The sequence below is a fragment of the Gadus chalcogrammus genome, chromosome 6 (assembly GCF_026213295.1).
Source record: "Gadus chalcogrammus isolate NIFS_2021 chromosome 6, NIFS_Gcha_1.0, whole genome shotgun sequence".
NCBI classification, from domain to species: domain Eukaryota; kingdom Metazoa; phylum Chordata; class Actinopteri; order Gadiformes; family Gadidae; genus Gadus; species Gadus chalcogrammus.
This window is the reverse complement of record NC_079417.1, coordinates 24,650,177-24,722,265: the sequence shown is the minus strand read 5'-3', so window position 1 is coordinate 24,722,265 and position 72,089 is coordinate 24,650,177. Positions and strand designations below refer to the sequence as shown.

At 43.4% G+C, this 72,089-nt stretch overlaps 2 protein-coding genes across 2 annotated transcripts in view; one reads left to right on the top strand and one right to left on the bottom strand.

Moving 5' to 3' along the window:
• prdm8b (PR domain containing 8b) overlaps positions 1–1,025 on the bottom strand; it is a gene marked incomplete at its 5' end in the record, with an annotated part of 6,487 nt that extends 5,462 nt beyond the window's left edge. Inside the window, 2 exons of the mRNA XM_056593309.1 lie at positions 273–507; positions 822–1,025. Of these exons, the coding sequence (XP_056449284.1) occupies positions 273–507; positions 822–1,025 (439 nt within the window). The remainder of the gene's footprint in view (positions 1–272; positions 508–821) is intronic.
• A 14,087-nt stretch (positions 1,026–15,112) lies between these two features.
• On the top strand, positions 15,113–62,718 carry antxr2a (ANTXR cell adhesion molecule 2a). The gene is made up of 17 exons (XM_056591703.1): positions 15,113–15,527; positions 15,949–16,020; positions 20,841–20,912; positions 21,135–21,216; positions 24,067–24,171; positions 24,508–24,576; positions 25,214–25,294; positions 27,583–27,643; positions 27,859–27,945; positions 31,178–31,247; positions 36,200–36,278; positions 36,586–36,681; positions 39,637–39,687; positions 40,065–40,154; positions 43,148–43,318; positions 43,404–43,484; positions 60,283–62,718. Exons 1-17 carry the CDS (start codon positions 15,406–15,408, stop codon positions 60,319–60,321), a joined length of 1,428 nt encoding a protein of 475 aa, XP_056447678.1. The 5' UTR covers positions 15,113–15,405; the 3' UTR covers positions 60,322–62,718.
• The last annotated feature ends 9,371 nt before the right edge of the window (positions 62,719–72,089 follow it).

The following is a 72,089-nucleotide window of genomic DNA, read 5'->3' as shown; positions in this document are numbered from 1 at the left end:
AATTATGTACAATTAGTACACTGATATGTTGTCCGGTATGTGAATGTAAACTTACGTTCAAAGTAAAAAAAACAGCGCGATCATCCAACATATGTATTAAATTACCATTGTAACTAAGAGAATACACATGTTGTTGAGTTGTTGATCATATGATGAAATATTTGTATTCGTCATCTTTGAAAAAGACGTTTAACTGAAAAGTGATTCAATCGACCCAGCTCTCCCCTATTTATATCAATATTATATCTATGATTTGATATCTGATGACTGACCCTTGGCCCTGATTGGCGGGTCCGTGGTCTCGCGCAGCCCCAGCAGGTCCAGCAGCTCCCGGCCGTACCACACGAGCAGCTCCTCGTCCTTGTGCACGCGGCGCAGCGACCGGTAGAACAGCTGGCCGTTCTTCACGTAGGCCTCGAGGTTCTGCTCCTCCGGGTCCCGAGCCGACTGGACCAACCGGAGCCACATCACCCCCTCCGCCGAGCTACTGGCGGCCGAGGTATCCACCTGCACACACACACACACACACACACACACACACACACACACACACACACACACACACACACACACACACACACACACACACACACACACACACACACACACACACACACACACACACACACACACACACACACACACACACACACACACACACACGCATATACACACGAAGTTAGCGCTCCATTCCACTCCTCCTGAATGAATGCGCGCCTTCGCTCCATTTGATTAAAATGGAGAGGATGATTCTGTCGGTCTTAAGGGTTGTAGAGTGTCCTGTGAAAAGTGCAGACGTGTTGTTAGTCTAAGCAACTCACCCGAAAGATGTAGGGCGCCGTCCGCTTGTCGGTGGACTTGAGGGCGATGAAAGCGATGCTGTCGTAGAGCGTGGTGTGGCTCAGCACGCACGGGCCGAACAGCGCGTTCTCCGGGACGTCACACGTGGTGAACACGCTCGTGAAGATGTTCGTTAAACACTGGACCGCCTTGGAGTCCCCCCCGGTCCAGACCCGCTCCTCACCCCCCGACTCCCCTGGGTCCATCTCTCCCTGTGGAGAGAGAGAGAGAGAGAGAGAGAGAGAGAGAGAGAGAGAGAGAGAGAGAGAGAGAGAGAGTGAGAGAGAGAGGGAGGTTTGAATGAAAAAGTCTTCCTCACCAGCTGTCAGATCAGATGTCTTTCTAATGAATTCAGAGCCCGTCGTGACGTCATCTTTAGCATATTGATACGGATTCTTCATCAAATGTATTTATGATGTAAAAGAGCTGGTCAGATAATTACATATGATTATCTTTAATGGATGATGGTCCCGGATTAGCATATTCATTAATGTATATGCCTAATTTGAACAACTGGATTATTATTATTAGCAGAAGTACTATTACAACTATTTTCATTATTATTTGTATCATTATTATTATATATTTTGTATTTACTATTATTATTATTATTATTATTATTACTACTATTATTAGGATATGCCTAAAGGAGTAGTTTATATGATTAAAATAATTGCTCGTGCTTGTAGAATTTAAAATGTGTTTGTATGACACTGAACGCCAGAAATAATATCTGGGATACACCTTTTAGTATTTAGTATCATCAGTGGCCTCATTTTCCAACGCTTTTTTTTATTTTGTCAGTGAAATGTACGGTTTAGTCGTCTCTGCTTTGAACCAATCTGCCGTTTTGTAGCACAACAAAAAATGAAAAGTGTGAAAAGGAAGAGAAAGAGAAACAACACAAACATCGCCAACCAATCTGTTGGAACAACAGCATGACCATGATCTAGTCCCCGGGTATCTGGGTTTATCAGATATGTGTTCACCCACCTCGGTCCCTCTCTGTGTCTGTTTCTCTGTGTGTCTCTCTATCTGTGTCTGTCTCTCAGTCTATGTGTGTCTCGCTGTGTGTCTGTCTCTCTCTGTGTCTGTCCCTCGGTCTCTCTCTTTCTTTTTGTCTGTGTCTGTCCCTCTGTGTGTCTGTCTCTCGGTCTCTATCTGTCCCTCTCTGTGTCGGTCTCTCAGTCTCTGCCTGTCTCTCTGTCTCTGGCTGTCTGTCCCTCTCTGCGTCGGTCTCTCGGTCTCGGTCCTTCTCTCCCCATCCTTTCTATCGCTGTCTACAATTGAGCGCTGCACCAGTTAAATAAATAAAAAGCGATATTTCCGGCCACCATTATTATTACAAACACCTTAAACCAAGGGCCAGATACAAGATACAACTAAGGGCCAGACACAATGCCCTAATTATATGAAGGCTGAATGACACACACCAATCAAATATGCTATTATGTTGGACTACTATTTTTAGATCAAATAGGCTATGGCTGGTAAAATAATGATTTTGGTAAAATGGTCGGATTCATTATGTTGAATTGTTAGGAAATCCTCATTTTCATTGGGATAAAGACAAGTTCATTACAATTGAACAAAATGGCACCATTCAGAACAATACTCCACATTTGAAGTCAAAAGTTAAAAAAGGTTATTTTGTGCTAGAATTAATCAATGATTTTGAACCAAGAGATATATTTAGAAACATGCCAACGTAATATGAAATATTGTATAATTGTAATTCCAAACCTAGCTGTTGTTTGGGTCCCTAACGAGGAGCGGAGAACACAAAGCTCCGCTCCATCTGTATTCCAAGGAGCAGACTGAACCACCAATAGGCATTATTTTATACCCGGGCTATAACCCGGGTCTAAACCGCGTTGTATATCATCTGAATTACAATCATGGCCCAATTGTTGTTTTGTGTTCTCGTTGAAACATCTGCGGGTCTGTGCGCCCCTCGGCTGAAGGCTTTTCGCTGCGCTGCGCGTCCGTTGCGCGTCAAAGTGTCTCATTCTTGTACACCGCACCGTACCGCAACGCACCCTTAATGCACCGTAACCCACCTTAACGAACGTCCACGTACCTTATCGTTGATAAACCACAATAATCCACAAGCTGCTCTCGACGCATGCAATCCGCACGTCGCCAAAAAGTGCAATAAGCCGCTCCGGGACGTCCGCTGTGTCAGTACATTCCCCCCGCGAGATGGAGGCGACGGTGGCCGCAGCGAGTCTGCGCGTCGCCGGAGAGGGAGAACTATTTAGAGAGGGAGGGAGAGAGAGAGAGTGTAAGCGAGGGAGCGGGGGATGACTATTAAGAGAGCGAGAGAGAGAGAGGGCGAGAGAGAGGAAGGGGGGGGGGGGGTACGGCTTACAGATGGGACGCGATGCTCTGGCTGACTGGCACACCGACACACACTTTTTGTTTGCGGCACATAATCTACCCAATGAGGCGTGTCGCCCCCCCCCCCTTAACTCTTCACTCCCCGTCCGGTTTATGGGCGCGCGACGGGGAAGCGGCCCCCTTCCCGCCACCACGACATTTAGACTGCAGACAGCGAGGAGCTTTATGAGATGGAAGAGAGCGTGTTTGTATTGGTAGTCTGCGGTTATGATGCGATATTTTTTTTGACATGCATAGCAAGATGTCTCTTTATAAAAACAAGAATTTGTGCATTATAAATATTATTCATATTTGTCTCGCCTATTAGGCTAATATTTACGATTAATTAATTATTATTATTATTATTATTATATTATTATGGTTGTTATTATTGTAATCGTGGTTATTATTATGATTATGTGTCAATAGAAAGCCTATGAATTAGTGAATATGTCAGGACTGTTTAAGGGTTTTATAATTTGTGTTTGTTTCCCTGCCGTCTGCCGAGGGGCACGTGGCAGGCGGCGGCCACGCGGACATCTGCCCTGGCCAGAGGAGCTTCATCCACACACACACTCACACACGCTCACACGCACACACGCTCACACGCTCACACGCTCACACGCACACACACACACACACACACACACACACACACACACACACACACACGCACACGCACACGCACGCACACACACACACACACACACACACACACACACACACACACACACACACACACACACACACACACACACACACACACACACACACACACAAGCACGCGCATTCTATTTCTGTGCTCGCTTGTGAAGGTTACGCACCCCGAGCCGCGCGGTGCGCCCCGATCAGCGCACCGCGCCGCTCCCGGTGTACAGCACCTTTAGGGGGCGCCAGAGTATTGTGTGTATGGAATATACTGTATAATGGGGGGAGTGTAGTGTAATGTATAATACGTATAATGGATCTTTGTGGGTCTAGTAGTGTAGTATAATGATAACAGTGTAGTAGAATGTGTCTAATGAGTTACTGTGTGATACATACTGTAGTTTAGTATAATGCCTACACATAATGTGGATAATTAATAAGTGGGTATTATAGTATGTATAGTGTATTGTAAGTAGATAGGCTAGTGTAAAGTTTTGTGTGCTACATAATGTAGTGTAGTGTGCATATGTGTGTGACATGCATAGTGCAGTGCACTGTGAGTATAGTGTAATGTATGTGTAATGTGTATAGTGTAGTCTATAGTGTATAATGTGTATGTATTGTACATGTGCCATGTTGTTCATGTGTTGTCCTTTGTGTATAGTGTAGTGTGTTGTATAATGTGTGTAGTGTGTGAAATGCATTGGTTGAATTTGGATCCAAAGGCGCGTCTTGATTTTAAGTCTCCATGCAGTCATCAATGCACAGCGGTGGTCTTTATTTATATTAAGCTGTATAGGCCTCCATCTTTTAAATACATGTTATGGTGGATTAACAGATATATTTTATTCACCCTCAATCAACTAAATGAACGATCGGCCACCGTAAATGACATAGGAAAATCATATTTTAGTTTTTCCAGCATCGATAAAAGGCCTATCGATATTCCATGTTACATGCATTGTGCATTTGTTCCAGCCAGAAACCGGATTTAAATCATTGGCTTCAGTTACATTCTGGAATTCAAAGAAATATCTGAACGTGAAAGAAAATCAGTGAGTTAGCAAACGGCAATATTAGTACATATTAGTAGTGTGTGTGTGTGTGTGTGTGTGTGTGTGTGTGTGTGTGTGTGTGTGTGTGTGTGCGTGCGTGCGTGCGTGCGTGCGTGCGTGCGTGCGTGCGTGCGTGCGTGCGTGCGTGCGTGTGTGTGTTAGTGTGTGTGTGTGTGTGTGTGTGTGTGTGTGTGTGTGTGTGTGTGTGTGTGTGTGTGTGTGTGTGTGTGTGTGTGTGTGTGTGTGTGTGTGTGTGTGTCTGCACACTATATGTTGGAAATTATCAAAATTTAAAAATATTGAAAGTCTAATGATGATGATAATACAAATAATACCTGGCTGCCCTCAGTACAAGGCCTACTATAAAAATACTCCTTAGTGTGATGGTGAAGACAGACAGAGACAGGTGCAGAGATAGCGAGAAAAGAGATACGACAGATAAGAGATATAGAGAGATGTTGACAAATACATTGTAGGCATGATATATTCTCACAATGATGTTATGGAATGTAAAAGTGTGAGTTAATAAAATAAACAGATAAATATACAATTTCAATCAATAAATATGATAGGGAGCATAATAATAATCAGAGTAATAATAATAGTAAAAATTAAAATATGAAATAGATGTGAATATGTGTATATATATATATATATAGAGAGAGAGAGAGAGAGAGAGAGAGAGAGAGAGAGAGAGAGAGAGAGAGAGAGAGAGAGAGAGAGAGAGAGAGAGAGAGAGAGAGAGAGAGAGAGAGAGAGAGACAGTGAGAGAGATAAGTGCGTGCGCTTGTGTGTGTGTGTGTGTGTGAGTTTCTAGTTACTAAGTTGGATTATGCATTTTAGAATATACAGTCAGTCCGACTAGTTTTGGCTACAGTTCTACATTTCTACTAAACTAAAATGTAGAAGTATTTTTCGATACTCACTCATCAATATTTCACAGTGGAATTGTGTTCATGAATATTATTTTGCAAACAGGTTAGACAGTGAATTCAGAGACAGGTCATTAAGGAGCAGGTAGGGGTTGGACAGTGAATACAAGGACAGGTCATTAAGGACCAGGTAGGGGTTAGACAGTGAATACAGAGACAGGTCATAAAGGAGCAGGTAGGAGTTATACAGTGAATACAGAGACAGGTTATTAAGGAGCAGGTAGGGGTTATACAGTGAATACAGAGACAGGTCATTAAGGAGCAGGTAGGAGTTAGACAGTGAATACAGAGACAGGTCATTAAGGAGCAGGTAGGGGTTATACAGTGAATACAGAGACAGGTCATTTAGTAACAGGGAGGAGTTAGACAGTGAATAAATGGACAGGTCAATAGGGAGCGGGTAGGGGTTAGATAGTGAGTATAGAGACAAGCCATTAAGGAGCAGATAAGGGTTAGGCAGTACAGAGACAGGTTATTACGGAGCAGGTAGGGGTTAGGCAGTAAATAAAGAGAGAAACCCTATTTTATTTACCCTAACCGATGGGGGCTGAGTTCCCAGAGAGATTGTTCTAAAGGTTATACATTTTGTTATATTGCACTATTCTGTTTTTAATAAAGAATACAGAAGAATGCATTGGAATATAATTATAATCTGAAAGGGAACACCCTCATTTAGAATTTACTCGTCTAATTACCATTCTACAAATGGATTAAAAAAATAGGAAACTATTTTGATCCTTATACCAGTCTTAAAATTAGGCTTTTACACACAATAGGTCAGGTTAAGATCCGGGAGTTTGGAGAGAATTGATTTGCAGACACGGGAAAGGTCCTGCAGAAGCAGCCATGTGAGGTGATGATAGTGTTATAGGCTTAGGAACGGTTAGGGTTGCACATTATAGATAATAAACAATGATTTTTTATCCCCCGATATAAATAGCAAATCAATGTTGTGTCAATGCGTTTCCGGAGGAGGGGGAGAGCCGGGTTGGGGTTTGGAGATGAATAATAATAAGTCATCATACTCCAGAGAAAACAGCCAAGAATCCTCAGCTCCACATATGGCTCTTCAACAGACATATGGACACGTTTCAACTGCAGCAGGGACGAGCGAGCAGCCAAACACACTGAGAGAGGGGGGGGGGGGGGGGGGGGGGGGGGGGGGGGGGGGGGGGGGGGGGGGGGGAGAGAGAGAGAAAGGGGAGAGAGAGGAGAGTGGGGGGAGAGAGAAAGAGAGAGGAAAGGAGGGGGGGAGCTAGAGGGAGGAGATAGAGAGAGAGAGGAGTTGGGGATAGAGAAAGAGGAGGGGAGTTATTTTGAGGCATTGTGATGGTGGTATATGTTTAGTTTCCCGGTTTAGTGACGACCAGGAAAACCGGGACACCAGAATAACAAAAGAGACTGAATTCAAATGGCCCCCATTATGGCTGTTCAGCCGACATGAAGAAATTGTACATATCGACTACTAATGTCATTTGCTTCTCTGAAAGCATATCAAAAAGTAGTAATAAATAATAAATCTTGAAAACCTAGGAGTGTAGTTGGAGTATTTTGGCGTCTCCTTTGGTAGCGTGATTCCCTGCCAACTCACAGCTTGGCTCTGCGTCAGAATCATTCATCCCTTTCTCTTCATCTAGCACATTATTATACTACTCATTATTATGGTCTATGTTCTGTATGAAAGCTGAAAAACTGCTTAAGTAATACAATAATTTAACTATGTAAAAGTTGCATATATGTTGAATTATGTGACACTAAAACCAAAGGAAAAGCCAACGTAGAAAAGAAACAACTAAAGTATTTAAGTCTGTCATGAGGGGATGTGATTCCTCTTTTTACCCAGCCAGCCCCTTGAGTCTGGGATTTAGGGGCTAATGGAGAGGTATAAGAAGAGGGGTAATGAGAGGTATAAGAAGAGGGGTAATGAGAGGAATAAGGAGAGGGGTAACGAGAGGAATAAGGAGAGGGGGAATGAGAGGGGTAAAGAGAGGGGTAATGAGAGGGGTAAGGAGAGGGGTAATGAGAGGGGTAAAGAGAGGGGTAATGAGAGGAATAAGGAGAGGGGTAATGAGAGGAATAAGGAGAGGGGTAATGAGAGGAATAAGGAGAGGGGTAATGAGAGGGGTAAAGAGAGGGGTAATGAGAGGGGTAAAGAGAGGGGTAATGAGAGGGGTAAAGAGAGGGGTAATGAGAGGGGTAAAGAGAGGGGTAATGAGAGGGGTAAAGAGAGGGGTAATGAGAGGGGTAAAGAGAGGAAAAAGGAGAGGGTGGTGAGAGGAATAAGGAGAGGGGTAATGAGAGGGGTAATGAGAGGGGTAATGAGAGGGGTAAAGAGAGGGGTAATGAGAGGGGTAAAGAGAGGAAAAAGGAGAGGGTGGTGAGAGGAATAAGGAGAGGGTGGTGAGAGGAATAAGGAGAGGGTGGTGAGAGGAATAAGGAGAGGGGTAATGAGAGGAATAAGGAGAGGGGTAATGAGAGGAATAAGGAGAGGGGTAATGAGAGGAATAAGGGAGAGGGGTAATCAGAGGAATAAGTGAGAGGGCTAAGTAGAGTGTTAAGGGAGAGAGCTAAAGGACAGGAATGAGACAAGGGAAGGGCAAGGGCTAAAGACAGGGTTAAGGGAGAGGGCTAAGGGAGGGTCTAAGGACAGGGTTAAGGCTGAGAGGGCTAAGGGGGAGGTCTAAGGACAGGGTTAAGAGAGAGGGCTAAGGGAGAGGTTTAAGGACAGGGTTAAGGGAGAGGGCTAAGGGAGAGGTTTTAGGACAGGGTTAAAGCTGAGAGGCAATGGAGAGAGCTAAGGATAAGGTTAAGGGAGAGGGCTAAGGGACAGGGTTAAGGGAGAGGGGTTCAAATATCAAACATACCCCAGAGCATCATGGGAACAAGAAGGAGCTCCTGTTCTTTATAGTTTTGTTGTTGTTGTTCAAATCCCTCCAGGCTGCCAAGGACGACCTGCCACCTGGTGATCTGAGAGACAGAGCTTTCCTCTTCCTCATCTTCATCATCTTCACCCCCTCATCCCCCTCTACCCCAAAGGCACCAGATCCTTCTGCCTGGGGCACCTTCCCTCCTACAGAGGGTCACACACAGACATACACACGCACACACGCACACACGCACGCACGCACGCACGCACGCACGCACGCACGCACGCACGCACGCACGCACGCACGCACGCACGCACGCACGCACGCACGCACGCACGCACGCACGCACGCACGCACGCACGCACACACACACACACACACACACACACACACACACACCCATACACACACACACACAGATGGACAGGTTGGGTCCCCCACCCTCTCTCTCTCTCTCTCTCTCTCTCTCTCTCTCTCTCTCTCTCTCTCTCTCTCTCTCTCTCTCTCTCTCTCTCTCTCTCTCTCTTTCTCTCTGTCGCTCTGCTTGTTCTAGTTGATAGAGGGAGGATGGAGATGTTGATGATGATGGTGATGTTTTATCCTCCGTATCCTCTGCCCTAATGACGAGGACCTACTGGTGCAGAAACACAGTGGGCGAGCGTTGCCAAGCCGACCGTATCATCCTCAGCCGCGCCTCCATGCAGGCCGCTGCGCCCCAGCCCACCCAGAGCTGACATGCTGGGCTGGGGCAGCTCAACGTCCCGCTAAATATTGCTGAGATTGGATAGAGTTTACTGGTATCGTTTAAACACCCCCCTCCACCCAACACACACACACACACACACACCCAACACACGCACACCACCACCACCCTGTCCATCACTGCCACAGCCCTTCAGCATAACATTAGAGAGAGAGAGAGAGAGAGAGAGAGAGAGAGAGAGAGAGAGAGAGAGAGAGAGAGAGAGAGAGAGAGAGAGAGAGAGAGAGAGAGAGAGAGAGAGGGGGGGGAGGGGGGATGAGAGAGAGATAGGGGGAGAGAGAAAGGAGGAGATGGAGGGGGAGAGAGAGAGAGAGAGAGAGAGAGAGAGAGAGAGAGAGAGAGAGAGAGAGAGAGAGAGAGAGAGAGAGGGGCGATCGCCGTGAGGGACGGGTAGGAGTGCTGCTCCGTCGCTTGCCCGCAGTAATCACATTAAAAGTTTACGCTGTACGCAACGCTGCTGAGAGGACAGGAACTGCCAGGACGTCCTGCTTCCTGTGTGTGTGTGTGTGTGTGCGTGTGTGTGCGTGTGTGTGTGTGTGTGTGTGTGTGTGTGTGTGTGTGTGTGTGTGTGTGGGGTGGTAAATCATCAGGACCTAGCCGCAGGGTGACATGGCCCTCAGTGAAGGCACTCTGAATGTTTCTCCATCAGAAACTAACTCTCACAAATATGATACTACATGAGTGGAATTGCTTATCCAACAAAAGTTCCAGTTGGACTAATTTTAGGCTGAGCAGCTGGAGCACACACAAAAAAATCCGAAATGATACTTAAAATTAATCCAGTTTCAGGTCTGAAAATGATTGATGTATCAATGTCATATGAGATCTTAAGTATATTGTTTACAAATGTGTTTTTACTTTATAAATATATGTACTGCTTACGCATACATACTTCTTATATTTATATTAACTGGCATTTATATACTATAGAGTGGTAGTTTTATTCTAGAGACTGTAGTTCTATGATGATGTTCTTATGATTTAGACTTAGAGTGATAAGGGTATACTAGAGATCGGCAGTTTTAAACTACAGTGATAGCTTTATATACTTTATTTGCCAAAGAGTTTGCCAAGTAGTTTTATACTACTGTGGTAGTTTTATGCAATAGAGTGGTAGTTTTAGACTAAAGGGTTGTAGTTTTATCTTTTAGACTAGTTGAATCCTACTACACAAGTGTTTGTTTATGCCAGAGGGATTGTTTTATACTATAGAGAAGTAGTTTTATACTAGATTGGTAATTGTATACAATAGAGTGGTAGTTTCATATGGTGGTAGTTTTATACAAGAATGTTAATTTTTATACTTTAGTGGTAGTTTTATACTGTAGCATGGTAGTTTAAAGCAAGAGCACTAGTTTTATACTATAGAGATCTAGTTTTAGACTCGAGAGGTAGTTTTCCAGGCTTCAAGATTTGAGAAAAGATTGAAGGTTTCTATCCTTAAATTGTTGTGCTAGTGTAATTGAGCATAATGAGTTTATTGCAGAGGTTTGGATTGGCTACCATGTGTCTCTATTCACGTTCAAATGTTCCCTTCTCTTAACAATATTCTCTAATGTTTTCCAACAGCATGACCTCACCACACATGAGATTTGTTCTCTTCCCTGTGTGTTCTGTGTAAAATAACCTCCCCCTCCCTGCCACATCCTCTCCCCCACCTCTCATCCTTCCCACTACCTCTTCCCCACCGACTCCTCCACCTCTCATCCAAAACTTCCTCCATCTCCCCATCACCACCTTCACCCTGGACCAGAGGGATAGCAGCCGGGCCTTATGGGTAGTTTTGCGGTGCTTGGCGTGGCCCGGCATTGGGGCTGTAAAGAGTATCTGCCATGAGACGTGATGAGGAGGACGCCTGCATCCCGACTACTCCTGGTCGTCATGACAACCCCCTGGAATTGGTGGTCATCAGGTCGTCAGGCTGAATGCGGGGAGGCGTGCTTGTCAAGTTGAGTGAGGGGTGACGTCTCCTTGATGCTTGGTGCTCCGCTCACTGTAGAGTTCTGCATGTGTGTGTGGGTGTGTGTGTGTGCGGACGTGTGTGTATGTGTGTGTGTGTGAGTGTGTGTGCGTGTATTGTGGGTGGGTGTGGGTCTTCGTTGATTCAGGATTTAAATGAAGTCTGTGGAGAATGACGGGTCATCACAACAGACAGTCGAGAGAAAACTGTTATTCTAAGGCCTGACCAACAAACCAAAATATAAAAGGGATAAGTACCGCTATAGTGCTGAGCAGTAGCTGTGCTGGAGGAGCTAGCTGCCAAGCTACTGTCATTACCCCATTGTCATTTTAGATGTTCAGAGCCTATCAGTGAGAACTTTGGGGTTCTCCAACCTGCGAGTGACTTCTGGTGTCGTTGTCGGGCAACCAGAGCTCCTGTGAGAGAACAAGACAAAATGTTCTTGAGTGTATTCTGGCAGATGTCCTGACAGATGTACATGTCATGGATGGGCTATGCAGCTCAAAAAAACACATCTGGCACCAACCCATCCATACTTGATGCGTGCTATTGTTCCAGGGAGCGCCGGTGTGGATGAATGTTTAATGACAGCATTTACATTCCGTGTGGGTCGCAGTGGAGCTGCGCGCGGCCGCCGCCCGGCTGTGAGGTCAGCATGCGATGCCAGAGGGCTGGAGGAAGTTCTCTTTCAGCGGGAGAAGTCCCCTGACAGACGCGGGAACATTTCAGAGATGAGCAGTAAACAGGGAAACTGTGGTAGTGAGGGAAGCGCCCGGGGCGTTGTGCTGCGCAGCAGAGGAGCAGTCAGGAGAGGTGGCCATGCTTGATGACCTGCCAGAGAGCTGGACGTTACTCTCCCCCCACGGGTGTGGGGTGGGGGGGCGCCACGCTTGCCATAGGACGAGACGGAGGCGTCCCTCCACTCTGCCCTGTTCTGGGCTGCTGGGTCTGAGTAAGACCATGGAGACGCTGCATGGCAACACTCTCGCTAACCTCATACTTGCTAACTTTGCGTTCACTATCCTCCCACTCGCTAGTCTTTCACACTCTTACCTCCCCAAACTCACTCCCGCTAACTGTACAGTCATTGCTCACTTTGTTCTCACTAGCCTTATGCTTGCTAAGTTTAAGCTTTCGAACTTTATGCTCACTTTGCACCAATTAAACACACACTCGCTAACTGTAGGCTCACTAACTTAACTCTGGCTAGCTTTGTGTTTGCCAACCTTATACTCCTTAACTTTGAATTTCATGTATATAAAGCTTTTTAGAATTATCCCCCTTTTATTGCATTAAAAACAATCAATTACATTTATATATATGAACCTAATATACTTAACATTTAGATATAATAAGGTTAGTTAAAATATGTTCACATACATGACCCTATATTGCAATCCATGTGCATGTCATCTTGTGTCGCTGTAATGAAGTAATGAAGACAGCTGAAGTGTTCCTGACCTCAATTCATCACTTCAATGTTTCCCTGATTGATGCCTGACCTCTCTCTTCGCACGTGCACTCTGTGTCTCTATTTCTTTCTCATCCTGTGTTTCTCTCCGTCTTTCTTGCTCCCTTTCTGTCTTTCTCTCTCTGTCTGAGACCAGGAGACTAGAGAGGAGACCAGAGAGGAGACCAGTGAGGAGAGGGGAGAGGAGACCAGAGAGGAGAGGAGACCAGAGAGGAGACTAGAGAGGAGACCAGAGAGGAGACCAGTGAGGAGAGGAGAGAGGAGACCAGAGAGGAGAGGAGACCAGAGAGGAGAGGAGACCACAGAGGAGAGGAGACAAGAGAGGAGACCAGAGAGGAGACCAGTGAGGGGAAGACCAGAGGAGAACGGGACCTCTTCAGCGTGATGGATTAGAAGGGTGTGCGGCATGGGAAACAGCAAGATCCCGTACAGTAATAGAAGGAAAAATAAATGAAGAGAGATTAAGATAAATGGAGAGAAAGAGAGATGAAGAAAAATGAAGGGGGATATAAAGAGATGAGGAGAGATCAAGAGGGAGTGAGAAAAAGAGTTTGGAGTTGTTTACATCATTGTGTATTACTAAACAGATCTCGTTGATTGATAGATGGTGTTTTCATGCAGACAAGGTCCTCATTTTACAAAAGAAGACCAAAGCAGTTAAAAGTGCAGTTATTACACTAATGAAGAATTATGGAGGGTGCTAGACCCCTGAACGGATGTTATTGTGACTGATATCACTTGGATGATGCTCCTTGACTTCTGATTTGACATGATCAGTCACAGATCTCTCTTCCCCCAACTCTTTTTTCCTCCCCAGCTCTCCTTCTCTCGCCTCTCTTCTTCTCTACTCTTCCTTCTCCTCTTCTCTCTCCACTTCGCTCCACTCCCCTATCTTCTCCGCGCTTGTCTCCCCCCCCTCTCCACTTGTTCTTTCTCTTCCCTTCCCTTCTGTACTGTCCTCTTATCATTTTTTCTCTCTTCTCTCCTCTACACACCTATCCTCTCCGCTCCTCTCTTCACCTCTCCTCTCTCCTTTCTCTTCTCTCATATAGTTATAGATCAGGGTAATAGATCAGGGTCAGGGTCAGGGTTATTGATCAGGTGATCCATTCACTCTCTAGAATCAATTCACTCTCTTAGAAAATGTCCTCTTCTCTCTCCTCCTCCTCTTGTTTATGTTTTCTCTTAGAAAACATAAACAATAGCTCCCCAGTGAAAGCTATCGGATGTAGGGATATATTTAACAAATTACGAAGATATTTCAGGAGAAAGAGAGAGAGAGAGAGAGAGAGAGAGAGAGAGAGAGAGAGAGAGAGAGAGAGAGAGAGAGAGAGAGAGAGAGAGAGAGAGAGAGAGAGAGAGAGAGAGAGAGAGAGAGAGAGAGAGAGAGAGAGAGAGAGAGTGTAAAGGGTCACAGTGGCTACGCACTCACTCAGGTAGAAAGACGAGAATTAACATCCTAATTAAAATACCGAATACACTCTTAATTCACCAGAGAATTAAACTGCTCCTTCGGTCTGATGGTGCGTTATAGCCAATAAACTCATTAATTGAGGAACGTCAAGCCACCAAATATACGGAGAGACAGAGAGAGAGAGAGAGAGAAAGAGAGAGAGACACAGACAGACAGACAGACAGACAGACAGACAGACAGAGCAACCGACCGACCGACCGACCGACCGACCGACAGACAGACAGGTGAATAGCTGCTCACTTCCTATAGGCACCAACAGCAGTAATGTAGTGGTTGAGTGGGCTGGGTGTGTTGTATCCCATTATGGCTTTCATACGGGCTGAAGACAAGGGATTTTATGTAAGGTCAGACATTAGAGGACTTAATAGCCTAATGATGTTTTTGTTTTTTTACTCAGTAAAATCAAATAAGACTAAATCAATAGTAGATTCTGGTTCTTCCCGCCTTCACATTTATCGTGGCCGACTCACAGATCAAAGAGACGTTCATCCATAGGCCTACAGCCCGGAATAATATTAATGAATCAGAAAGCACAGATTTGTTCAAACTCAATTAAACAAAACGTTAGATTCGTTAAATGGCGAACAACGGCAATAATCTGATTTTGATTTACTCATAACCTTTGAAATTAATTATACATTAGACTACATTTATTAAATTATAAACATAAACAAAGCTGTGAACCAAACTGAACTTGAACTTCACGGCGCATGCGCACCCGAGGACCCTGAAAGATAAACTTTGGAAAATGTGCGACGGGGATGTTCACCACCGAGCAGGAAGTTATTTACTGTAGTGAATATCGACATTAACCCTGATCAATAGTGACTCAGCCCGAAGACTACGTAGTACAGTTATGGTGTAACTCCAGTAACTTTCCTGTATTTCACAAACAGTTATCAGGCGGGGTAGAGGGACTTTGTTTAGTATCTTTCTTGCATCGCGGAAGACGTGCGGTCCCGTCTTTCTCCTCTCTGAGTGAGTACCTTTATATATAAAACTATATACTGAAGAGCATGAGAACTCTAGCTGTCTGGACTGTAGTGACCGCTGCAGTCCTCACGGTCCTCATCTCGTCCACCGCCACGGAGGAGGCGTCGTGTCATGGAGCCTACGACCTGTACTTTGTTCTGGACAAGTAAGTCAAGAAACGTGTGTGTGTGTGTGTGTGTGTGTGTGTGTGTGTGTGTGTGTGTGTGTGTGTGTGTGTGTGTGTGTGTGTGTGTGTGTGTGTGTGTGTGTGTGTGTGTGTGTGTGTGTGTGTGTGTGTGTGTGTGTGTGTGTGTGTGTGTGTGTGTGTGTGTGTGTGTGTGTGTGTGTGTGTGTGTGTGTGTGTGTGTGTGTCACACTAGCAACTGAAAAATAATGTTTACAACATTATTATTGTTATTATTTCACCACATCACAAACCTACCCGTAGACAAATTACATCCTGTTAACCAGCAGACAACCAAAAACAGCCATAGTGCAGTTTGGCTGTGACGTGAGCCCGGGTTATGAAACATTCTGGTTAACAGTCAGTGTGTTGCTCAACATCCTGTCCTCTCCTCTCTCCACAGGTCTGGCAGCGTGGACAATGAGTGGGGGGAGATCTACTCCTTCGTCAAGAATTTGACGGAGCGGTTTGTCAGGTGAGTCACATGACATCACAGGATATATATATACAGGGGTTGACACTAAGGTTTCAAAAGCACTTGCCCATCGGGCAAGTACAGGTCAGGTTCAACTTGCCCGAATGTAATGTTCACTTGCCCAAATAATAATCAGAATCGTGAACGGGCCTCTTTTTGCCAGGCACCCGGCCTGGTTTTGGGGGGGCTCAGAAAAATCATCCTAGCTCAGACTGAAGCTGAATGTTAGCTTCCACACGTGTTTAAAAAATAACAAACTTCTCTTCGTTTACTTATTTATCGAGCGGTCACATCGTGCCATGAAGTGATTTCAGTCCACAGTTGCAAGCTATCGCCAAGTTATATGTAGACCTGCATGATTTGATGCAAATGTACATAACTAAATGTCAGAGGTAGTAGCAAAGATATGTCTTTTTTAACTTTCAAGTTTCTTGTAGCTCTAACTGAATAATCACAATCGCGTTTCTAGTAGGGTTGTCAGTCACGATACTGGATTTTCTAACTTCAACACTATTCCTGGAAAAAGATCGATATTCTATACCATTTTCGATATCAGGGGAAACGTTTTTTTCAGGAAAGAACATACCCAAAGTAAAGAGATTATATCTCCACAACTGCAAGGGCGATAATGTCATCTTTGGGCCAAAAGAAAGATTGTTGTGCAAGTGAAATATTCAATGGGGATAATACTTGGTTAAAGTGAATAAAGCCATGGAACACAGCATAAGTGGAAGATAACATTTCCACCTGAAATAATTATCAGTATCAGTTGGTCGTTAACAGTTGGGAGCGCTGTCTTACTATGAGACACAAATAAGGTAGATATCTTACAATTTTGACACTTGACACCTCTATTTAAAGTTCAGGGCAATCGAATGCACCAAGCCAAACACTCGCAAATAAATATATGGCCACTAGATTGCACTGAAGAATATGTTTTCTGATTGAAGGCAATTTACCTATTTCCTAAGAAACCTTCTCTTATTCATTGATTGAAAACACCATGTTAAGTTGCAAAATTTGGCCCAGATACTGGATAATCTGTTTATGGCGGTTTTATTCGATCAGAATCAACTTTGTGGACAAAAATCACAAAGGTAATACTTCATTTTTGGTTGTTAAAAGAAAAGGGGACGTTTCTTCTTAAGTTGTTATTTGCGAGTTTTAGTCACAGAATGATATGGTTTGGACTGTTGGAATAAGTGGAGGCTCAGCTTTCATGTAATATATACAGTAGTTGGTGAGGGTCCAATTTCGTGAAAAAGATCGCTATTGCTGTGCGCATGTGCACAGTTATGAAACACAAAACCGTGTTCTTGACTTTCCTTGATAATTTGCCTCAATCCAAAGTACTTCCAAACTGCACTCCTCCATCACTACTCCATTTAACTTATACCTAAACCGTTCGCGGAGGTGCTTCACTTGAGATGCTAGCTGTGTTGGCTAACCTTTAGCGAATCACTGCCAGAGACCGCACTGCGAGTGAGTGACAGAAGGCGGGGCTATATTCGCACTGAAGCGATGCGTGTCTGTTAACTCGCTTTCCGAGAGAAGAGAAGACAGCGTGTGGATCAATTGCAAATACTTCTATATTGTGTGGTTTTGCGGAACAATAGGTTGTTCTGCAGTTTCTAAAAACATTTGAATAAATAGCTTTTATATTAACATCCACCCAAAATCCACTTGCCCGTTCGGGCAACCAGAAAAAATCTCAACTTGCCCAAACATTTTTTTTACTTGCCCCAGGCAAGCGGGCAACCGTTAGTGTCAACCCCTGTGTATATATATATATATATACCTGCGAGGCGTGTAAACACTGACATGTTCAAATTAGTTGAACCTTACTGAAGACTTGAAGGCCGGTCCCTCTGAAGAAATCCCCCATCACAGTCTTCCTGTTCTTTGTGTTTTAAAATTCGTTATTCTGGCCAAGTGGTTGGGTTCTAAATGTTTAGTTCTGTCACACATGTGAAGACTTAGCAGCTCACGCCTGCTCCGTCTGTGTGTGAATAAAAAAAAGAAATGAAGTCTTGTCGCTTCTTCTCGGTCCTGCGAGCGTCGGACTGCCAGCTCCAGCCGGTCCGAGCGCTTTGGTTGGAGAAAATAGCAGAGGCACCATGTGGCAGTGGGTGGAGCAGCAGCCGTCTCTGGGCTGGGAGAGCGGAAGGGGGGGTGGTGTTTGTCCTCCACCACTCAGCGCCGGAGCTACGCCCACAGACCACATGCATCCACCCCTAACACAACACCCATCTACCCCCAAAACACCACCACCAACCACCATGCATATACCCCCATCCAACACCATGTATCCACCATTAACAGCGCCATCACCACCGGTATGCATCCACCCCAAACACCTACACCTCTTCACCTACCACCACTATCTCCTCAACCTCCAACACCATGCGTCCACCCCCAACAGTATCCCCACCTCCACCACTAGACCCAACTCCACTACCATGCATCCACTCCAAACACCACCAGCATCACCTCCACCACTACCAATACCAGCATACATCCACCTCCAACACCTCCACCACCACCACAACCATTCATCCCTAGCCACCTCGACCACTATTATCGTCACCTACACCACTACTATGCATCCACCCCAAACACCACTCTCAACACCACCACCTCCACCACCACTGTGCTTCCAACCCCAACACTGGTCGTGGTTTGGTCTTTACCAGCTCAGTCCAGAGTTCGAGCTACAGTCTTTGTCTCTCCATTAATATGAATCTAAAGCCAATAAGCGGCTGTGATTCCTTCTGTGTGTGTCGATGTGTAGCTTTCAGCCCAAGTGCGACTTTGGAGGCAGGATGTAGATGTATATTCGTCTGCTGCAAGCCAAGTCTGGCCATGTGGCTTAAGGACTGTGCTATGTTAGCAGCTACGTTAGCGGCTCCGTGGGGGAGGGTTGCAGCCAGGCCATGTGTCCCGTGGGAGAGAAATATCAGCACCTCTCCTTATGCTCTGGACGCCTGTCGCATCTGAAGACCCACAATGCATCTTTCTGGCTTCCTGTCAGAGACACGCTGTACTTGGTGGGGAGTGTGTGTTATTTTGTAATGTTTGTATGTTTGGTTGTGTGTCTTTTTTAAAGAACAATGAAACTGTTGACCAAACGGAGGGCATTCAGATTGATAATAAACAATGCTAGCTGGACATATGAACACCTGAAAGCTACATGTACTGTAGGTTGTGGAGCAGCTGTGCTGTGACTAGAAGCTGATAAGATTAGTCTAAACTATCTTGAGTCACAGTCTATGCCAGCTCAGATCCCAGGTTGCGTGGTGGCTTTCTACTATATATAATAATAATAATAATAAATGAAATTGATATAGCGCTTAATATGGTACTCTAAGACGCTTTACATATTACCCTATCAAAACTATGTAAGACAGACTAGGAATAAAAGAAAAACAGGTTAAACATGAAGAATAAGGTGGGAGTTAGGTGGGGAAGGCTAGTGTGAAAAGGTATGTTTTGAGGGCAGATTTGAAAGAAGAGAGGGTTGGAGAGACTTTGATGTGGGAGGGGAGTGAATTCCAAAGGGTGGGGGCAGCAACTGAGAAGGCCCGATCACCCCAAGTCCGTCGCTCAGTCCGTGGAACTTGTAGCAGGTTGGCAGAATTGGACCTGAGGAATCGGGAGGGGGCGTGGTGATGGAGGAGGTCGGCAAGGTAGGGGGGGGCTAGGCTGTTGAGGGCCTTGTAGGTGATGAGTAAGATTTTGTAGTTGATTCTGTGTTTAATTGGAAGCCAATGGAGTTCACGGAGGACAGGTGTGATGTGTTCTCTGTGTATATATACCGTATATATATAATTATTATTTTTTTAGATACATAGATGCCGCATTGGTCTTTTGTAACCTATGTCAACATGGCGGCAATATTGCAGTGGACAAGACGGGCCTGAACACTAGTAAACCTGGTAGCTGCGTTTCTTCTAGATAAAAAGTGCTTCAAACGATTTTTTTTAACTAGACGTTTCTATTCAACGGTTTATCATCAGGCATTTATTTTTGTTGATATTTGATATATTTCCTTACAGATAATATGTATGTGATTTAATATGAATTCAAAAAATACTCAGAAATGTCAGTGCTTTTTATGGTTAGTAAAGCTTGGGCTCTTAATATAGCGGGGAAATTGATGTATGGCAGCAACGGGTCGAAGCAGTCAATGTGTCATCAATGTATGTCTATGGCTGTCTACACTCAGATACACAGCAATGGTTGGCATGTGACTCACAACCTGCTTCCCGTCAGTGTATTGAGGAATCACTGAATGTGCTGGTAGGAAGTGTGAACATGAAGTCACATTCTAATATTAGTGGACAGGAAGGACTGAGGTGTGATATTTTATTCCTCCTGTTGGTTTTAATGCAGTAGTTAAAATGGTTACTGTGATGGGTGCATGAAATGCAACCGGATGAATAGAATCACACCTCAATCGTTCAGTGTGTGTGTAGAGTGTTGTGATGTGTGTAAAGTAATGTGTGTAATAGATATGTGCATGTGTGTTTTGTCTTGTGTAGTAGTTCAAGAAATGTGCTGTAGAGTTCTTTGACCAAGATATTTTTTTTCACGATGTCAAGATTTTGATAGAATCGATGGAAGTCCAATCCTATCAACTGCCAGATTTAGTAGACCCTTAGATTTAGTGGCTCTCACATTTTTGTGGGGCAGGTGCAACCCGAGAACCTTTCTAGACATGCCCTTGCCGAGCTGATGTGTTGTTCTGAGGTTGTGTTGTTCTGATGTTGAATTGTTTCTATGTTTTGTTAACGTGTGGTTGAGTTTATCTTGTGTTTCAGCCCACATACTAGGTTGTCCTTCATCGTGTTCTCCAGCCAGGCCAAGGTTCTCCTGTCTCTCACCAGTGACAGGTAGCATATCCCTGTTCCCAAGGGACCATTTAGCACTACTTGCATCAATTAGCACTAGCATAGATAGATGAAATATCCAGTGAGATCCTTTGACTAAGACAAATGTATGTGTATTTTATAACGAGAATGAAATCAGTGCTGCAAGACTAGTGCAGCATAAATAGTAAGCACCAACAGTAGTGAACAGACAGTTCAAGTGAATCACCGATAGTGTGTTTGCAGGGCGAAGATTGAACAGGGGCTTCTTGATCTTAAAGCCGTAAAACCCGCAGGAGAAACATACATGCATGAAGGAATGGCAGCGGTAAGTAAAGCAGTAGTAATAAACAGTGTCATTATTAAAGGGGTCACATCATGCTCTTTAGTTTAGTTTTAGTGTGTTAGAGCCTTTTTATCATTTTATAAGGTCTGCTAAGCTACAAAGCTCCAGGGCAAAGGGAGTAACTCTTTTCCCCAAAAAATACCCATCTTGAACTTGCCAGAAATAGCTCGCTTGCAGTCTGCATTTCCTGCATTTGATATGTTACCAAATCACAGAAGTGAGAGGTCCCGCCTCGCGGCTAGTTTGGCACGCTTTCACTAAGCTAGCTAGCGCGGTTGTTGGTGGAGTTTGGTTCCGTTAGCGCCATGTCGAGGAGAAGCTGTTGTCTTGTGTGCGAATGCAAATCCCCTTCACATGGCCTTCCAAAAGATTACAAAACAAAGAAACAGTGGTTAAAATTACTTACCACACAAGACATAATTATTTGGGTCCCGGGGTATACTGAAACTTCCCTGTTCTGATTTTATTTTAGACATTTGTATCATTACATGTTATACACAATGACTCTTATTCAGTTCTACGACCCGGAGGTTCATAGTCCGCTCTCTAAACGTTGTTCTGAAGGGCAGGGGGATTCAGTGAGTGAAATTAACAGGGACCTGGATGTGGAGGGTGTTCCATGCATGTGGGGGGACTGGAACCGTGCCCCCACATGCATGTCAAGAGGCTATTTTCCTTTGTGCGAATGCAAATCCCCTAAATATGGCCTTCTAAAAGAAGACAAAATGAAGAATCAGTGGGTATCAATGGTCTTACAACCTAAGTGACATTTGAATTAAAGAGGCATGAGCTAAAACTGAGCCTTTCTGACCAAGGGTGAAAGCAGTTCTTCAGCAATGAACAATGAGAATAAAATGGTGTATTTACAACATTGAAACCTGTTAAACTATTCTAGCAGTTCGCCAAAATTTAATTATGAATGGCATTATATGACCACTTTTAACGCATAACGTTAAGAAGTAGATGGTCCCGTTTTAACTAGTACTTTACTATTATGCCAGTACTAATTTGTCCCGTTACCCTGACTCATTGATTTCAGTATTAACGTGTCGTTATTGTGGTAACTAGCGGTGTTTGTAATAACGGCGTTTAAAAGAAGGGCGTTGGGTAACAATTATTTTCTCAGTAACTGGGTAATCTAACTAATTACTGTTTCCATCATTACGCCGCCATTACCGTACGTTAAATGCAGTGAGTTACGATGAATTGATTGAATAAACTGCGTAATCCGAACGCACCCCTGGCGCCACACACAAAATGCTAGTGAGGAGACCGGATGGGTTAACAAGACAAGCGATTATCTGAGCCAGTTCACACACACACACCACACACCACACACCACACACCACACACACACAGCAGAAATGGCAAATCCGGAGCAATCCGATGAAAAGTTGACATTTTCTGTAGTGTTCTGAGCTTTTAAAATTGAGTTAGAAATATATCAGGGCCTTGAATGGGCATTTCAACCATTTAACACATTAAGGCCAAGTGAAAACTGCTCAGAAAAAATCCAAATTCTTGTGTAAACTAGTGAAACACTGAGGATACAAAATGTACTTTCAATAAAATATATATTTATAAATAATTAGTTATCAAATAACCAAAGTGTAACAAATGAATGTGTACTGGGCCTAATGTAGGTTAGACTTTGAGCTGGTGGAGAATTAATGAAACACACGACACAGAATGTTGGTAACCGGTTTTGTTTTCAAAGTTCACTTCCAAGTTCAATTACAAAATAAAATAGGCCTTCAATTAACCGATTCATAAGGTTGTTCACAATTAGTCTTAAGGGCGCCTTTTACCCTCCATACAGAATAAACAATCCCAATTGTATTCGTAAATCAATAAACCAAACATAAATCAATACACCCAACACATTTCATGTTCTGCAGTTATTTGATTTGTCGCGTGTGCAGAATGTTCGAATAGTTCAAATGTTTGCTAAGGTAGGGGAAATCCTACCACACCAGACAGCCAGGCTTGAGTGCTGCCTTTTGAGGGAATTGTTTAGTCTTTTCAAGTTGCTCCTTTAGTTCGCCATCTTCTCTGCTCCGGCAATAGGGCTGTTTAGGCAAACAGGTAAACAAATCACAAGCACATAAGCTCCTCAGGGGCTGAGGAAAGGTATGTTTGGCTTTGTGTTCAGGGTTGAAAACAGAAGTTTCTCTTTCAAAAGGTGTCCTTGACTAGTTTTTGAAATAACAGTGTCCTGCTGCCTTTTGACTGACTCCTTGATTAGGTGATTTAGTTCACCTGGGGAAAGGGGTAGATGCCTGTTGGCTGCTGACTGCATCCAATTGGCTCAGGGGTTTCGATTGACAGATGCTGTCGTCCAATTTCAGCAGTGTTACACTAGTTACTTTTATTATAGAGTAATTCAGATACTAACTCAGTTACTTTTTGAAACAAGTCGTGAATAACTATAACTTATTACTTTTTTAAAGTAACGTTCCCATCACAGGTAACTAGTAGCATTTCAGTAGGCCTACTTACTCGCTGTGTTAACATATCAGTGATATCCATTTATATTTCAGTACTAACTACCAAAGATTGTGTAAACTAGTAGTATATTAACTAACTTGCTGTTGTAATCTGTCAGTTCGAATAGTGGTGTTACCGTGTCATTGATTACCCTAACCCTAAACAGTTGTTTTAACCATTGCTGACTAGTTGTTAACCAGTACTTTATGGATGGATTTACATATGCTAATTAGCTGTATTATCCAGTACTAACAGCTGTGGCAACAATTTCTGGCTATTTTGTCAAACCACTATTAAGTTAACTAGTTGTGTTAACCAGTACTAACTAGCTGTGCTACCCTGAAGGCCTCAGCTCAGATCAGGGCACTTCCTCAGAGGTCGGCCAGCATCATTATAGCGCTGACAGACGGAGAGCTGACACCATTTATCCTGCAACTCACAGTCGAGAAGGTAAGGATAGTATTATACATGTTGTGAACACATATCATAACGTGGTGCCCATTGTACCATACTATAATCATGGTGTGTTTATTACATGCTATACAGTTCAACACTTATTTTTACAACATGTGCTACCATGTTATTTTTATAAAATGTTATACCATTTTATGTTAACATGTTGTACAACGGATGTTTCTAATGGGTACTACCATTCGATCTTAAAAACATGTTATACCAAGTTACGTGTAACTATGGTAAGATGTTAAACTGACACCTTGTTGTATAATTGGCAGTTCCACCATGTTATATTTAAATTATATGTTTCTAACATGATATGTTTTGCAGGCTGATGAAGCGCGCACGTTTGGCACCAGAGTTTACTGCGTGGGAGTCAAAGACTTTGACGAGAAACAGGTACATGTTATGATAATAGTAATATTATCATGGGTAACACTTTATAATAAGGTGCCATAATAAATAGCAAACTAGTCATTACCTAACCCTTTGTTAATATTTGTTAATTGTTACTAAAATATCTATTTGGCACAACTTAATCGTTTTTTTTCACTCACCACAGAGTGTCGCTGGTTAGGGTTAGGGTTAGGGTTGTGCAAACAACTAATATTTCATTAATGATGAAAAAATTATTAACTTAGGGTTAATAAAATATTTATTAACAAATAGATATTTTAGTAGAAATTAACAAATATTAACAAAGGGTTAGGTAATGACTAGTTTGCTATTTATTATGGCACCTTATTATAAAGTGTTACCTTATTATGTTGGTGTTAATATTCTTAATATTTAAATTGTTTATTCTATTTTTATACTGTTTTTTATTGTATAGAATGTTTATTTATGTTTTTAGTTAATATATTATGGGTTTTATTTTTTCTTATTTGTTTGGGTTGTTTATATTTGTGTCTGTCCTTCATATTGTTGTTCATTTATTTATGTTTCTAAGGTTTGTGTAAAAGCTGCTTGTTTGTGTGGTATAAATGATGTTGTTTGTGTTTTGATTGATCCTGTTTATGTTTGTGTGTCCGAGCAGCTGGCGGAGGTGGCGGACACTAAGGATCAAGTGTTTCCTGTCAAAGATGGCTTCCACGCTCTCAGGGGCATTGTTAACTCAGTAAGTGTGGCTGTGTGTGCGCTCGTGTACGTGTGCGTTTTGGTAGGCGAGGCAGGAAGTGAATAAGAGCAGTTGGTCTCTGAGTCAGAAAGATTACACACACAAACACACACACACACACACACACACACACACACACACACACACACACACACACACACACACACACACACACACACACACACACACACACACACTACTTATCTTATCGTAGGCCCTACAGGGTGACTGAGTTTCAGCCTTGGACTGTAACTGTAAAATAAACGCAAAAGGCTCAAATCAAAAGGCTGTGCACAGGGACTTCGTTCTTTTTAGTAAATTAAACGCGTTTGTCCAACCAGCTGGCCAGACTTCTATTTTTACACCAAGTCTTAGTAAGACCTCTTTATAATTATTTCTAGTCATGAAGTAGCTCTGCTACAAGCTGTGCGAGAATATTTTAAGTGAAACCAATAAAAATAATTTTGAACGATTAGCTTTGTACTTTCCCCAAGCGTTAATTCACTGAGGGGGCCGACCCAACGAGGAACAGAGCATTCTCCCCTGGTTTGGGTTTGTTAAGGTTTATGTTATTTTTCAGACTTTCAGAACATATATAGCCGAATCCATCAACATTTCATATTGTGATAAATTAGATAGGAGGTGATAGGACAGAGCAACAGAGAATTGACCTCATGTATCTGCCTAATTATTCTGTTGTTGTCTTTATGTCTGTCAAGCTGGGGCTGTCATGTAAGGTCCAACTTCTTGTAATGACTAGAAACCTCCTGTATAATTTAATATTAAAATAATTTTTAGATTTAACCATTAATTGTTATAATAGTGAGTAACTGTGATTTAATGTATTAACTCATCACCCTGAAGCTGTGGAAACCCTGAAACTTCCCCTTGGGGATGTGGTATCTTAGGTAGGGCGGTAGGGGACCTGGGTAGGGTGGTAGGTGACCTAGGTAGGGCGGTAGGGGACCTAGGTAGGGTGGTAGGTGACCTAGGTAGGGCGGTAGGGGACCTAGGTAGGGTGGTAGGTGACCTAGGTAGGGTGGTAGGTGTCCTAGGTAGGGTGGTAGGTAACCTAGATCAGGAAGTTATCTCGGTAGGGTGGTTGGTTAGAGAGGCACTGTCTCTGGGTAGGGTGGTTGGTTAGAGAGGCAGGTTATCTAGGTAGGGTGGTTGGTTTTAGAGGCAGTTTATCTAGGTAGGGTGGTTGGTTATAGAGGCAGGTTATCTGGGTAGGGTGTTAGATAGAGAGTTGGGTTACAATAGCAAGGTAGGTTACCTAAGTAGGGAGTGAGTTAGGAGGCAAGTTTTCTAGGTAGTGCTAGGTTTGGTCAGAGAGGTATGTGACCAAGGTCAGCTGGTATTTAGGACGTAGTTACTCTAGCTGGGTTGGTAGGTTAGGGAGGTGGGTTACCTGGATAGTGTGGTGGTAGGTTAGGGATGTAGGTAACCTAGGAGAACTGGTATGTTAGGTGCTGCTGTGATGATGAACCCAGTAATGACATGCAGACTCTACATGAATCTGATCAAGCCTCACCCGTTGATGTTTCTACCAGTTCTAACGGTGATGTCGGGGCCGCGGCCCGTGTCTCACTGCCTATTAATAATCACCTTCAATTAATTAAACATCAGTCATTGTTACCGCATCTTTAGAGGGATGGATATCATACACTCTGTGCCAGAAAACAATGATCTCTCATTAAAAGTTCAGTACTTCTCCCATGTCTTTGGCTGTGCACATCATGTGTGTTTTCCCCAAAGGTATTTAGCTGTACATCCGTTAAGACCCGCTCATGGTGGTGGTTCTCCAACAATAACCATAAAGATCTCTAACTGCCCTCCTCTCTGTCTCCGTGCAGTGAGTAATGAGAGGGGGTGGGGGGGAGGCTCCAGCTATCTTCCTCACCATGCCCTATCAGCCATCCTATTTGATAAGGCCCTATCCTCCATACTTGGAAGCCGCGGCAAATGCAAAACGCAGGGTTCAAGTGTGCTGTATCGTGGTTAATGTGCTCTCTTTACTGACTGTGTCTCAGGATTTGCATAGTTTGTCCTTTGTTGATTTATTGAATCCCAGGAGATAGTGTGGCGGCTGGCCGCTGGACCTCTTTATATGATAATGTTCCTAATAGGATGGAGGAAGTGCCTTCTCTCGTATAATCCTACCATAAAGCGCCGCACATCTCCCCGCTCCCAGGTGTTGTGCTCTAATCACTAGTGATAGCCTGTCCCGACGCTATTCAATAAAACCAAAATAATCAGATCTGTAAGTTATTTATTTTTACCGCCAGATATTGGAGCAGTCGTGTACGGAGATCGTGAGCGTGGCGCCGTCGACGGTCTGTGTGAACGGTGAGTTTACACCCGTGTTTACAACTGATCCAGGACCACTAATCTGCTCCCAATTTAACACTTCCACTAAGCTGGTTTTCACCTGCTCTTGGACAATACTTTGTATTGGCAGGAATGAAATCAAATGATAAAAAAGGTTTTCAGTAGCAGATTGAATTACCGCCCTTTTCTGCTTTCTTTTAATGGATGGTTGTGTTTCTACTCACTGTTTCCAGAGACTTTCGAGCTGGTCCTGAGGGGGCGTGGCTTCCCTCGTGTCAGGGGCGTGGTCTGCAGCTTTGTGCTCAACCAGCAAACCATCCGTAAGAAGTAAACCACATACAGTCAACAAATGAAGTGAATCAAATCAACCAAATCAAATAAACCTCATGAATCAAATGAACTAAATAAACCAGCTAACGTTTACTAAGTCAATTAAATGCACCCATTAAACTGAATATATTAAATAAACTTAACTAACCAAATAAACCATCAAATGAATGTTGGAATAAATGAAAGGCTAAATAAACAACAACAACCAATGAAAAATGAATAAAAAAATATATTCACGCATGAATATTTAAATAGGACATTAAAAAAGCTTCCCCAAAGCAGCTGGGCATTGCTGTCTTTAAGGCACGTCCACAAGCACACAATTGAGTCTGTCTATTGACCGCTGGTACAGTTGAATCCCTGGTGCTCTTTGGGTCTGCCCCAGTGTGTATTCTGTGAAGCCCACACAAAAGAACACATTTCAGTCTGATCTGTACAAACCAAAAGGACTGTAGTTGTCAAAGCACCCAAAGAGTTAAGACCGGTTTAGACCAGAATATAGTTGGTGCTGGTGTCCATACGGAGCTCTTCAGGGGTGTTTCCAGACGTATTGTACGGCTGAAGCAACGTTCCTCAATGGTACACATCCTCTCCTTGGTTTGGTCAGTAAGAGGGACAAAGCACAGAAGACACCTCTGAGAGCCTCTCCACCACGTCCTACCAGTCCAAACGCAAGAGGAACGGATGTAGGTCACTCTGAGCGCTCAGAAAACCCTCCTCTTCTTCTGCGGTCCCGTGGGGTTTGAGAGATGGCACTGTAAGCGGGTCTTTTCCAGGATTCTTTTGGCATAGTGATCCACGCTGTCGACTGCTGCCAGTATTGAAATCTATGGTCTTCGTTTCCTCGTTGACTTATTTCTTGACATTCAACAGTTGGACTGGACTAAAATAGTTCAGTGCAAATATAATATGTTTCTAGTGAAGGGGACTTGAGGAAGTGGCCGCTAACAGATGTCTGCTGGGGCCTTGCTCACATCCGCCCACGTGGGGCAGCCGATCTTATCTATTTCATTTTCTCTTTTCAATAATTATTTTTTATAATTATTTATCTGCTGCGTGGTGCCTAGTGTTCAGGACCTTCTAAAGATGTTCGGAGAATAAACGTCTGGAGAACAGAAGTCTGGCCACACCGGCATTTAAATATGCATACTAGGGCTGCTCGATTGTGGGAAAATCATAATCCCGATTATTTTGGTTAATATTGTAATCACCATTATTCAAACGATTATTTTCAAAATATGCATTCTTTCAGCATTGCTCTCCAAAAGCACTGTGTACTTTGAAATTTCCCCATAAAAAAAGCACACAAAGTGCAAATATATATCCAGCTGTTCTGCAATTTCTATTAAACATTTAATGAATAAAATAAATATCGTTTCAACTCCATTATATTAGTTTGAAGATCGTTTGACCCAAAAATCGATTGATTGCACATCCCTAATGCATACATATACACACATACCAATACATTTTTGTGTGTGTGGTTATATATGCATGTTTGTATGTGTTGTTTTTATAGTTAACATAACTAAAATTATATTATATTACTTAGCCGTGACCTCTAATCTTAGACTATTTAAAACGTCAATCGAAGTACATTTCGCCCACGACCTCTTTAATACTTCAATTGTCGTGCCGGGAAAGTTGTGCGTGTGCAACAGCTGGATATTCCACTGGGAGAATGAGGTGCTCAATAAGTAATACCACAGTAGTGCTCGGCATTTAGAGGAAATAGCCGACAAGTTAGTTATGCAATGTATTTTTGTTGGGGTGAGGGATTGACTCTTTTGCGGTGTGCAGTTTGCTTTGTTATTTTTTGCTTTAAATAAATGTCCTGATTGTTAGGTGAGTGCTGCATGCAGCGCTAAACTATTGTTCTTCTTAAGTTTTATTCTTTCTTCATTCTTTATTATTCTCTACAAATTTTGGGACTTATCTCCTCCCTCACCTAGAGACTTCATTGCCATTTTAAAATGTTCAGATTAGCTTGGAATCGCACACTTCTTTTCAGATTTTTAAAATATTGTATACTTTCTAAGATATTCTACTTTAAAAATGCATTTTTTTACAATGGAAGTCAATGGAAGCCATTCTCTGACACTTACTACTTCAGCCTTCGTAACTTGGTCAGTTTTCGTGCAGGCAGTGTTGCCAGAATTAGGTACCGTAGTTTTTACCACTCAATTGGACTACTTTTTACGACTTTCAGGCAGCGTTGCCAGGTTGGGCGGTTTTAAAAAAACGTTCAATTCTTTCCTACAAACATCAATCAATACGATACCTTTCATATGGCATATCGTTTGTGCAACTATTACCACTATAACTTCAGCTACTACTACTACTTCAGCAACTACTACTACAATTATGGATTTATTTGTAGCCATGGATTATGGATTTTATTGGGATCCCCATTAGCTGATTATAACTACTACTACTACAGCTGGTACCACTACTACTACTACTATCTTCCGGCTTTGACAGTATTACAGTTTTTTAGCAGTGCACTTCAATACATTTTACCTTTCTGATTTTTCAGCAGTACAGGGCAGACCTTTCAGATTCTTCAGTTAAATTCCTTTTACATTTCTGCATTTTTAGCAATGCTTTAAGCTTTTCATTCAGCTCTCACTTTATTTGTTTCCAACCATTTACATTTTTTTTAATGGTGTGCATGTTTAAATTGTTTACTCCATTAAGACTTTTGAACTCTGTTGAAATCCCTTCACTTGAATTAAGCCATTTAACGTTTCTTTACGTCTTAATCTATGGGGCTTTATTAAAACATATTTTCAACCTCACTTTATACCACAGCACTCACCGCATTTTCTAGTTTGTTTTATTACCCCTTTGTTTCATGGCAGTGGCACTATTGAATAATTTTCATTTCGAAACAGAGAACCTTGTAGACCGTAGTCTATGAGGATGCATAAGGCGGAGGCCAAGGAGCTGCGCAGCACCTCTAGAAAGCTTGGGGAGACCCTGAGAAGAAAATTGATTATTGAGGCGCTTGAACCACAGAAATGTCCCAGAATTGAGCATCATTGAGTGTAATATATATATCCTATTATTGGACGATAAGTCGATGGTCTGGCCTGATGAGTCAGATTTGACTCTGTTGAGGAAACTCCTAATATTATAATTATATTTATCATATTATATTTGATAATGACTGTATATTATTAAGTATAAACGTTCTATGTGAATATATATTCTGACCTCCAGGCACCCAGCCTAGCTCGGTTCAGAGTGACTACCTGCTGTGTCCTGCACCAGTGCTCCATGAAGCTGGACAGTAAGTACTGATTCGCTGTCTGTCAGTCTGTCTCTCTGTCCGTTTGTCTCACCACACATTTAAATAAAACAGATCTCAGATGAGACACAATGCATCATGTTGTGCTGGTGGCCTGTTTGTTGGAGACTCTGGGTGTTTTCCAGTTGTGTTTAGTATCAGTTATTGTATATTTCAGTATTCCTTCTCGGGGTGAACCTAATCTAATCAGAAGAACTAAACAGATTGAAACATTTGATTCCATCCATGCATCTGGCGTTGGACAGGTTCCGTTGTCTAAAGGGCAGGAAAGTGCATATTCCTCGTCCCCTCGCGTAATCCCACGCAGAACAGATGATCACTATGACAGTATAGATAGAACCACAGATTTGAATGTCCTCGCCGATCAAATCCGATCAAAAATGTATGATTATGTCTATGGCAGAATCCTTCCCCGTCAACATGGGGCTTTGATTTAGAGATTAAATATGGTCCTCTGATGATGCAGTAGATTGTCTGTCTGGCCTCACCTCAGGTAATCCTCCCAGCGCCCCAGGTAGGCATGTAGGTCCTCCATGTCACTTCACTAAGCCCACCGTGACATTGTTCCCTGACAACAACATGTTTTCCACAAACTGTTATGCAATATCTACAATTAAATCAGGCCCAGTATCCCTAAATATAATCCAGCATTTCTAGACGTACCAAATATAAAGGGTTATCCCTGTAAACTTTTCTGTGCAGGCCTTGAGTGGTATGGATTATATGTCTGATGTGATTCATTAAAAAAATTCATCTAGTTTGAAAACAATTAGTCGATTGCGACATTTAATACCTCCTTTATCTCATCACCTCCTTCAAACCTCCATAAAGCCCCAACACCTCCCTCCTTTCCAACCTTCCTTTAGCTCGAACACCTCCTTTATCTCCATTACCTCCTTTAGCCCCAACACCTCCTTTATCTCTGCCACCTCCCTTCTAACACCTCCTTTATCCTTTATCTCTGACGAGGCCGCCTCTCTAACACCTCCTTTATCTCTGACACCACCTCTCTAACACTTCCTGTATCTCTGACACCTCCTCTCTAACTCTTCCTTTTTCTCTGACACCTCCTTATTGTGTAGCTTCTCTTCAACACCTCCTGTACAGTATCTCCAACAGGAGGCATACTCATCATTACACAGAGTCATTCTTTAGAGAAGGAGTTATAATGAAGTCCTCTACGTTGGTTATCAGGTTCATCCTTCAGATCTCAAGCCTCATCCTACTAGGCCCTGTTGGGGACTATGGTAGATGGTGGACGTGTGGTGGTTCTGTGGCCGGACCCTGTTGGGGACTATGGTAGATAGCAGAGGTTTGGTGGTTCTGTGGCCAGGCCCTGATGGGGGATATGGTAGATAGCAGAGGTTTGGTGGTTCTGTGGCCGGACCCTGATGGGGGATATGGTAGATAGCAGAGGTTTGGTGGTTCTGTGGCCAGGCCCTGATGGGGGGGGGGGGAATGGTAGATAATAGACGTCTTGTGGTTCTGTGGCCAGACCCTTGCTATGGTCTTCAGGCGCCTGACGGATGCTCGATGTCTCTGTCTGAGGCGGCCTGCTTGATTAACTCTTGGCTGCCGAGAGCGACCCTTAAGAAGTCCTCTGGTAGCCTACGAGCAGACACATCTGCTGGAGCTTTTAGCTGGATGGGTGACAGATGCATGCCTTCCTTCCTCCAGCATCCCCTGTAAATAATTCAACAGGAGCTGACAATCCCCGCACCCCGACCACCTGCCCGGAATGTTCTGGCTCCCTCCATCTGTCTGCTCCTCCTCTTCCGCAGTCCCGGCTGGTTTTCCCTGAGCAGGGAATACTCCATTCCTCTCTGCCCCACATTACCTTCCCACTCCCGTTGGATCTCTGGCACCCCCTCAGGCCGCCAATACCAGGGATGCATGTTTTAGGCCCAATCCCATTTCTACCCCTTACCTCTCCCCCTTGTTTTGAAGGGGTAAGGGGTAGAAATGGGATTGGGCCTTAATCTCTGGCGAGGAGTGGAGGCATCATGGGCAGGTGGACAGTGGTCACGTCACACACGGAGCTCTGCTTGATACCCTTCCTCACTCCTCGGTCCGGTCCTGTTAACCTCTCTCTCTCCCTTCTACCTTTACATTTAGGGCAATTAGCAGACGCTTTTATCTAAAGCGACTTACAATAAGTACATTTGTCAGAAGATAAGAAACAATATATTGCCGTCTGTACAGTAAGGATGTTCATAGAACCAAGTCCCATTCCCTAATAATCACTAGTTTAACCCATTCCCCGTCTACAACAAAGATAGCTTTATTTTTTTGGAGTGCCAGTACGTATGACTTACACAAAGGGAAAGGGTGAGGCGGACAAAGACCTCGTATCAATTTAAATCATTGATGCATGCATTCCCCTCCCCCCTCCTCTATCAACATTGATGGCCCTGGTGGGGTGACAGTTGGGATGGGGAGAGTAAAAATAACAGAGAGGTCCCAACACCTGTTTTACATCTCAGGTACAGTACCGCACGTCAATTATTCACCATCCCCTCACCTTGGCCCCGGCTCCCCCCCCCCCAGGGAGGGGGGCTGGGGTCAGGGCAAGTGAGGGAGGGAGGGATGGATAGACAGCATGCATGTATTCATGATGAAGATGTTGTAAACATGGAGTGTCCATGTGTAGAAGAAGGAGGGAAGACGCCTGTGGGGGTTTCTGGGTCAAAGGTTCTGGGTTCGATGGTGGGTTGATGGTGAAGAGGCAAAGAGCTGTTTGTCAGTGTTTGCCCTATTGCTTTGAATTTAGCAATGTAACTGGGCAGCATTATTTCAGTAGGTAGAGCGGGTTGACTTAACCGGAAGGGTGCTGGTTCGAATCCCCGGCTCTTCCTAGTGTCGGTGTCCCTGAACAAGACGCCTCTCCATGACTGCTCCTGAAGAGCTGGATGTCGCCCTGTGTGGCTGACTCCGCCGTCGGTGCGTGAATGTTTAAAATGAAATGAATGGTTGTCAGTCGCTTTGGATAAAGCGTCAGCAAAATCCCCTTAATGTAAACGTAAAGGTTACTTCCTTCAGCACTATGGATCTTTTCCCAAACGCGTTGATTGGCGTTAATTAGCGTTGATTTGCCGGGCTGCCGTCCTCCTCCTTCTGGCCCCTCACTGCTGGAGCCCTTTAGCATGGTCTCCTCCTCTCTTCAGAACCCCTGTATCCAGACTGATGCTGAGCAATCCGGACGGGACCAGTCAGGTCCAGACTGATGGCTCCTGGATCCCGTATGACAGGCCTGCATGCATATGCTCCGCCTTCAATAATTCAGTCTCTCCGTTTCCGGAACTTTCGAGGGAAGTTAGGGTCCATTAGCGTCCCTGGAGCCGGCCCCTCTGGCTCTCTGCGGAGAGAAACAAGCGCGGGGGGGGGGAGTTAACTTTATATTGAGTAGAATCCTTCTGTTGTCGTGCCGATGCTATGACCCTGCTGATGCCCCAGCATCCCCACGACGATCACCTTCCTCCCAGTTACACTCCCTAACCTGTCACTCACGGCTTGTCCGTCGTGGAAGAGTGAAGCGACAGTGATCCTTTCCCTGAATTATTCAGCCTGCTTTCTAGCTGTCCGCGGTGGCTTCGTCAACTATACACGCTGCCCTCAGTCACTTGCAGCATCATCTGCTGCATAGTCCTCAGCATTTTGTTCAGGGGAACATCAGATGTAATGTGATGATGTGACTGGTCCAGACAGTTATGGTGTGTTCTGCGCACCATAACTGATCATATCAGGCCAGCAGACGGAAGTACTGTCCACTGCTTAAATCACTTCCTGATCGTCATTAACAGCCTGGCCTCCACCATGTCAGGTTAAAGAGTTTTCGTCATTACCCTGCAATGCCTCGTCGAACCTCAGACATACTAGGTGTGTGTTCGCACGTTTGTGTTTTGTGGGTAAATCTAGAGAAATGCACTGGAGAAATTGAGGAACATGTATGATATTATAGCCTGGTCTGGCATCTTCTGCTCATGATCTGCTCTTGGCATACAGTCTGGTCAATGTTGGTTTGAGGTATGTCTGGACGTTCTCGCCTCCGCAAGACCTCTCCGCAGCACCACCTCTCCTCCTCGAGACCTCTCCTTAGCACCTCCTCTAGACCTAGCACCACCTCCTCCTCTAGGCCTCTCCCTAGTACCTCCTCTAGACTTCTCCTCAGCACCACCTCTCATTCTCTAGACCTACTACTACCTCCTCTTCTCCTCCTCTATACCTCTCCTCAGCTCCTCCTCTCTTCCTTTAGACCTCTCCTTCTCACCTCCTCTAGACCTAGCATCTCCTCCTCCTCTCCCAAGCAGACAGCTCCTCCTCCTCTGCTCCACATAGCCCTGGCTCCTCTCTTCTCCTTGAAGGCTCACCCCTCTCGTTCTCATTAGCTGTCTACTGATTGGTTAGGCCGTAACTGACATATGGAGATTGCAGTGCCCTTCATCATTAGTTATTTAATTGAGCTCCAGTCAGGCTCTGATCCTCTTCCCCCTTACTCCTCCTCCTAGCTCTTTTCGCTCTTTGCTCCTCTTCCTCCTATCTCCTCTTCCTCCTAGCTCCTCCTTCTTGTTTCTCCTCCTCTTTGGTCCTCCTTCTCTAAGCTCCTCCTCCTAGCTCCTTATGCTAGCTCCGCCTCCTTCCTACTGATGATTCTTGTTGTGCGGGTCATAGAACTTGGTCAACATATCGATCGGTGCTATCGAAATCAAATGTAATATTATTATCATTCTTCAGTAACCCTGGTTATGGTAAAGCCTTGTTTAATGCCTGATTAACCTAGTGAACCTGATTATGGCTTATGGCTGGCCAAAGTCTCGTTAACCTGGTTAGGTTTTGGTTAACGTATGGTTATTGCTAAGGCCTGGTTAACCTTGATATCCTGGTTATGGTTAACCTAGTAAGTTAACCCTGTTAAGGTGTTGATGATGTCATTCCAGGAGCATGGATGTGTTCATCAGTCTGAACAACACCCAGGCCTTCATCTCAAACTCCTACACCATCACTTCCTCCACCTGTGTAAGTGGACCTGGAGAGGTGTGTGTGTGTGTGTGTGTGTGTGTGTGTGTGTGTGTGTGTGTGTGTGTGTGTGTGTGTGTGTGTGTGTGTGTGTGTGTGTGTGTGTGTGTGTGTGTGTGTGTGTGTGTGCGTGGTTTATTTCTCTTGTGTTGATTTACTATGTATACATTTTTTAACATGACATTGTATTATTATTCTATGATATTAGTGTTGACCAGCTTAGTTTAGAAGATCCAGGTCTGTCTATACTACATGATACGTTATCGTATATGATTTTTTATGTTAATATTATGGACTGTATGTTTAGTCCAATGGCTTGGTGGTGGCCCTGGTCTTCCTGATCCTCTTCCTGGTCTTGGCCCTGGCCTTCATGTGGTGGTTCTGGCCGCTCTGCTGCACTCTGGTGAGTTCCCCTCTTTTCCTACCCAGCCACTCACTCTAACCGCTCACTGCCTCCCTTTACTCTACCCACTCCACCAGTTACAGCCTATTTTTTAACAGAAATATGGAAACGTGTATTTGGGGCCATACACCATTCCTTCCATACACTGGAACATGATAATGAAATGTTCTTCGTGTGGTAGACCTCCTAACCTCTCATGCCTCTATTGGTGTCGCAGCACCACAGAGGAGGATTGAAAACAGGAAGTAACTATTGGCCACATCCTGTGTGTAACATTTCATAACCTCAGCGAATATATTTGCAGGCAGTGTAGAACTCTTGCTGTCAGATCCTTTATTGAGCCAGAGAATGCTCTTGCAGACGATGCAAAGGACTTAAATAAAACCTGACATTTCCCCCCCCACACACAATGTTGCTGCTTATAGATTCAGGGATTTAGTTTAGATATTATTATTAAACATTTAAACCCTTTTTCTTGGCGGCTGATCACAGAAAGCCAACAAGCACACACACATGTTCCCAACTAAAAGATTAATTAATCATTAGATTCAACAACAATCATTAGTTGCAGCAGTAATTCAAATCAGGGACTGAATTCAAAGCTCCTGTCACATGAACAGGAACCTATTCATATGCTATTTTCCACTGCTTTGCTGAAAAAAATAAAATAGCTGTTTTGGGTGTAATAGATGGTCTATATGAATATCTATATCAGCTGTGAACAATATCATCCTCTAAGCTTGTATTAAATCGACACGTTGGAGAATAAGCTGAGATGATCACATCGGGGCCCGAGCGCAACGCCAGATGGCCCCCAGGTGCTGTCTGCTGCTGGGGTCCGCAGCCACGCAGGAGAGTGTGTCATCTGCTCGGGGGGGGGGGGGCGGGGGCATGGAATGGAAGCATATTTGGAAAACCAACAACGCATTAGCATGTAAAGCTGTAGCATGAAAGGGTGAATGGTAGGCTGAGTGTGAGGGTGCATGCCATGCATGCCAGGGTGCACTGAGGATGCATGCGAGAATGCATGCCAGTTCGCATGCGAGTGGAAAATCTGCTTCTCCCAGGACACAGTACCTGTGCAAGTTAATATCTAACCCTCACTAACTCACTCACCCGCTCACTCGCTCACTCACTCACTCACGTTCACCTGATTCTGGGTGTAAGCATTCTGCAGTGGCTGGTGTCAGGTGGCAAGTGCCCTTGGTGTTAGCATCACATCTGTCCATCAGGTGGGTAGAGCGCAGCCTTTCGTGTCTTTAATGCTTTATTTACCCTACAATATGCCCCGAAATCTGCTGTGTAATTACTTTATAAAGGAGCTAATCCGCTGAGCGCGAGGTGGGCCTCTCACATGTTAATCAGCGTATGGAGAGGCTAAACACCCAGCCAGAGTGCTATTCATTAAGTCAAATTTATTATTTTCATTATTTTAATGACAACAGTAAGGGCGGTGTAATGGTATGCTTGCGCTTGACTGTCAATGAAACAGCTGCTGGGATCTATGATATGCAACCGTTAGTTTATTTTTATTTTTATGAACAACCAATTTAGCAAATGCATAGCGGGTCAAGCCAGTACCTATCCATCTTAAAGACTAATATACTAAAGGCTGTTTGGCATGCTGACCAAATCTTAGCCTGGCGCTCAAGCCTTTTATATCTGGTACTTATAGGGAGATGTTCTAAAGGAGCTAACAGGTGTATGATTGGAAGGTAAGGGGAGGTGTTTGTTGGTTTCCATGTGCCAGGACGGCTCATGTTTCTTCCTTACCTCCTTTGAGAAAACGTTTGGCCTCCTGCAGAACATTTGAATAATTCGATTTGAGCTAAGCGTGGGCTCTACTTGGTGTTTAGATCTTAACGGTCCGTTGTTGAAAACAGAATTTAAGCTGTTGAGAGGATTCAGACATGTCCATCAGAAACTGTAATATTACGTGCTACACACTGGTCACTATAACTCTGGGGAGTACACACTGGTCACTATATACTAGTCGTTATATACTAGTCGCTATACGTGACTATATGCTAGTACATGTACCCCTAGGGGTACTTTATTGTACTGCATGAAGCACAGTCCCATTTTCCTCAAAAAATGAGTGAGTATTTGCACCTTTTTAATGTTCATGTTTACACTGTCAAATAGAACACACATACATTATCTATGTTCATTTTTATTTTATTTTCATTTTTATAGCACTTTTTGTGCTGGTGAAGGGGTTACTCATCTGAAAAGATATCTTAGAGGGGGTTCCCTAGTAGAAAAAGTTGGAGAACCACTGCTCCACTCCACAGGGAGTGTTTAAATACTGGAGAACCCAGAATGCAGGCGGTTGGAACAGGTAGGGGTTTTATTTTATGAAGCCAAATTAATCCAAAACAGGTAATGGGAAAACAAATTTTAAGGGAGGTGAAAAATAAATAAATGACTGAATGAATTTGCTTGACATAAAATCATAGAGGCAGACCAACCAACAGGAACTAAACCAAAACGTGAGGCATGAGAGAGACTTTTTACTAAAAGGCTTGAACTAAAGGGCAACAAACAATTATTAATTTATCATTTGTATAAATTATTGTTATAATTATTAAGGTTAGATTTATCTATTAATTATCAACGCATTTATTGTATTAATTATAACTATTGTATTAACAACTACCAATCAGTCCCCAACGACCACACCTGTATCGCAACATGACTGCTGGACAACTGGCCCTCAGAGGGCCCTAAGGGATGGAGGACCCCTCCACTTAGGAGTGGTGGCCACCACAGCTAGGCTGTGTGACAAGATGACTCCCTTTGTCTCCATCAGCCCTCCTCCCCTCCTTGCTTCCTCTCCCCCAGACCTCGACCTGGCAGGCTCAATGCTCGCCTCCTCCCCCAGACCTCGGCCTGCCATGTTCAGTGCTGCGTTAGTGTCTCATTCTGCTGACGTCTGATGTGTTTTTATTCCAGGTCATCCAAGACCCTCCTCCACCTCCTCCCCCCAGCCGGCCTCCCCCTCCCGTAAGTACAGTGCTCAACCACATCAATAGTTCTGGAACACCAGTTGAAACCAGATTAGTACACGTCTTAACCACTAAACCGGTTGAAACCAGTACTGAACCAGTTTGTTGGGACGTTCCATTACTCCTGCACCTGACTTATCCAATGACAACATAGTCTCTCCAGAAAGACGAGAGAATAAACATGACCCAGCCTACAGGTCTGTAATTTAGGTAGCCACATCTCCTGTGATCGGAACTATGGTATTTCGACCAATCACGACATTGGTGTTCATTTAAACACTCCCAGAAACAAGCCAGGTGATTGTAATGCAGAACTTAACACAGTATTGTGATGCAACTCTCTCTCTCTCCTCTCATCCCCATCCCCACCACCAGGAGCCAGAGCCAGACCACAAGAAGAAGTGGCCCACGGTGGATGCCTCGTACTATGGCGGCAGAGGGGCAGGAGGCATCAAACGCATGGAGGTGTGTTTCGTTTCCCCTCATCGCCTCGTGGAAGTGTGTGAACTCTGTGTTGTAGCAAAGGAGGAGTGATGGTTGGGTGGAAGTAAGATCATGGGAGCAGGCATTTAGGTTGAATCCTGCTCCTCCTCCTCATCCTCCTCCTCCTCACTCTGCTGATGATGAAGACATGTCAAACCTGATGTGTCCTCCTGGAGATGATGTGAGGACATCAGGCTCATAAACACACCTTCACGCTCCCCATCCTCGCCTTTAATCTGCAGGGAATCGCCTCTTAAATCCTCCTCTTTGAAGACAAGATCTCCTCCCCCAGGGCTCTTCATGTAGTCATCATTAGAAGAGATGATCACTCCAGATGCCTCCTTATATCACACTTCAGCTCTCCTCCTCTCAACTCTCTTCTTCTCTCCTCTCTTCTCCCTCTCCCCTCCCCACCCTTTTCTCCTATTTTTACCGTTCCTCCCTCTTTATATATGGCGTCTGTTCCTCTCTGATCTCCTCTCTCCTCTTTTCCCTCTCTAACAATAAACAATAAGTGGCCCAACCACACCTTTCAGTCCCTTCCAATAAATCAACCTCACTTTCTATGAGACGTTGCTGCCTTCATATTCCTCTTGACGGAGCGTTGTTGTCGCTGCCCGTCTCTCTCTGATGGTGAAAAGCTGTTCTGTATTGTGAGGCTTAGCCACTGGCTCAGGGCTACGTTGCTAATTAATCAATGAATTAATCACCACTCTATTCACAGGCTCGTCAGGCTAGCGACAGATGTGATGAATTCAATAAAAATCATTCCCAGCTTAACAGACACAAATGCTTCCACATTCCCCCAGCTGTTTGCATCCCTCACCCTGTATCAAGGGGAGGCTGCAGCGACCCAATGCCCCTGTGCCCTCATTGGCTTAAGTGCCACTCTAGCCCAAAGAAATAATAGTTTTGTTGTAGTTGTTACTGTAGTTTGTCTGGTGGGGGGGGGGGGGGGGGGGGGTGTCACTGGCCCTAACAATGTCTGTGTACTGTCTCACCCTTTAGGCTAACATGCTACCCCTCACCCTGTATGCTAACACTTACCGTCTATGCTAACACTCACCCTCTAGGCTAGCACTCAGCCTCTATGCTAACACTTACCCTCTATGCTAACACTCAGCATATATGGTAAAACTTCCCCTCTATGCTAACACTCAGCCTCTATGCTAACACTTAGCCTCTATGCTAACACTCAGCATCTATGCTAACACTTACCCTCTATTCTACCACTCAGCCTCGATGCTAAGACATACCATTTATGCTAACACTCAGCCTCTATTCTAACACTTACCCTGTATACTTGCGCTCACCCTGTATGATGATTTTTACCCGCTATGCTAACCCTCACCCAGTATGATAACCTGCTAATATTTCCCCTGTATGTTAACTCCCAGTCTGTATGCTGTCACTCAACCTACATGCTAAAGATTAACATTATACTCTTTGTTCAACCCTGTCAGGTTAATAGCAGTGTCTAACCCTGTTTATAAAATTGGATAACTCAGTTTGACTCAGTTTACAACCGTGTTTAGTTCAGTTTATAACAGGGTTTAACCTTCTAAGATAATACACCATTTCATTTTTTAAGTTCACTTATCTGTTCTAAAATTCTGTTCAAAAACATGATGACGGCATACTGCCAGAGGTCCTGCTTTACAGTGAGTTCTGAGTCACTTTGGCACTTCAGCACATCGGAATATATATATTAGTGCTATCAAGCGATTAAAATATTGAATCGCGATTAATCGCATTGATGTCATAGACAACTCACGATTAATCGCGAGTAATCTCGATTAATCACAGATTTTTTTCTATGCTAAATATCCCTTGATTTCTTTTTCCCATTCATTTTTCTCATTTTAATGCTCTTATCAACATGGTGAAGTGCATCGGCTTGTCTTGTGCAAATGTTTTTTTATTGATAACAACATTGGCATATACTGATCAAAACAGGACGATACAAAAAAAAAGCCTATAGTGCAATTAAACGATGAACATACAAACATACTGCCTTGAACATAGCAGTCAGGCTACTGCTTCTTTGTTTTGAGCCAAAGATTTTTTATTTATTTCTTTAAGTTTTTTTATGAATTTGTGTTAATTGCACGATAAAATAATTTACGCCCTTAAAATTGGTTTGCGTTAACACCGTTTAACTGACAGCACTAATATATATATATATATATATATATATATATATATATATATATATATATATATATATATATATATAAGCATACACATATAATGTATAACAATTAACTTTGACTGAAAGTCCTCCTTAAGATAACGTTTATGATTCTGCTTTAGCCTCAGATGCAATAAAGCAGGGTCTCTGGTCGTAATCATCCCAAGTCTGTCCCTGACCAATTAGCATTCATTAGCAGAATGCTAGCATGTACTGCCAATCAACGGCCCAAACTGTAAGAAATCAAACAGACAAAAGTACTCATTCATTCAACTTTTGAACTATGATCTATATTGAAATTACGGAATCTAAAATGAAATCTGCGATGTTTCAACAACAAGCAGGTGAAAGAGATACATTTAGCTGTCTAGCACCATAGACCCACATTCATTCTGCAATCAGGTGATCACCCCCAGTGGAATTCTAATGGAACTGCAACCAAGTTTGATATGATGGGGCTCAATAGAGAGTGCCAAGGCTCTCCGTAGACGGGCTCTGGTTTGAATCAGTTTATAACAGTGTTTACACTGTATATAACAGTGTTAAACTCAGTTTCTAACAGTTTTTACGCTGTATGTAACAGTGTTAAACTCAGTTTGACTCAGTTTATAACAGTGTTTAACTCAGTTTATAACAGCCTATACGCTGTATATAACAGTGTTAAATTCAGTTTGACTCAGTTTATAACAGCCTTTACGCTGTATGTTAAACTCAGTTTGACTCTGTTTATAACAGTTTTAGACGTTTTATAAGAGTTAATCTATCCTTGTTTAACTCTTGTTAGGTGCGCTGGGGAGAGAAGGGATCCACCGAGGAGGGGGCACGGCTTGAGATGGCGAAGAACGCTGTGATCTCAGTTCCTGAGGAGGAGGAGGAGCCTATGGTCCGGCGACCGCCACCCAGATCCATGCCCACCAATCAGAACGTAGAGAACAAGTGGTACACACCCATTAAGGTGAGGCCACACCCTCTTTCTTCAGTCAGATCCCAGGTCACGTCAAACATAAATGATAATATAGCATCTTTGTTTTGGTCCCCAGGGTCGGGTCGACGCCTTGTGGGCATTGCTACGGCGACAGTATGACCGCGTCTCAGTGATGCGTCCCACCTCAGCGGAAAAGGTGAGTCTGAAACACTGAAACCTACAGATTAGTAGTGTGCGGACATTGGGGAATACACCTGGTAACTTTAGACAGAGGGACTATATCAATATAACTGGAGGGGATATGAATTAAAGAAGTATTTCTCACTCTAAATATAGAGTATATACAATCAGAGCTTTGGAAAGCTGCTTGTGTGCTGAGAGAGAGGGGAAATTGTTGTATTGCTGTTTAAATGCAGCTGTTGGGTGTGGGACAAAAGCAACCTTATATGGTCGTACCCTGGCAGCCGCCCCACATCCCTACTCAGAACAACAGATTCATCAACTGGGGACCTGAGAAAGTAGAGCCACACCCATGCAGCTGTTTTGACGTCAACTCTCTAATCCACAAACACACACCAGATGCTCCACACATCCCACAATATGCCTCCATATTGTGTGTGTGTGTGTGTGTGTGTGTGTTTGTGTGTGTGTGTGTGTGTGTGTGTGTGTGTGTGTGTGTGTGTGTGTGTGTGTGTGTGTGTGTGTGTGTGTGTGTGTGTGTGTGTGTGTGTGTGTGTGTGTGTGTGTGTGTGTGTGTGTGATTGGAATACATTCATAAATGAATAGTTCGGCATATTATTTATCTGGTTATTTTCCTTCCATCTATTCATTGGTTTCCTTAGAGGAGAATTCCCCGTTGGAGAAATGAATCTGTATTGAAAGTGGGTCATATATTTAGTCGAATAGTAACATACATTTCAAATTTCTGCCTTCTTGACCGAGATTGCGGATTGAAGACACCAACAATCACAATGCCTCCCTGTAGTCCTGCGTGAGCAACAGCATGGAGGAGAAGTAATTGTTGCCGTTTGCGTAGTCCCGGAGCTCTATATCTAAATAATATAATATTTTATAATATATAGGTATCGATATAATATAATATAATATAATATAATATAATATAATATAATATAATATAATATAATATAATATAATATATAATAGGGATGTAACGGTCACCGGTGTAACAGTAAACCTCGATAAAAATGTTGTCAATAACAAATACCGTTCATCATTTCAAATAAAATTATTATCTCAGTGGATTACCGCGCCCGCCGTGTGGAAACCGTATGCTTTAATCCTTCACAGCGCTTCATCCGAGTCTCCTGAAGTTGCCGCCCAGGCGCACTGTGTAGCCTACAACATAGTGTTTTTAAGTTTCTTGAAGTTGGAATATTGGCGGAAGGAGGAGACGACAGCGCTCAAGACATCCATCAGACTTCTAATAGGGATGTGCATTTCTGGCAAAAATACTATTCAATATTAGCAGAGTAGTATTCGAATAATATTCGATAATCGGTCAATCAAGAACCCCCAAAGCATCCACGCACGCATGCACACACGGACCTCGGAGACACGCACACGCAATGACACAGTGAGAGGATTTTATGATTTGTATGAAATCAATCTGTTTATTTCACCAACTGCGCCATCAACATTCAACATCAAAATTATTACAACATGGGATTAGGCAGATAGGCCTACATGCGCCGAAAACAGATCGCTTTTTTTTTCTTTTTTTACTGAACACAGGCTGCATGACGGAGAACTAGATAAGTAAAAGAAATACCTGCACACAGTGTGTCTTTTTACAATTTATTTGTCGCCAGCATTGGTAGTGTTGATCAGCAGAGTAATAGTCCCCCAAAGACGTTGACGTCGCTTAGCAACCGAGGACGCTGGGGTTGAAAAGTTAACAGACTTCTTGGGGAATCAACTTTCCCTGAGGTCATTATATGCTTAGCAACGGTGAATTATCAAAAAATTATTCACCACCGGAAGTTGTGAAGGCCCATGTAAGTGAACGGAGCGTTCAACAGCATTGAGAAGAGCCGTGTAATAAACAACGATAGTCACATTCATTATTCGATATTCTACGTGTCTCCGACTATTTGACGATCGTTTCCCATCCCTACCTTCTAAGAGGACTAAGTTTGAAGTATGGGCATATTTTTGGTATTTAAAAATACCGTGGTAATACCGAAAATCTGGATTATTTTGGTCACACTAACCGTGAGGTAAAATGTTCATACCATTACATCCCTAATATATAATATCACGGCCAAAAGCTGTGTGCGCCTCTGGATGATATTATGAATTTAGTACTGCGTCGGGTTCTCGGACGTCTCTGGAACTTCCACAACAAGTAAAGACTCGTAGTGGGGGTTATCTCAGCCAGAGTCCTTGCGGGTTTTGCGATTGTCGCGGGTTTTGCGATTGTGACTTCTCCGGTGCTAGAGATGTTATTGAGGAGCAGAGGAGTCAACTAAACCGTCCACAGTGGATAAGTGGTGCGGGTCGGGCGTCGGTATCAATTTATAGCGGGTCTGATCAGGTGTAATTCTCTGGTGCGGGCGGGTGCGGGTTTGCAAAATAATACCCGTGTATTGATTCTCGGCCATGGTGGAGAAGGAATTGGGGGAAGAAACATTGGATAGTAGACTGAACCACAACATGGAGGAGAAAGGGATTGTTGCCCGCGATTGTCTCCCGCCTGAGCCCCACCATCGCGAGGCACCACCGCCGCGAGGCACCACCGCTGCCGGGCTTCACCGCCGCGGGGAACCACCGCCGTGAGGCACCACCGCCGCGAGGCACCACCGCCGCGAGGCACCACCGCTGCCGGGCTTCACCGCCGCGGGGAACCACCGCCGTGAGGCACCACCATCGCGAGGCACCACCGCTGCCGGGCTTCACCGCCGCGGGGAACCACCGCCGTGAGGCACCACCGCCGCGAGGCACCACCGCCGCGAGGCACCACCGCCGCGAGGCACCACCGCCGTGAGGCAACACCGCTCAGTGCTGCCCGCTGCCGAGGCGGTGGTGCCTCGGTGCGCGCAGCAGGGCTCAGGCGGAAGACAATCGCGGGCAACAATCCCTTTCTCCTCCATGTTGTGGTTCAGTCTACTTCAGATTGATGTGGAAGTGGAAGAACCAGGGACGTCGGAGTACCCGACGCAATCGTTTGAGATTCATAATATCGTCTAGAGGCACACACAGCTTTCGCCATGATATTTTATATAATATTACTATAGATGTCTGTATATTATGTTATATCATTTAGATATACAGCTCCAGGTCCCCCGCCGGAGCTCCCGGAGTATTCTAGAATATATTATAGAACATGGCCAAAAGCTGTGTGCGCCGGATGACATTATGAATAAACGACGTCTCTTGTACCACATCCTTGCTTCTTTAGCGTTCGTGTGATCTAACGGTCACACCGGTCAGACGGTAACGTCAAAATCCATACCGTAGAGCAAATTCACACCGGTGTACTCTCTATACCGTTTATACCATACACCCCTAAGTCCCACCCACTGGCACTGATCTGTAAGGTCTGTAGCGTCAGTCGGTCCCAACCCCTAGCCGGGTTTGAAAATGAGGAGTGCTTGTCGTTTTTTATGGAATGATGATAGTCACACCATTTTTGAATGGTCTTGACCATTCAAAAATATGACTGGGTTTCTTAAAAGCTTAATGCAAATGTGTGAAGTTTCCCTTTAACCTATTTGGCTTTGTAAACAGGAGTGAAAGACAATGCACCCATTAAATCAGCTTGAATGAATAGAAGGAAATCAATACACTGAAATTACCAGATTACATTGAAATGGATCTCATGGAACATCATGTTCTGATGCTAAATGTACCCCTTCAACTCACCTTGTTTGTTTTATTTAGTTTTAAAGCGTCCCTATGAAAAGCTCTTCAGACATCCGCGTGGGTTGACGGGAAGGAGAGAGCGATGTGTGTGTTTGTTTGTGTGTGTGTGTGTGTGGGGGGAAGCTAACAGCTTAGTTTCAGCCTCCTAGCATCGCTCCTATTATGTTATTTTTTCATTTTCTTTCTCAGAGGATTCAGATACACATCCTCATCAGGAGCAGCTAGTGGTTAGGAGTCAAGGAGGCAGGCTGCAGACATTAGGGATCAACCCACCCACTTGTACTCTATGAAAGTGTAAACAGTGGACTGCCCAGTTTTCCCTTTCAGAGACACAACAAACAGACGTCCCCAGTCGGACTGGCAGACAGGCTGAGGGGAGGGGGGAGGGGCTTGTCTTTGATGGCCAATAGGAATCCCTCAGGCTCATGAATGTTTCAGAGCTCTGCTTTCATCAAGTTATTCACACAGGTGGAAAGAAACAGGTAGTCAGACATACCCTCCCCTACCTCCTCCTGTCCTCTCATCTCCTCCCCGCCTCTCCTCCCTCCCCTCCTGATGAACAGAGCAGACCTGGTGAGGCCAGGGGAAGGGAGATGTGGTGAAAGGAAGAGAAAGCGGGTGAAATCTATCTTTTTGTGCCCTCACATGGAGAGCCCCAGGGTGCTAGCGGTAGGACACAGCTGCAGCTCCTCGCTCGCCCCGGGCGCTGGGAGATGTGATGTGCTGTGACTGTCGTCAGCCAGGGAGTTACCACACAGCCAGCCTGGCCCTGCAACATCTGCCACCTCAGAGAGAGAGAGAGAGAGAGAGAGAGCGAGAGAGAGAGCGAGAGAGAGAGAGAGAGAGAGAGAGAGAGAGAGAGAGAGAGAGAGAGAGAGAGAGAGAGAGAGAGAGAGAGAGAGAGAGAGAGAGAGAGAGAGAGAGAGAGAGAGAGAGAGAGAGAGAGAGAGAGAGAGAGAGACTCCTTTATGTTAAAGTGACGGAAAAAAAATATCTTTCAGTCAATCACACCGGGATGGCCTTGTTCGACTATGACAATTCTGGCAAGGAAATGTCCAAAAAACGTTGTGCCATTGTTTTGGTTTTGACTTCATGGTTATGGTGAGGTTGTTCTCATAGGTTTGAGTCAAGCCCCTTGGTGGCTGTGTTGAAATAGTGAAGAATCAGAGAGTGCATTCAGCCATTATGTGTGAAGAATCGACTGTTTGAATAGAAGGGTGTTTTTGAAGCGTGTGTGTCTCCATTTCCACGCAGCCGTGTTATAGTCCAATTTGAATAATGAGGTATTTGCTGTCGTAAACACGCTGCCTAACTCCCCGTGAAGTAAATGTAATTTTTAATTTCACGATAAAAGGCTGTTAATTGAAGGTAAACAACGTGGGGAATGGCATTAAGAGAGATCAGAGAGCATAGGATTACCTAATCAACAGCTAATTAGAATTAAACCAAGTAATCACAAATAGTACACCTTTTTGGAAGGAAATTTGTCCCAGCCTCTCAGACAGACACAGACAGACCGACGGGAAGGTCGGCATGCAGATACAAAGGAACACAGTCTAATGAGTGGGTTTTGTATTGTATTTGTATTTATTGTCTTTTGTATCGTTAGTGTATTTATTGGGTTTTGGTGCATTTATTCTGTTTTGTTATAATTAGTGTGTTTTGTATGGTTTATGTATATAGTGTATTTTGTATACTTTTGTGTGTTTGTTTGGTTGGTGTATTAGTGTGTTTTGTCTAGTTAGTGTATTCAGTGTTGTTGTTTTATTGTGGGTATGATGGTGTTTTTTGTATAGCTAGTGAATTTAATGCGTTTTTATTATTATTGTATGTAGTGTGGGGGAGCTCTCTGTTGTAGCCAGGACAAGGTTTGAGGGGTTAACTCTAGTGCGCAGCGGACTGGACAGAATAGGGGGGCTGCACTGTACTGCTGGGTACATTTGATAATGGCCGTCATCTTCTCTGACTATCCAGATACACACACAGACACATATATGTATGTATGTGTGTGTGTGTGTGTGTGTGTGTGTGTGTGTGTGTGTGTGTGTGTGTGTGTGTGTGTGTGTGTGTGTGTGTGTGTGTGTGTGTGTATATATATATATACAAATATGTATTTGTGTGTATATATATATATATATGTATATATATATATATATATATATATATATATATATATATATATATAACATTAAAGAGTATTGGCCACTGGAATTTATTTAGCTACAATTTTGCTTGATTTCAATTTAATATATTATTCTATTATGTTATATATTTGTTAATATTCAGCATTAAACATTTATAGTATGTTTGATGCTGTCTCAATTAAATAATGTAGTTAATCCCTCCATTGAGATACATATTGTTACAATGTGTATCTTATTCAATGTAAAACCTAACTGGTGAAAATATTTGGTTAATATTAATATCATGAATACTCTTATAATTGTTCATATTTTCATGATGAATGTTAACTTAATTTGACCCACACTGGTACATTATATTGGATTATGTCAGAGATGTATCTTAAGAGAATGTATTAAAAAAATAATATTAAACAAAATTATTCACCCAAACTTATGTAATGCAATACAAAATAATCAAATCTAAAGTTATTATTTGACTATTTATAAATCCACAATATTCATATAGTATTATGAATATACAATATGAATAGGTATTTGTCTGATTGTTTTCAACAATTGTAATTTATCTAATATATATGACACTGAAAGCAGATGCTCTGCCAACATGCCCTGAACATGAAAACAGATTTTAATATTTTATATCTTCTATTGCGGTCAGCTGTAATCGTTTTCCACCCTCGGCCCTTCTGGATCACACAAATAATAATATTTAGGTTATTTCATTTTTACTAAGTTAATTGTATTTTTGTTCAGCGAGTTGTGTCTGGTTCTCTACTGGTTCTACTGGGTGGAGGGGGCCAGTGTGTAGCTGGTACCTGCCCCCCACCCCCCTCCTGCTCGTTCTGATAGGATGTGACCTGATGTCCTCGGAGTCAACCGCCACTACCCCCAACCCAGACTGGTGTGTGTGTGTGTCTGTGTGTGAGTGTGAGTACCGTGTGTGTGTGTGTGTGTGTGTGTCCCCAGACGGGTGTGTGTGTGTGTGTGTGTGTGTGTGAGTGTGAGTACCGTGTATCCGTTAGTTCTTCATCACCTATTAGAATCAAATGCTGCTGGAGCCGACCGCCTTTAATTAAATTACATTACTGTTAACGTCAGCGCAGTGGGAGGACTCTGCTTCTCTCCTCAGCCCTCCACCGCCCCTCTCCCCCCGTCATCTGTGATGTGTGTGTAGATACTGTATGGAAGGACTGTATGTACTGTGTGTATTTAATCATAGCCGCAGTAGTCGTACTAGTGTTCTATTCATTATGTCTTAATATAATGATACATCATGTTTTATTGTTAATGTTATTACACAATTAATCTTAATATTAACAATAATGTTAATTCAATTCATATGTTCTATCCATGTAGAAGTACGCTGCATGCAAAATATTTTTTTTATTTACCATAATTTGAACAATACTCTATTTAAATCCTCACTTAAGAAGTGGTAGGAACATCAATTAGGTTTCCACTCTATATTTTATCATTAATATCAACATTAACGATCAATAGCACTGTCCTGCGGAATTGCATGTGTGATAGTTGGAGGGTGTTCTTGTGAATGTGTCAGTGAGTTCCACCTCTCTGAGCAGATCAGTGAAGCGGAGCTAACAGGCTGCTAGTCTCCGGTTAGCAGCAGCATGCCCGTCGTCAGACGGCCCTCAACACCCCTTTCCTCCTGTGTGTCTCTCTCTCTGTCTCGGTCTTGGTCTCTCTCTCTCTCTCTCTCTCTCTCTCTCTCTCTCTCTCTCTCTCTCTCTCTCTCTCTCTCTCTCTCTCTCTCTCTCTCTCTCTGTCTCTGTCTCTGTCTCTGTCTCTGGCTCTGTCTCTCTCTCTGTCTCTGGCTCTATGAGTACTGCTAGCTAAGCTAAGTCCCCTGCTATTAGCTACCTAACCTCTGAAAAGCAAGGGCAGTCAGAACAAATTGATGATCTCACAAAACAAACAACATTATGAGGCAATACCCAGATCGATAGGACCTTCCCTATAATGTTAGGAGGGGCTCCTGAATTTTAGGAGGGGCCTCTGAATGTTAGGAGGGGGCCCTGAATGTATGGGGGGGTCCCAGTTTGTTAGGAGGGTACCCTGATATGGGAATAGGCTGTTGAGCACTGTTTAATATAGCAGTAGGGTACAATACAGCGACGGCCATGTTTGTGTAATTCATTTAATGACGCCAGGAGCTTCCTGTTTCTGTTCCTGTTGCATGGCCTTGTAGTCCTTTCCTGAGCAATCGTACAAATGTGCATACTTCCTCAATCTCAGCGAGTCTTGCTTGGAATGTGGGATGCTGTAGTCAATGTTTTACAGATACCAAATATTTACAGATACTAGATGCTGACGAATTCCCTTCACATAGGATGTTTGACCGATAACAGCCAGATGGTCATTTGGGCGTCTGGGTGAGTTTCACTATTTAAACTGAGCGCCCCCCTTGTGCACACTGCGGTAATCAAGGCCCAATGCTGTTTAGGAATTTGTTGCCAATTGTCCATTATGACATACATACCTATCTTCTCTTTGGGATTCCCTGAGGATGCAAGGACCGTCACCAGAAGGTTAGGAACCTCCCCAGAATGTTAGGACAGTCCCTAGAATGTTAGGACATTTCCCAGAATGTTAGAACCGGCCCCAGAATGTTAGGACCGCCCCCAGAATGTTAAGACGGTCCCCAGAATGTTAGAACCGTCCCCAGTATGCTAGGACAGTCCAAAGAATGTTAGGACAGTCCCCAGAACGTTAGAACCGTCCTCAGAATGCTAGGACCATCCACAGAATGCTAGGACAGTCCCCAGAATGCTAGGACTGTCCCCAGAATGTTAGGACAGTCCCCAGAATGCTAGGACAGTCCCCAGAATGTTAGGACTGTCCCCAGAATGCTAGAACAGTCCCCAGAATGCTAGGACAGTCCCCAGAATGAGAACAGTCCCCAGAATGTTAGGACTGTCCCCCGAATGTTAGGACTCTCCCCAGAATGAGGACAGTCCCCAGAATTTTAGGACTGTCCCCAGAATGTTAGTACCGTCCCCAGAATGATTGACTATTCAACATACATAGCCTTATGAAGACGAGTTCATACATCCTTCAACCTAAACTCCTATATTCAGAGGATCAATTTAGATTTTTTACTTTTAAATCAAAGTTTAAAATAGTGTAGCAAGTGGCAGTTCACAGATGAGGGGGATTATGTTGTGCATTCTGTAAATTATCCATTTTACAGAATAGGAGAAGTTCGTTTTTGAGCTTGTATCCCGGTTACATAATTAATTGTTGGAGAAAGTTGGTATCCAAATCGACTGCAACAAACTGTTTCTATACATCTTTTCACCTTTTATGTCATCAAAAGCAACTTATATTCATGTCCGGCAGTGCAAGTAAACATTGGCTTGTAGCACTGACTGCCATTTAGATTGTTGATCAGCATGCATAACAGATCGATATAATTATAGGTCTATAAATGTAGTTTACCACTATGGATTCAATAAGAGTTACTTCCACCATGCCTTATAACGTATACATGGACCATGATGACCATGACGATGATACTTGACTATGATTGGTTAAATTGTTCGCTGGCCTAGGATAAGATTGACCTAGGTGTGAATACAATTTATGCTGCTTTTTCTCAAAATGGAAATGGTGTAATATGTGTACGGTGCAATTCAGCTCTAGGATTTGTAAAAATTGTATTGACGTGGGAAAAAAATCTCAACGTATAATGGCGTTAAAAGTGAAAGGACCTTTAGGATGGTCTTTAAGGGGTCTTTAGGGGGTGTTTAGGATGGTCTTTAGGGGGTGTTTAGGGGTCTTCAGAGGGACTCAAGTGGTCTCCACAGCAGGGATCAGTCCGGGGCCGGTCCCTACTCCTGGAGGGTCGGGGTCTGCCACAGCTTGTCGAGGTCCGGGCGTCTGGGGAGTATCGCTCTTTAAGTGAATTATCCTCATACCAATCACCCTCCCAGAAGGGTCACGTTTGGACCAATCACTGGCCTCCGCTCCTTGGCAGCACCCCCCCGTCCCCCCCCCACCCCTGATGCCTTCATAATCAGCTTAATTATGCAAATAAGCGTTAGCACCGATCTCTTTCATCTTAAACTGTGGGCTCAACAGCCATCCAGAGCTCTCCCTCCTCCTATCTGACACTAATTAATTGGGCCTGTTAAAGGATGAAGTGCAGCGCGCACCGAGCGCCTGACGAGAGCTTAACCGCCAGGGCGTGAGGACGCTCCACCACGACAAAGGGGCCCTCTTAAACATGTGGATGAATGCATCTAGTAAGAGCTGGTTATCTAGTTGTATTCTATCTCTGTTGTCTGTAGAAGATAAGGATTCTGCCCTTTTGTTATAAATTTATTTTTATCTAGTTATATCTAGTTGTAGATACAGTCTGTAGAAGAGAAGGAGTAAGCCCTTTTGTTATAGATGTAGTTATATCTAGTTAGTATGTAGTTGTAGTGTGCAGTGTCTTTAACCTGCTTTTTCTGCATAAGTATAAGAAAACAATTATTAACTTTTGTATTGACCTGCTAAATGTTACGTATGCATCTTATTTCCTTATAATATGTCTTGGCCAGTAAAACTAAAGCGCTGCTTTAATATGAGGGAGAGGGGGAGAGAGAATCCTATTGAAAGGTTTAATCTAAGTTCTGTGTTGAGGGAAGCTTGGACAAGGTCTCGCTGTGTCCTGGAGGGAGAGAGCAGCTTGTTAGTTTAGCAGATGTCTTCTATAAAAGAGTCTGTCCCAGTGTGGCATTCAGTTCCTCAGTCACTTCACTAGAAGGGCACAAAAGACACTATTTGAATCACTTATTATACGAGCTGCACATCACTATTATACAAATTCATGCGGACATTTGTATTGTTCATTTCCTATTCAGAATTAAATTGAGCCTGTTATTTTCAAGAGTCTCTTTAAAAAGATATTTAAATCCTCTATTTTTGTAAAATATTGTTACAACTAACGGCTTATCTCTGCACGCATATATATTTATTTATATCTATATATATATAGATAGATATAAATAAATAGTTTCTTGTTACAGTAGTGGTGTGTGTGTGTGTGTGTGTGTGTGTGTGTGTGTGTGTGTGTGTGTGTGTGTGTGTGTGTGTGTGTGTGTGTGTGTGTGTGTGTGTGTGTGTGTGTGTGTGTGTGTGTGTGTGTGTGCCAGCTAGCTCGTTATATCCAGGTCTTTGAGACCACAGATGCACAGAGAGTCAGAGTGTTCTGTAGTCTTAGGGCTGCTAACCCTAAGCCTGTCTCACCTCCAGCCTGTCTCACCTCCAGCATGTCTCACCTCCAGCCTGTCTCAGCTCCAGCCTGTCTATCCCAATCCCAACCATCAGCTCTCCTCGGATTCTCTTGTAAATAAGAAGCAGATAAATAGAAACAGTCAACATATCTGAGCGTCTCTGTTGCTCTCGCTCTACAACCCATTCTATCTAAGCCCTTCCAAAGTCCAGGTCCTCGCTACACTTGTGAGTTAGTTAGAGGTTCGTTGTTTTTCACATTACTGTAAGATATGAAGTGCCAGTCAAGTTGCGATGGGAAACCAAACTGAAAGGCTTATGAATAAAACATGACAGCCATTATTTTCAAAGGCCCAACTGTAGACACACTCTGTTGAAATGTAAATGAAAATAGAGTGGGGTCTTCTAATCAGCATGCATGTGGTCTGATCAGTACGAGTTGACGCAGAAGACGGTGGCCAGCGAGCATCGTATGTTGACGTTTGGTTAGCCATGTTGATGAGCTGCATGCTAATGATCACTGCGTCTCTGGGAAGAGACAAAACCACAGATATAAGCCTTTATAATTCCTTCTGCTCTATGCTGACCAATAATGTCATGATTTAATGCCTAGTCTGAGGAATAATGGTTAGCTGAGGCCGAAATACAACGTCTCTTGGAGGGGGGTTTGAGGGTTGCCTAAGCTTTTAGGCTTTAAGGTTGGTTTAAGTTTGCCTTTGAAAAACAGAGTTTTTCTCAATCTGGGACAGGCCGGCTTGCTCCTCTGTAAACGCCTCTTTAATTCCCCACCAATCCTGAATACACTGAGGACTGCTTCATCAGCAGCTACCGGGTCACCATTACAGCAGAAAGGAGGTTCTGCATGCGATAGCATGTGTTTAACCTAAAGAGGGATTTATCTACAATTTAAACCAGTGGTTTTGGTTTTGGTTCTCCTATAAGGGCAGTTTAAGGTGCATCTTTTCTACTCTAGGTGGGTGATGAGATCCCCTTGCGGTTACTAGAACCCGGCCCGGCTGAGACATGCTGGGTCGTCTCTGGTCGGGTTATTTACTGCTAGCGCTCATGTGCAGTTGATAACATATTCTCCTCAGTAAAACTAACAAGATGCTTTAAAACCCCAGCCCTCCACTGAGCGCGTTAGTCATGTTTACATCTCGGAAACACAAATAAATTACCTCCGCCTGGTCAGGATTTAGAGCTGGGGTTTTGCTGTAAAATAGGATTTAAAATTCGAAATGAAGACTGACTTTAAAGTTAATCATGTGTAGCTTCAAGGGTGTAAATCAGTGGTCTTCCCTGTAGAATAAATTATGCCGTACACTCCCTTACATAACCTTTTTATTATTATTATGATTATTATTATTAGTATTATTATTAGTATTATGGGATAGCCACATCATGAATCCCTATTTAGGCTTTCAATTACATACCCCATTATTATTTCCAGTTGCCTACCCCATCCTTTTCCCGTCAGTAACAGGTGTGTAGTCGCCAATTTTAAGTATTTTCTGTCTGACAATTAGACTTATGGAAGCAGTATGCAGTTTATTTACACAAACAAATAAATCAGACAATATCCTGCCTAATAAAATAAATATAAACCCAACTGTAATTTCAGTTAGTTTCAGAATCCCAAAACAACACCTGCTGCAGATGTTGATGAATAGCGATGTGATTGGAGCACATAAGTAGAGTAATCATCGTCATTGTGTCTTTGATTATTCACTAGCTGCTTTACTTTTACCTTTGTTTGTTGTCAAACGCATGAAAGACCTATTTAGCGTGTTCAGTCTAGTGATTGACTTTTTAAACTGAAATTAGCTTTCTTTCTCACTAATTACATTTCTAAGGGTTTACTGTAGAGGCTTTGATATAAATAACACTGAAAGAAAATTTAATTTGGTGGAAACCATCCTTGCGAAAAACTAAACATAATCTCATGCCTCAACCTCTTCCCCTTCCTGTGTTTGAGCAAAGATTTAGTTGTAATTTATTGTTATTTAGTTAATATTTCATTGAACTTTGTCTCATCTCGTCTTCAGAGTCATCTTTGTCTTATCTTCAGAGTTTTATATATCTTTAAATGTAGAGTTTTCTTTGTCTCTGAGTCCCATATTATCTATACAGAGGTACTATTATGTCATTCTGTATTATATATATGGAGGGATGAGTCCCTGGGTGGCCCAGCTGTCTGAAGAGAGGGGGTTTGTTCCCTCGTAGTACAGACAGACTCCTCTCTGTTCTCTGCTCTCTCCACGTTATTTCATTATTTAAATTCTCTGTGCGCCGCGTCGTCGTCCAGCGTCTTCACACCACGGTTCTTTGGCGGCGTGGTCCGCGTAGCGTTGGATTCTGCTCCTCCATTAGCACCATCTGTGCCTCGCGAGCCTTCTGTGAGCCGCCAGGCTGCCCAGAACCCGGCACTGCTGCCAGGGATGTGCACTTACCATCACACCCCAGGGACAGGGGCGGTCGTACCTCAGTACAGCACCAGTGTGTCCTCAGATAGCGCCTCTATTAGTATTATTAGTATTATTAATTTTTATTATTGATAATAACACCATTATAATTGGATACATTTGTATCATTATTATTTATTATCATGATTTTTTTGTACTAATTATTCATTATCATTATTTAAGTCACTGTGTAGAGTGATTTGAGGACCTCAAAGCGCTAAATAATTTCAATATATTCAGAATAATGTTTATTTGTAGTATTATTTCTGACTCTTATGAAGGTCTGAATGCGTTGGTGTTGATGCTGAGTGGATGGGGACCGCTTGGCAGACTGCGGTCCATTGCGCCCACTCAACATTCAAACTGCTGCTCATTCTCAGCCCTCGTCATATTCAATCAAAAGGTGTACTCACTAAATGAGCATTTACTAACGACCAGCAGTACAGAGTACGGCCACGACCATGCCTAACATGTGTCACCAGTTGCCATGGTGATTTGTGATGACCTGCACAATGGTTTTAACCAATCGTTTGTGTTAAGAGAAGGTTTAAAATGCTTGAAGGAGATAGGACATTGTAGAAACTGTGGTCTGGGTTCTGTGCCGGGGCCTGTCTGGTCTAGTCTCGACTGGGGTCTTGTCTGGTCTAGTGTGGTCTGGGGACTTGTCTGGTCTAGCCTGGACTGACGTGATGATCTGGATCTAAGGTCTAAGGACTGAAGGCTTTCTTAGTTAGATTTAGTTTCTGGCGGTCATTATGTTTTGGGTCCCGGTGTACCGACGCCTGGCAGCCTAGTGTGGCTCTATGCAGACAACCTTATTCTTCTCAGCAGTATCTACTGCTTCCCTCAACGTGGAGGCTGACCGTAATTCATTGGTAATTCCCCCTCTAAAAGAATAGTCGATGTCGTGAAATGTCACTGTACTTGAAGAGGTTACAGTTTCATGATTATAATTTGGGAGCATGGTTTAGTTTCTTGGAGAAAACCAGAGAGCTGTGTGTGTTGACTACAGACGACAGTAAGGCGACTCTGTAAACAGGTCCTGCTAGCTTACATACAGCCGCTACAGTACAGACCGCCATCCCCTAATATGGACGCAAATCACATCTATTCTTCTGATAAACTCTTTGAAAGCCGCGTAGCTTAGTGTGGCAGAGCAGCCATGTTTTTGCTGGATTAAAGCATGTAAGTCTCCAGATGGGCCAAGAGCAACTTTCTGTTCTGACTTTATACATGTAGCAAACTTTACAATTAATAAATACAGCACATAACAAACCCTACAAACATTTGCTCCGGGAAAATAATACAAGTCTCCATCAGCTGCTTGATTCCAAAAGTCTAAAATTGTCTGTGAACAAGTGTCAGAAATACATAAAAATGTCTAGCATAAATCCGTGTTCTTGGAAATGAATAAGAGTTGGACTTGGTCAATATCTATTCTAGAGGTATCACTGCTGTCTGTTTGTTACCTCATACTGTATGGATATAACTATGTATGGATACATTTGTTTTTAAATATATTATTACCTGTCCGTCTGCTATGCACCCACGTGAACACACCCTTATAGCCAACCAACAAGATGCTGTGTGAGGACTGCTCCAATGAGAGCCTCTTCAGTTCCTGTTGACAGCATGTGTGTGTCATATCTCCGTCTATTGAAGTCCTGGGGTGAATGGCTGTTTCTGGGATCTGCTCTGATCCATCCCGGAACTAATGGGCTGGGTGGGGTCTGGGTAGTGGTGAGGCTGGAGGTTTCGATGGGTGCAGTTGGAGTTGTGTGGGTTTGGGGTAGTGGTGAGGTTGGGTGGGTGCAGTTTGAGTTGTGTGGGGTAGTGGTGAGGTTGATGGTGGGGTCAGTGCCTTTGGAGTTGGTGGGAATGGGGTAGTGGTGAGGTTTGAGGTGGGGTGGGTGCAGTTGGAGTTGTGTGCGGTTGGGGTAGTGGTGAGGATGGAGCTGAGCAGGGGTCGGGTGGACGTGGGCTGGATGTAGTTTGAGTTGGGTTGGGTTGTTGGATCTGGGTGGGGGCCGGGTTGGAGCGTATTGTACTGCACCTGCTCCACTCACTGTGACAGATCTCTGGGCGTTGCGTCTTCACCCCCCACCCCCCCCCCCTCCCCCTCCCCCTCCACATACTCAACTCTGAAATCCACTGAACTTGGCCAAGACAGCATCTGATGTGCCTTATTTGTTGACTGTGTGAGATTAGGGAGTGTGTGTGTTTGTGTGTGTGTTTGTGTGTGTGTGTGTGTGTGGGGGGGGGGGGGCTTATCCCCCTCCCTCCCTTATTCCAACATTTTGCCAATAATAACAAATGGGGATTCAGCTGCCTGAAGCCTCATAGCTCGCGGCGCACTGGGTCCTGTGTGTGTTTGTGTGTGTTGAGCTGTGTGCACGTGTACTTAGGTCTGTGCTACTACTACCAATATAATACTAGTATTAATCATACTAGTAATACTCATTTAAATAGTAGAACCTGGTGATTGCTTTTTCATTGCATAAAATAGTTAATGGTTAGTAATTTGGAGAAGAAGTGGGGAGTGGGAGAGAGAGAGAAGGAAGGGAGAGAGATTTGCTGTACTCGAGCTCCCTCTGTGTGCCACTTTCTCTTTCTCTCTCTCTCGCTCTCTCTCTCTCTCTCTCTCTCTCTCTCTCTCTCTCTCTCTCTCTCTCTCTCTCCCTCTCTATTAGAGAGAAGGGAGAGAGAGAGGCTGTTGCGGGCTCACACGGCCCAATCTCAGATATGTAACTGCGGCCACATGAAACATTCCACAACATCGCATGGCTACCTCCACTCAAATTACTGAATTCATTGACTTTACATTCATACTACATTCAAAATATTTTTAAGAAATCACGCCATGCGAAAGGTATTTGTTGTTACAAAATATGCATCATAAATATCTTAATTTTTTTTGTGATAAAACATTGATGAAAATATATGATTAAATATAAACAGATAAATTATACACTTAAATCAAATTTTCCCTCAAAATGTATGTAAATTATATGATACATGAATAATAAAGTATATTCCTAATATAAAAGGAATATTTTTTTACTTTCAGAATTTTTTTAAAAAGCCAATACATTTAAAATGAATTAAATACATTTTTCTGTTAGTGAACATTTTCCTACACATTATTTTCTAACAAAATCAATGTGCTTTGCAAATTTTTTTATATTGAAACAGAAACATTGGAACAAATATTTTGAACAAATTTTGTTTGTTAAAAAAAAGAAAGAAGCTAACTTGTTGTTTTGCTCCTCAGGGTCGCTGCATGACGTTTAACCGGGTTCCCCATCAGTAGAGAGAACGCCGCAGAACACCTCCACTCATTTCCTCCTCTTCACCTTCACTTCAAGCTTCCTCTGACTGCAACTGACATCAACTATTCCCCGTCATAGATAAGATGGTATTGTGTTTTAGCTACGCTCCGTGATCTCCACCATGTTGTCGTTCTGAAGCCCACCTCCTTCCTCCTCAGACCACCTCATATTTTATTAAAACAATAACAGGAAACGAGACGGGTGCGAGAGCACCCAGCGGGTGTCACACGTCCAGCACCCTGAAGGCTCTGATGGCAGACCTGTCAACCTAGTCATACACATAGTCACACACACAGTAACACATACACACAGACACTCACGTGACCGACTGCAGTCAGGAGGCCTGAAGGCCTTCATTAACTTTTGTACCCCCAAAGACACCTTTTCACTCCTCCTCTTCATCTTTCAAGAAGAGAAGAGTAGCGGAGTTTAAACGCGTCCCCAGTGCTCTGTGGCCCGGACCCTCACAAGGGCAGGGGGGTCCGCAGCATCAGAAGACCCTCAGATCGGTCTCCACCGCCCGCCACCGCCGCGGCCACCGTCCCCGGTGCTCCGGGAAGATCCAGAATATCAAAGTTTAATTAAAATAATTAAAGGCAACAGCGAGCAGCCGCCTGTGAAGAGAGGCTCCCTGGCGTTATGTCTTGTGACGGGGGATGACCTATTACTGTTCTATTCACGTCCAAACACAAACCCGTCGCAGCGGAGTCGACGGACGGATAAGTATTGCTCATTTCCACAAATTAGCCCCTCGCCCTGCCGCGTCCCAAAATAGGACGGCCATCCTGCGTAGCGGACATACTGTGGTACAGTGCAGCGCCAACCCCGTCCCGAAGCCTGCCTGGCCTGGTGTGTGTGGGGGGCGGGGGGAAGGGGGGCTCCAATGATCTCGTCACTTTGGATTCGGCGCTTCAGACGTGAAATGGATATTGGAGTGGAAACCTGCCAAGGCTGGCGCGTTTGACGGCGAGCGGTATGGACAACGACCAGCGTTGGGGCGGTGCCGCGTCTCGCTGGGGCCGGGACGCCTCGTCACATGACACTAAAAATAAGTTCAACCACCGTCAAGTTCCCGAGGAGCGAGAGCGGGGCCCTGGCGTCTCGACGGCGGTGCGAGGGGTGAGAGGGGCTGCGGGGCCGGGGGAGGGCCGCGGGCGCAGTGGGGGGTGGGATGGCAAGGGCAAGGATCACGCCACACTCGCCTCATTATTCTTTTGTTGGGTGGTCAGCGACCCCCGTGGATGGCGAGCAAGCTTTCTATCTTCTGATTCAAAATGCTGCAGCTCTTCCAAGAAGGTTCCAGAGACACCAAGTGGTCTTTGATCACAGCTCATACTGAGTAATGGGATAAAATTGATAATGGTTGCCCCAGACCTTATTTCCATTTGGCATCATGCTGCGCTGCTTTCGTTGTGCGTTTTAAACATGTCTAAATGTTACACAACATGTGTCCCAATACATTTCTATCATTTGTATCTATTGCTTAGCTTTTTCCTGTGTCCCAGGTTTTGTAGGAAAAGTATTTAAGTACCGTACTTTTAAAAGAATTTCAAGCACAAAAAAACTATAAATATACATACATTTAGTATGTAATTTTGTGTCAAACATTTCAATCCTTTTCTTTAAATATGATAATGTTGTGGTATTTTTTGCAGCCTGTATTTTGAATTCTTGAATGATTTCTTTTTTATAAATAATTTTGAAGGAGTTTAGTGCTATCAAAAAAATCGAATGTGTTATAAAAAATAATAAATGTGTTATAAATAAATAAATAAATAAACATTTTTCTAAGGGGGATATAATATTTCCATAGGTTGAATTTAAATCATTGTTTTTAAGGTGGCCACAAAATGTTTGGAGTTTCTGCAGCCATGCTGTGGGTTTTAGTGTCTGATATAGTGAGGACCAGTCCTTGGGTTCCAGATGTCTCTGCTCCAACTGTGGCTACTGGCTAAAGGCTAGCATGCTAAAGGCAATGTTTAATTGGAGACAGACAGGAGTGGTCACATGGAGCATGTGGACAGAATGTCGTCTCTGTCCTGAGACCTGAGGCGCACACACACATACACACACACACACACACACACACACACGCGCACACACACACACACACACACACACACACACACACAAATATAAACACACACACATAGGTACACACTCCTTCCAGATCCTGATTGGCAAAGTAAAAAACATTTTTTTAAATAACTATTTATTTATTGATACGTGTTATATGCCTGTTTACCATTTAATCAGACTACTGAAATGTAGACTGCATATGTATCTATGATCTATATTTTGTAACTATATTTTCAGTGACATATAATATGTAGGCTTCTCTATAGTGTGTATAATATAGACAGCTGGATGGCTGGAATGATGGATGAATGGGAGGATGGATTCAGGGGTGGGTGGAGGGATGGATTGGAGGATTGATGGATGGGAGGATGGATGGATCGCTTGGAGGATGGATGGGTTTCAGGCAGCCTTTTCCTGCAGTTTGCTGGCGGATGAGGAGTCTCTCATTGCTATGCATGTGCCAGATTATTCATAAACCTGTTCCATATGTTGCCGCAATTCACTGATGGGCCCAAGCTGTTTTAGTGGCTGGAAAATCCTGGATTATACCGCTTGATCCTGACTGAAGAGAGAGGAGGAGAACAGAGGAGAAGAGGGAGATGGGGGAGAGGAAGGGAGAGTGAGAGGAGGGGAGAGAGGAGTTCGGGTGAGGGAGGGAGGAGAGAGGGAAGAGTGGTAGGAGAGAGGGAAGGGAGGACAGTAGAGGTCCACTTATTTAATTGGTTAAATAGGTCAGTCACCTTCTGTTTAATCTGCCGATGGGTCTAAACCCATCCACGGTCTTCCTGAAAACAAGCAAACAAACAAACAGACCGTCAACATGTTTGTCACCTGGACTCTGTCTATTGTTCTGTCCCTTCGTCTGTCCACTTGCCTTCCTGGCTCTCTGTCAGAGAGACAGACAGAAACAGGCCTGTGACTCCAAACTATTCCTGTTGTTTTCTATTCCTTTGTGTTTTTGTTCATCAGACTTAAGGGAAAATTCTGATTGATAATTTAAAACCAGAATGAATGGTTTTATTATGACTATTTATGAACTGATTTTTGTTCACCAACAGTAGATTATGAAAATGTAATGATTGAATTTAGTCGCTTTAGAAGGTCAACATTAGTTTGGTTTCTAAAAAGGCAGCAAACAAATGACCTACATGTATACAATACAACCCTAATACCGGCCTTAGGCATCAAGAAAGGTTTGTAATTGTGTTTAGTTAAACATTGCTAAAAATAACAATTTATTTGACTAAATTGCCTTTCCATCACCATTTCGTATTTTCTGTGGAAATTCACCCTCAGACGTCCGCAGAAAAGGAAAGCATGCAATGCTTCTGTTCAGTAAATGTTGTTACTGTCACATCTATAACCTGCCCAGAGTCCGATTTACTGGTTATTTTATATTTTTTGTCATAGCAGCATATCAGTGTTTGCGCTTTATTACTGTAAAGATCACCACTTGAGGATATTTGTTAACAAAGTCAACTGACAGGTAAGCATTTGATATTAAAATATGTACCTATTTGGCATTGTTTGTTATTTTAGTTCAACAATAAATAGGTATATATATGTACTATAGCAACTCCCTTGACCTCACTTCAATAAAAAAATCAATAAAACTCATGATAGCAAAAAAATATGATAGCAACATTAAGCCTCTTGCTTATCTTTTACTGAATATATTTTAGCGGCACGTTGGTGACTCTTCCCATACTCTGGAGTCACTTTAACCTCAACTGAACCTAAAGCTTTGCTAACCATTCCATGCTAAACACTCTCATAACCATGGATTTACAACGCATGCTGTCCAATAGAGAGAGACCTTGTTAGGCCTACATTTGTCTATCTTGTTCTCCCTTTATTTTACTTGCGAGGCAGATTGGCTTTGAGGTACAAAAGTAAAGTTAAAAGTTCGAAAACAAATGGAAATAAGAAGTTTAGACAGTCTGTTCATTTGCGCGGTCATTGTGATTATTCTACAGTAATGATAATCCTAAACACAAGCATCAGATAAGGATTATGAGAAATCTGTTTTTATAAACGGATAATATGATTAATTAGGGATTGTTGTTAGTAAAAATGTACATTGATTTAAAAACATCAATTTATTTGTTTGTGTGTGAGCTTGACAGTTGATTGTTGACTGACTGATCATCAGTGACATTTTGACAAATGTTATTGATGTAGTATTTCATGAAGAAATCAGTCCACTGCATCTTTCTCTGGCTGGTTCAAGTGTTTTTTATCGCATGGCATTTTTCCCTGTTGTGGGAATTTTATTGATTTCCCTCTTTGAGGAGTTTGCATAATGTGATGGGGAGCTAAGACCTTTCTTGTGTTAAGAAGAGGCCTTCTTGTATGACATTATCCAGTTATATGTCTCACCATCAAACACATGTGTTTTCATTTTCACAGTATGTTCGCAATAATCCCGGGCGGTAGGCCTTCTCACTGTAATCCTTTGCTTCCGTTACCAAACTTTACACTCCTGATTTATCGGTATAAAGATGTTGACATACTGACCTCAGTGGTTGAAATAAGATAGTTATATGGGTCAGATCATATCGTTTGAGTTGTTCTGCATCCCAGCGAGTCTGTATTTTAGGAACAAAGTGATTCAAGTTGTGTTTCTATCAGCCTCTCTCTTTAATGAAATACAAGCAGAGTCTACCTTGTTGACAGAGAAGGCCTTCAGCAAGGTCAGTCAATCATCAATACAGTGAACAACAATAGGCAAAGCAACAAATTAGGTCTTCCTAATGAAACATTTAGGTATTAAATCAACTAAAAGTATACTGTGATTCATGTCTTCAGGACATTTATTTTTTTGATACTTTTTTTATTATATTCTAATAAATAACAGTAACAATATTGTTCTAAATCTATGTCTTTATTTGCTTGTCACTTTAAATTGTGTGTGTCTGTGTATCTGTTTATACTGGATTTCTCTGTTACGTTACTCTCAGAGGATTCATGTCTTCACAATTATTTATCTTTTCAAGTATTTTCTAATCAGTGACAGTATCACTATTGTTCTAAATCAATGCCTTTATTTACTTACAGTTTTTAATTATGTAGTAGTCTTGTGTGTGTACTATAGTGCATACTGTGTGTGTTTGTGTGTTTGAATGTGTGTGTACGTTTGTGCATATATATTTGTGTGTTTGTGTGTGTGCGTGCGTGCGTGTGTGTGTGTGTGTGTGTGTGTGTGTGTGTGTGTGTGTGTGTGTGTGTGTGTGTGTGTGTGTGTGCGTGAGGGCAGATGTTCAGAGTGGTAGATGAAGGTAGATCTTAAATGCTAGATGGACATGACTCTCGACACATGCTGCTTAGCTCCTCTGCATTATTCATCCATATGAATTAATCAGACTAAACATAAAGGTAGCACTCCAACAGGTGGCAAACCACATGCAAGCCAGAACTTGGACAGGGTATTATCATCAGGCTAGAACTGACAGGTTCTTAACATCAGGTAGAACTTAGACAGGGTCATATCATCAGGCTAAAACTGACAGGGTCCAAACATCAGGTAGAACTCTGTACCTTCGGGTAATGACCAGAGGATTTCTCTCTGACAAACAGGAACTTATCAGCACATTTTATTATAAAACAAAAATAAATGCTAGTTGTTCAGCCTGGCTCCAGTGCTAGTGGAGTGCAGCTTAGAAATCTAGACGCACCCTACAGCAGCAATTTTAATTTGCAGCCAGGGTCGTCTCCGAGGTAACCCTCCGTAAGCTCGCGAGCTGGAAAAAGCTAACTCTGGTCAGGCCAATCACATCACGTATAGAGTCGGTGGCCGGGCTTAACATATCGGCGACTTTTCCGTGTGAAGTCTGTGCGGTCCCTGCTACATGATTGATTGTAGCGCTATCCTATTGCGTGCAGAGGGAATTTGAAAGACTACCGTTTATCCCACCTCTTGACCCCATTGAGTTCAAGTTCAAGTTCAAGTGTACTTTATTGTCAAAAATCTATGTAACAGGGTTAGCACAGAAGTTTGAAATTGCGTTTGGCCAGACTCCAATGTGTAGTTAAAAAACATTTAACAAAAAAACATATAACATTTAAATAAGACATTGCCAATGGAGAGTTCCCAGACCCAACATCTTGATGGAGGTCTGGCTTGCCCGGCTAAGTGGACTGCTTATAGGGAATCAAAACACAAAGACCAAAAATCCAACCCTTGGGCCAGGGCTGTAGCCGTGGGACTGTAATGTTTTTTCAAGAAGGCGCCATCATTCACGCTAGAGGGCAAGACACACTGGATTGGATCCAAAATGGTTGCTGTTATTGTAATGTCAGTATTCAGTACAGATGATATCATATGTCTGCATCACTTTATAAGACATGCATAATTAATCAATGTGCTCTCTCTCTCCTCTCTCTCTCTCCCCCCTCTCTCTCCCCCCTTTGACAAGCTGTGATGTGTCCTCGGGTTAATTTATTAATTCCAGAGATAATGATTCAGAATACATTTGTAACTGTTGATAGGGAGGAGGAGATTGTCCTGGAGCTGGGGGAAGGGGAGCGGGGAGGAGATGGTGGGTACTGCTGGAGGAGATGGGAGGAGCTACGGGGAAACGCTAATAGGACTTTGTAAGCCAGTCGGGAAACGTTTTTTCCTGAACCATCCTTAACAAATTTTAGTTTTCTTTGTTTCTCCCCCCCCCCCCCTGTTAAAAAAATATCATATTGCATGAGAGTACGGGGGCCGTTTGTAAACTTTTGCTTTTGAAAAATTGCTTCAGTTGTTCCAGATTTAGCTCGAGCTTTGCTTAATTTTTCACAGATATAGCAAATCTAATAAATATATAATACATGATCAATCTAAATCCTAAATCTAAATGCTCAATCTTATTCTTGAATCTAAATCCTATATCTATATTCTAAACACATACAACTTGTGTTTAGAATATAGAATATACATACAAACAACTTATTATCATGCATGTACTAATTCGTAGTTCTGACTACTAATCAGTCAGAAGTGCCATCGCTTGCATTGGGCAGGTACGGAGCCCGGAGCTGAAATGGGAGTGTTTTTATTTTCTTACCTCCCAACATCTCAAACATAAACCAACATTTAACTGGTTTAAACTAAACAGGTGAGACATGTATGTTTCTATGAAAAGAGAGGTCTTAGGGGAAATAGAGCTTCTCTTGTGAATTTGAGGTATCTCGTTAACTCAGAAAAACAGCAGCATTTATTTCCTCAAGTGAATGCATTACGGTTCCATCCATGGCACTGTCTGATCAATGAAATAGCGTAGATCAAGGCAGTACCACTGTCAGCATTAGGGGTTCTATTCCCTTTAGAGCAAGGCACTAACAGTGACAGGGTTAGATATTGTGGTTGCCTCTAGAGAAAAACACTCAAACTGCCAGAGTCTGGGTTGTATTCCATGTAGAGCAAGATACTAACACAGCCGGTATTAGGGGTACTATTCCTGTGATAGTACCCCTAACCCCTAGCTTCTGCCTCAAATTGCAGTTTGAGGGGATGTTAATGACCCCTTGTTATGTTATTGCCTCACTTTGGCAATCATAATATTGTAGCGACCATGAGCGTGGTCGCAGTGTGTGCCACAAGGGATCCTGGGGGGGGTGGTTCGGACTATCGCCAGTTGGACCCTTGGCGCCCTCCTAGATCCTTTGTGGCAATGAACTTATGTGGGGTGCATTGGTTTGGGTATGCCTAGGTGGTGCTGTAATTGGGAATTCCGCCACCGACACAGAGATGTTAGGTTGGTTTGTTTATATATGTTTCTTTGTGTAATGTGTGCGTGTTAATAAAAGGGAACTCTCTCTCAACCGGTGTAAGGGGCGCGAGCGTTGCAAACTGCTAAACCTGGGCTCCTGTCACGTCCTTCTCGTGCTGCTTGCCACAATATTAAGATAAAATATTCATCTCTGGTTGGAATATAGACAATATAGTGATGGTTTTCCACTGTCGTAACTTTTATTTATTTATTTATTTCAGGACAATGTACAGCAGTACACATAAATGTGCCAGATTGTAGCCCAGGGGCTAATTTCCATCTGTAGTCCATTAGGCAGGTTGATGTTACAGTACAAATGACGAACGATATACGATAGTAAAATTTGCTATATGAAACAGGGAGAAACAGAAAGAAAGAAAAAGAAAAACAGGACAATTCATTAGCATGCCTTAAAACGGAGACACGATTCATTAGTATGCTCTACTGAGCTAATACGGTACAGCATACAGTTAGAGTTGGTTGCACGTTTGGTTGGCTATAAGCAAGACCTTTACTTGGCTCCTGAAGGTGGCCAGAGTGGGACATTCCATTATAGTTGGGGGTAGTGTGTTCCATAATGCACTACATTTAATAGACACGTTACGGCTGAAGGAGTTTTTTCTAAAAGGAACCTCACAGTCCCTATTTACAACAGCTCTGGTGATCTGAGTATTTCTGCATTCAATAAACTCTTGCAGTTGGGGTGGCGCCAGGCCATCTAGTGCTTTATAAATTAAGCATATAGAGGAAAATCTACGGAAATTATAAAAGATCAGTAAGTTATATTACTCTAAGATGTTGCAATGATGATAAGAGAAAGTCTTGAGTGCCTTTTTGGTACAGAAGCTGAACTGGTTTTAGTATAGTAGAACCCAACATAACAGCTGGTGATGCAGTAGTTCTGATGTGAAAGTTTCATTGAGTGCAGAAACATCAGAGCAGCTGCATCTGACAGGGGTCCTCTGATTTGCTTAAAATTACAAAGATTCAATTTAATTTTTTTTGCATATAATTTTAACATGGTTTTTGAAAGAGAGTCTGGAATCTATAGTAAAGCCTAAGTATTTCAACTCATTAACAATATTTATTTTTTATGATTACATAGCGTAATGAGGGCTTTGAGCTGGTCATAAAGGTCCAGATTAGCAGTAGGTTTGCGATAGATGCAGATGATGTAACTGAGTAGAATCGCTATTTTGATAGTAGTACTATCGCTATAGTGTTTTACAATTAGCTGGTTCCATGGTAAGATCCACAAAGCTACATTAATGCCTTGTAGGAACAAAGATACCTTCTATGGTTAAGCCCTGAGGCTGCTACCACCCCTCTTCAGAGAGACTTGCTAACGCTAGCTAGCTCTTCGGAGTAGTGTTGTTGTTTTTTAAAACGTGTTACTTGACTCGGACTTGAGCTTGGTTACTTGTATTTGGTCTCAAGCACTGGTGACTCTGACTTGATTCGAAGCAAACGGCAGCCATTTCCACCTGTTTGTGAAGCTGATAAGTAGTTCCTCTAACGGCCTACAGGTGGTTGGTTAACAGGTAGAATGTGATTAAATTCTCCTTATACTGTCACTCAGTCCACTTCGGCCACCTAGCGGGGGCCAGTCTCTCATCCTAAGTAATCCATCATCTCCCACGCTTTACACACCTGCCGGCAATCTTCATCAGCTCTATCAACCCCCGTTCTCAAGACAAGCATCGCTAAATCGTTGTATCACACGTGACATCTGCCGACCTTCCTATCACAAACCCTTGCCTCTCCGACTACCCTCCTGTTACCGAACCATCGCCTCTCCGACTACTCTCCTGTTACAGAACCCTCGCCTGTCTGACTACCCTCCTGTTGCCAAACCCTTGCCTGTCCGACCACCCTCCTGTTACAGAACCCTTGCCTCTCTGACTACCCTCCTGTTTCAGAACCCTCGCTTGTCCGACCACCCGCCTGCCATCAAGCCCCTTGATCTAGCCAAATTACTGCCCTTTTGGGGCAATATAACAAGCCCTTCAAGAGATCGCGTCCAGTTTTCGGGAATTTTCTCAAATCATTCGAGAACTCCAATCTTCGCCGCAAATCCCGGCTGTCCTGATCCCCCCATTTCAGTCCAAAGTCTATCTTCTCACACTCGTGAAGATGGACGAGGGCGACCTTGGGTCCTGTCGACAATTCTCTTCCAGTGTTCATTGGTTTTCGAACAACAGACCGAGACTTATCCCACCGAAAAATCCCGGATCACTTACCTGATAACTACATTACGAAGTGAGGCTCTCGCATTGGCTACAGATTTATGGGAGCACAGCTATAATATCTGCTCTCCCTCGGACAACAAGTTGCACCCGGGCACCTTCCTTTTGCGAAGGCTTACCCCACTGAGCGAAACTACGATGTAGGCAACCGGGAGCTACTGGCAGTGAAATTGGCTCCGGAGGAGTGGCGCCACTGGCAGGAGGGGAGCCCTTTTTCTTTTAACCGAAACCTGTCCGACATTCAGTCCGCCAGGAGGCTGAACTCCCTACAGGCCAGGTGGGCCTTGTTTTTTCGCCACTTTAATTTCACCTTGACCTTCTGTTGTGGAAATATCAATCAAAACTATAATATTCAATCATATACAAATTATATTAACCTTGTTTATATAATTAGTATTCACATTAAAAGGAACTGTATACATTCTCCCTGTATCTTAAGATACATCCCATCCTCTCTCTACATGAGAGAGGTTAAGAAAGTCACATTCACATTTGCATTCCTACTGGAGCCACAAGTCTTGTGCGTTTCGGCCGACCGTCCAGACGGAGCCGGCGGATCCGGTGCCCGAAACCGCACATTTCTGAAACCATGTCCCAGGGTGGTTTAAAATATATCCGGACCTATGCGGATCTGTGTTAGGATTCGTGTGGACACCTGAAACACAAACGATGACGTCATTGCCCCCCCACCAGCTGGGCGACGTCAGATACTATGTCTGATACTAAGGCCAGGCCAATCGACTGACTTCTTTGTTACGTAGATATTTTCAGCCTTGCTTGCAGACTTGCAGACATGTCCACTTCTCCCATAGTGTATTGCAGTTAACTTGGCATCTCCCGCCAATCCTAAACTCTCCACTATGGTCACTCCCACTTACCTGTGTATTCCCCACCCACAATACAAACGTTTCCCTATAAGAATCTTGATCACCCATTGTCTCACTGAATGTATCCTTGGTAACTTTTCTGCCTGTACTTTCCCATGATCATGCTCTAAAATTAAACCAAATATTTTGCTGGCCGACATGTCCTAAAAATAAGTTTCTCTTCATCACCTTCAGACCAGGCTCCCGGATCATCAAGCCGGATGCCTTGTACCGCTTATACTCTGCAAAGGACCCCTGCATTGACCTTGAGCCCATTCTGCTGTCCTCTTCTCTTACCATCCTATTCTCTGGTGGCCCTCCATGGATGCGAAAACACGCTTGTTCATCGTGGCATGTTCAACCTGTGCGCAAAACAAGTAGTCTACTAGACCCAGCTCGGCTTGCTCCGCCCCCTTCCTATTCCCAGTCAACCTTGGTCTCACATCTCTTTGGACTTCGTCATCGGCATTCCCCCCTCCGAGGGGAACATCAGCATTCTCACGGTATTAGGCCGGTTCTCCAAGACCGCTCACTTCCTGGCTCTATTTAAACTTCCCTCTGCTAGGGAGACAGAAGACCAGTGCTCCACGTGTTCTGCTTACACGGCATCCCTATGGACATCGCTTCAGACCATGGTCCTCAATTCATATCACTGGTGTGCTAGCATTCCGTGCGGCACCGGGAGCCACTGGTAGACTCTCTTCTGGTTACCATCTGCAAACCAGCGGACAATCAGAGAGGGCTTACCCGGAGATGGAGGCTGCGCTCAATTGTGTCAACAATGCAAACTCGTCCTCTTGGA

Coding starts and splice junctions, on each gene's coding strand:
- antxr2a (XM_056591703.1), top strand. CDS start 15,406: ATGAGAACTCTAGCTGTCTGGACTGTAGTGACCGCTGCAGTCCTCACG. Junction 16,021..20,840: donor TTGACGGAGCGGTTTGTCAG/GTGAGTCACATG, acceptor CTTGTGTTTCAG/CCCACATACTAGGTTGTCCT. Junction 24,172..24,507: donor TGCAACTCACAGTCGAGAAG/GTAAGGATAGTA, acceptor TATGTTTTGCAG/GCTGATGAAGCGCGCACGTT.